This window comes from Siniperca chuatsi, linkage group LG10 (assembly GCF_020085105.1).
Source record: "Siniperca chuatsi isolate FFG_IHB_CAS linkage group LG10, ASM2008510v1, whole genome shotgun sequence".
Taxonomy (NCBI): Eukaryota; Metazoa; Chordata; class Actinopteri; order Centrarchiformes; family Sinipercidae; genus Siniperca; species Siniperca chuatsi.
In genome coordinates this window covers 17,845,693-17,917,781 of record NC_058051.1, presented here as the reverse complement: position 1 = coordinate 17,917,781, position 72,089 = coordinate 17,845,693, and the positions used below count along the sequence as shown (strand labels likewise).

The 72,089-nt window shown below is 40.1% G+C and overlaps 3 protein-coding genes across 9 annotated transcripts; all 3 read left to right on the top strand.

The window, feature by feature from the left end:
- Positions 1–23,722: 23,722 nt before the first annotated feature.
- LOC122882413 (potassium voltage-gated channel subfamily A member 3) lies at positions 23,723–30,826 on the top strand. Of its 3 annotated transcripts, none has more exons than XM_044209748.1 (3): positions 23,723–27,665; positions 29,714–29,760; positions 29,895–30,826. In XM_044209748.1, exon 1 carries the CDS (start codon positions 24,784–24,786, stop codon positions 26,377–26,379), a length of 1,596 nt encoding a protein of 531 aa, XP_044065683.1. In that variant the 5' UTR covers positions 23,723–24,783; the 3' UTR covers positions 26,380–27,665; positions 29,714–29,760; positions 29,895–30,826. The 3 variants fall into 3 exon arrangements, with proteins under 3 accessions (XP_044065683.1, XP_044065681.1, XP_044065682.1); XM_044209746.1 differs by having other exon boundaries at positions 29,686–29,760; XM_044209747.1 differs by lacking the exon at positions 29,714–29,760.
- Positions 30,827–38,057: 7,231 nt separating this feature from the next.
- kcna2b (potassium voltage-gated channel, shaker-related subfamily, member 2b) lies at positions 38,058–46,611 on the top strand. 4 transcript variants are annotated; one of them, XM_044209752.1, is made up of 3 exons: positions 38,058–38,853; positions 39,786–39,833; positions 40,636–46,611. In XM_044209752.1, the coding sequence occupies exon 3, from the start codon at positions 40,753–40,755 to the stop codon at positions 42,253–42,255; it is 1,503 nt and encodes a 500-aa protein (XP_044065687.1). In that variant the 5' UTR covers positions 38,058–38,853; positions 39,786–39,833; positions 40,636–40,752; the 3' UTR covers positions 42,256–46,611. The 4 variants fall into 4 exon arrangements, with proteins under 4 accessions (XP_044065687.1, XP_044065685.1, XP_044065686.1 ...); XM_044209750.1 differs by having other exon boundaries at positions 39,692–39,833; XM_044209751.1 differs by having other exon boundaries at positions 38,058–39,325; positions 39,692–39,833.
- A 6,383-nt stretch (positions 46,612–52,994) lies between these two features.
- On the top strand, positions 52,995–66,930 carry kcna10a (potassium voltage-gated channel, shaker-related subfamily, member 10a). Of its 2 annotated transcripts, none has more exons than XM_044209741.1 (2): positions 52,995–54,048; positions 64,279–66,930. In XM_044209741.1, exon 2 carries the CDS (start codon positions 64,467–64,469, stop codon positions 66,228–66,230), a length of 1,764 nt encoding a protein of 587 aa, XP_044065676.1. In that variant the 5' UTR covers positions 52,995–54,048; positions 64,279–64,466; the 3' UTR covers positions 66,231–66,930. The 2 variants fall into 2 exon arrangements, with proteins under 2 accessions (XP_044065676.1, XP_044065677.1); XM_044209742.1 differs by lacking the exon at positions 52,995–54,048 and adding an exon at positions 56,587–56,834.
- Positions 66,931–72,089: the final 5,159 nt, after the last annotated feature.

The window sequence follows — 72,089 nt, the reverse complement described above, 5'->3', positions numbered from 1 at the left end:
ACTGAAAAAAACACATTATTTGGTTTTATTAATTAAAGCAGTCCAAAACTCCAAAAAGCTAATCTACTTCATTAGGACAGTGTGTGTGTGTGTGTGTGTGTGTGTGTGTGTGTGTGTGTGTGTGGTTTATCTGATTTGACTGACAGTGCTGGCAGTGTAAGGAAACAACCTCACAACTGTCTTCAGATTCTAATTCAAATGTTGCTAAATCCTGATGGGTGCACACTGCACAGAGAGGCATGACATTAGTCTCACCCACTTCAAACCTGAGAAGAGCCCAGATAAAACAGCACAGACAGAAATCTCTCATGTGAAATCTAACTTTGGCAGAAAATTGTGTGTTTATGTAGGATCAGTTCACAAAAGAAATTGGGCAAAGTACCACAAAGAACAAATCGTCACCATAAAAGACAATTTCCTTGTTTTCAAAATAAACTGATGCCTGTGACCTTGTGAAAGTCTGTTCCTTTTAAAGAAAGAATGTTTGTTTTACCAGAAACTAACAAAAATTTTTGGATTATCCCATGCTTAAATTGTACTGCAGCAGCATTGAGCTGATGGAAAATCTTAGCCACAACCATATCTTGAACCATAGTTGACAATCTAATAATATGGTTGCGGGTTTGTGTCTGTGTCAATTTGCACATGATTACACTTGTCTACCACAAATGATTTGTTCATATACTTGGGCAGGGGCGGTTCTAAATGTACAGCACACAAGAAAAAATTGAGGAATCTTAAGCCTGGACCTGAGTGCATGTACTGTTTACACACAAAACTCTGCATACGCATGTTGATAAATGAGGCCCCTGATGTAGAGGATTTGACATATGAGAAGACCACTAGCTAAACCCCATCCCACCTGACTGTCCATCTTTACCTATCCGCTAAAACAAGATCCTTGGGAGAGAGAGACAGACAGAGGGACAGAAAAAGGCAGAAAGAGGGGACCAGGATTCTGCCTATACCCATCTATTACAAACATTATACTCCCTGCCCACTATCCTTCCAAATGACCACCCCCCTCCTACCTCACCCACCTCACCCAGGGCAGAGATCAGGTGTCTCCCTTTGAAATATAGGATGGGATCAAACAGGACACAGGCATTTGATAGGGCAGCCCCACTGCCACAAGGACCCTTAATGGAGGAGTAGCATGACTGGGACCTGGGCCAAACGGTGTGTGTGTGAAGAGAAGAATGAGAGAGAGAGAAGGAAATTTACAACTAGGAGTTGTGCAGTGGGGCTGCTGGTGTGTGCTTTGAGTGTTGGGAGTATATTGAGCACTAATAGGCTGAGAGGGAGGCATGACAGGGAGGCTGCTGTCTTTTCTATAGCTAACATTTTGTGGCAAAGCTCAGCTTGAAGACACACATCTGGAGCGTATTGGCTAATCATGAATTTCACAGTTTAGAGTCATTCTCGGAATGCATTCAAAAAGCAAAATACAAAAAGGCAATATGCAACTTGGGAAAAGTTACAAATCCCCACATAATAAAAGAATTTGTTTGAGTTATTTTGCACAGAAAACTTAAAGTAAATTCATTCCCTTTGATCAAACTGTAGCCTCCATCACAAACCCCAAAAGCCTTTGTCCAGCCAGTCAGCCTCATAGCTCAAACCAAATCAGTCGGGCTTTGCTTGGAGTTATATAAATGCAAGTCATCAGGGGAATATGGGTGGTATGGACAGTGGCCAAAAACCCAAAAACCATATGTTGAAATGCATGTTGTTTCTGTTCTAGTCTCTCTGCTGCCCAAAGTAATTGTTTTCAGATTGGTGTTCTGGGCCTTTTCAACTATTTCTGCTGAACTAATGGCTTTGCTAGTCTAAGTTGTAATTTAGTTATTGTTTTGTGGTCAATTACAGTGGCATGTTGCATATTCTAAATTGTAGCTGTGGAAAGATGAAGAGATAGAAACAGATCATATTTTGTTTGCGTTTTATAGGAATATTGTTGTTCTATGTAGTAGGAGTTGTACTCTGGAAAAATATGTGTCTGCATGTTCTTATGCTATGGTAGGGTGCCAAAGATCACCATTTATGTCTGTAATAGGTTGATGATGTGTTATTTTTTTATTTTTTAATTATTTTTAATTATTTATAATTAACAGAAAATAGTATTAACAGTAACATATATACATTTCAAGTCAGGGAGAAACAACATATAAAATAACATTTTACATAACATATGAGGGTTTGAGCACAAGCAACAATGCCTTTAAAACCAGACAAACCCAGACAAAAGGAGTAAACCATTAGCATAATATTCTCAACCTTTATAAATATTCATAAATAAAATACAAATCGTTAACTCCATTGTATTGTCCTCCAGAGCAACCATTTTCTTATTTAAAATAATAAATACTGAGACATCGCCTTAATGGTTGATGTGTTATTTATTGTTCTTTTCAGCACACCAATGCATCCACAAACATCATATAGGAAGCAAGTCCCCACACATGACAATGTGAACAGATTTATGTTTTGTTTGTACTTTTATACTTGTGGGGACTCTTCTTGATGCATGTATTCCCATGGTACTAACGTCAACCTTAACAATCACAACTGCATGCCTAACCCCAACCCCAACCCCAACCTTAACCCAAACCCAAAGAAGCAAGACTGACAAAAATGTCCTCACTTTTCAGCAAGACAAAGAATCTACAGCCATTCTAGCAGCTCTGCGAGGCTGTACTGTACTTGACCTAAATGCTAACGTCAGTCTAAATGTAACATGCTCACAATGACAATGTTAATGACATGCTGATGTTTAGCACGTAATGTTTACCATGGTCACCATCTTATGTTATGTTATGCTGACATTTGCTAATTAGCACTAAACACAAAGTACAGCTGAGGCTGATTGGAATGTCATTAGTTTGCAGGAATTCGGTAGTAAACCAAAGTTTTGCACAAATTGAAATTTTGATCTGATGATGCACTAGATAAGTCAGGGGATCAACCAAGTTATCACAATTCATCGTGTGGAGGCCACGAATGTCTGCACCAAATGTCATGGTGATCCATCCAATAGTTTTTGAGTCATTTCACTCATAAACCACAAATGTCAATCTGCTGGTGGCACTAGATGAAATGTCAGGGTATCGCCAAAGTCATTAGGAGTTATCCTCTGGGGACTAAGAATGTTTTTACAAAATTTCATGACACTCCATGTAATAGTTGTTGAGAAATTTGGTCAGTCTCGACCAAAGTTGTGGACCAACCAACCAACCAACTGACATTGCCATGCCTAGAGCTCTATTGTTGCTCAAAAGGTCCTCACTCTCAAGGTTTAAAACTCAAATTAGACCACACAAAGATAGAAGTACACAAGCACACACAAGTACACCTAAAACCAAGACTTAACCCTTAAATAAATAGTTACTTTTGTGGGAACTGGATTCTTGTCCCCATATGGTGGACAAGTCTCCACGTGTGATGATGGGGGAGATAACTGTAAAAATAACTGCCATGTTTAGATTCTTACACAAAGTGAGCAGACTCTGTGATCACTGCTGTTTTATGTTCATGTGGTCACCAGGAGCAACTAAAATCTTTGTAAAAACAAGTCAGGTAAACGTTGAGGTTTCAGACACACACACACACACACACACACACACACACACACACACACACACACACACACTGAAGCACAGACCCTAATGGTGGTTTGGACTGCACACAGAGTGCAAGTCGCAGACAAGTTCTCACATTTCCCAAATGCTTACATTCCACTTGCTAGCTTGTTCTGCTCCAGTCTTAGTGTCAGTCTCCTGAGTTTACACAGTCAGACAACCAAGCCGGGGGATGACAAGGTGACATCCAAGGATTTACAGCTCTGATAGATACACACAGAGATGAATCAGATGGTATTTGTGTCTCTGGACAAACACTTGTAAAGCTGGGATGGTAGGGAGGAGGGAGTCTTTAAAGCCATCAAAGAGTTACTACAGAATTCCCGTGGTTGGACTGATTTCCCTAAAGGTCAGATTAACCTCTGTAAGCAACCACTGTTGCTGTTGAATCTATTATTTCCCAGCCAGCAGGGCCGACTGCCCACAGACTTATTTCATAAAGATGACAGCTTTCTAATTCACTGTGTATACATACAAAAGGACACATGCATTATACAGTAAATCCCTCCTCACCTAGCTATTAACGTGTTATTTATTTTCCGCTGTGGCCTTTCAACCTGTCAGATTAGGCAAAATTCACTGTTTGTATTATAAAGGTTGTTTAGCTATTGAAGTGGAAGAGGAAGTTGCGGCTCTGTCTTACAGTAAAAATGCACATAATAAAGTGTTTGCACTTGTGTGTGTGTGTGTGTGTGTGTGTGTGTGTGTGTGTGTGTGTTTGTTATTTATTCATCAGTCTCAACTCTTCATTTGTTCCCTTTAACCCTGGCATATTTGCATTTGTGTTTCCTGTCATACCCTGTGGAATGAAAATAAAGATGGTTGATTTCTATCTGCCTATCTTCATTAGATTCAACTTTATTGTCATTGCACAGAATACAGGTACTGAGACAATGAGGACCAACTGAAATTTTAGACCTTAAGATTCAGGACCTTTTGGACAGTTCTCACTTCTTTGAAAGACTAAGTTTCAGACAAGGTTTGGGGTTAATATTAGAATTAGGTATTTATTCAGTTTTGGCAGTGGTAGAAAGTAACTAAGTACATTTACTCAAACACTTTTGGGTTACTTGTACTTTACTTGAGTGTTTCCATTTTGGGATACTTTAAACTTCTACTGCACTACATTTCAGAATATTGTACTTTTCACTCTACTACATTTATATGACAGCTATTGTTACGAGTTACTTACAATTTGACATACAACATATATGATTAGCTTGGGAAGTATGACACATTTCTATAGGTTATAGCACCCAACAGTATATAAACTAGTTAAAAGCTCCTCCTCAACCAGCTACAACAGTAAAAGGCTGCTCACACATTAATGCATCACTTATACAAATCCAATTCTGCTCCATAGTAAGTGATTTTGATTCTTTTAGTAAATTTTTGAGTGCATAACTTTTACTTGTAATGGAGTATTTTTACATTGTGGTATTGCTAAAGTAAAAGATCTGAGTACTTCTTCCACTACTGAGTTCTGATACAGGTTGGGGTAAGGTGTAGGTTATGATGGTTAAGGTTGGGGTTAGAGGGTAGGGAACACATATGTCAGCGAGGGTCCTCATAAGTATAGAAGTATGCCTGTGTATGTACACATATGTATGCTTAATTATGGTGGTAAGTCAATAAATAGTCCGTAATTACCTGATAATGATGATTTTGCTGATAAAGGTTCGTCATCATATTTTCAGAACTTGGGAGGAAACATTGTAGCTTCAGTGTTGTTTGCTTCCCCCAGGTGGTCAATAATAGTACTACAGAGACAAGCACAATGAAAGAAATATGCCAATCAAACACAAAGTGGCAACATCATTTTGCAGGAAATATTCATTTTCAGATTTTACAGAAATAATATTTAAAATGTGAACACATTCAACATATTAAATCATAAGCATCCATTATCTTGTATTATCAAAATCCACAGTGTCACTTCTGCTCCCTGTGTGGTAGTTTGAGACTGACGGCTGTTCTCTGCTATCTAGATCAAGCTCCCCTATCTTCATTGATACCCACCACCCATCCCCTGCTCTCTCAGTCCCCTGGCTCTCTCGGGCACAGCCGTGGAGCACTTGTAATGGGCAGCTCTGGAAACCCAAACCCTCATTACCGCCCTCATTACTCCGCACTGCACAATGCGAACCTATTTCCTGGCTTCCCCAGATAAAACACACACACACACACACACACACACACACACACACACACACACACACACACACACACACACATATATACTCAAATGCACCTCTTTCCCCAGTCTGCCGCTTTCTTTATTCCTGCAGGCTTTCTCTCTCTGGTCCAAGGCCTTGGTGATCAGGTGTCCATGGTTCTTTGTCTGCTCTTTTGTACAGGAGTACAAAGGCGGGCTGTCTCCCTCTACATTTGTTTTCTTTTGTTATTTTCTTTAATCTACGCCCTTCACTCCCCTTACCTCTCCTACCACCCTTTTTAATGTCATATTTTTTTTTTTTACCATATTGCTCCTTATTCTCTCTTATGATGGAGAGTATGTGCAGCACTTTGCACTTTATATCTTTGCTTTTGGTGAAGTGCACACTCTTCAGTTACCTTAACAGACCACTGGGGGGCAGCAGTCGTCGTTATGTTAACCTCAGTGGAAAATTTGGGCAACAACTCATCTGAGTGTCAGTCTAAGCCCTGTGGTTTATGAAGCCCTAGATCAAGCTTCTTACAAGGATCATAATTAAGCTCTGTAGACTGAGCTTGTTTGGTTTAGTGTTGTGCTGTATTTGGCCTACAGGTTTTAAATGTTCTGTTGAGGATGTGGAGTGCGAGTTGCCAGTTGTGCATTGGAAAGGCTGCAGTAACTACAGATGCTGATCTCTCTGGAGTGTCTTTAAGATACTGTGCTAATAGTTCGGTGATCTGAGAGGGTTACTGTCTCAACCATACAGTAAATGTACACACATACACCACACAGCCACATTCACGTGGTTCCTCAGTGTCCATGTGGATGTGTGTGTATTTGTGTGTGCATGTGTGTGTGTTATGTGTGTATTTGTGTCAGTCTATCTTCACGGATGCCCCTCGTGTGAAACTGGAGCTCATCTACATTAATGCGCACATCATACTCAGGGCCAGCAACCTATACGTTCAGCTGTTTTGTCATACCACGGGCCTCACTAATGGAGCCTCTTATCACTTTACTTTTATATTTATTTAAATGGCTAAAGGTGCATTATAAGTCATGGCTCAGGAGATCATGGAACATGTGGATTTCCAGCCTGCAGTCATAAAGGCAAAATGCATTTTTAACTATATCAGATGTACACTGATGTATCTGGATTCAGGTTCCCAGCTCCTGTAAGTTGGACCTGAGGTTTGGTACATGGTATCAACTTTGCTGAGTAAAACTTCTCAAACCTGTAAAAGCCATGTCAGGTTTTATGTCAGCTAGCTCAGCATCAGTTTGAGAAACGTACTCCTAGTGCAATTAAAATGTGCTTTTGAAATGCCAAATAAACACTTCACCGCAGGCACCAAGTTTTCAATTTCAACTTCCCATATCCAACATAAATGAAAGGATAATAACTAAACATGAACACTGTGAAAAGGATTATGAAAATTTGACAGCCTCTGGCAATATACTTATACCAAATAGAGATACAACTATTGACCTCCCACAGATGCTGAGGTTTGTCAACTTCCTGTTTGGAGAGTAGACAGGAAAGGAAAGTCTGAAAGACAGCAAGTTAAGCTGAACAATTTTAAATGACTTAATACTGTTTTTGGTCATGCAAAACAATCCTTTTCTAGTGTCAGATATTTATCCTTAATAATATATGACTGGGACAAGTTGTTAGTGACCATATGACTTTGACAAACTTTTACTGTCAGGTTTTGGACTTACTTAAAGAAGCTGCTTGATAGTCAGTTTCACTGCTGTATGTCTCATACTCACACAGTGATTAAATGCTGGACTGCAAAGAGGAATTTCATTGTGTAGCTCTCATACAGAGAGACTCCATCTGGTTGCCTGAGGCGTTATTCCACCATGTGTAATCATGACAAAAACAAAGCTCAGCAACGTCTTACCACCCTCAACACACACATGCATGTGCAAACACACACAAACTCTCTCTTTCTTTCTCTCTCTCTCTCTCTCTCTCTCTCTCTCTCTCTCTCTCTCTCTCTCTCTCTCTCTCTCACACACACACACACACACACACACACACACACACTCCAACATGTGGAGAGAGGATGCTTCATCCAACAGTGCTCCATTACAGAGGGTTGCCCACAGTCCTGGAAAAACAGTAAAGTAAGACCACTGTAGCACATGTGGACTGGTGTGTTTTCACACACATGTTGTGTTAGATGCACAGTGCACTGCTAAGCAGAAATGGACAGGAATTACTGCTTTGTGAGATTATTCATAACATGCCCACATTTGGATTGACTGTATTCAGGTTTTTAGACAAATCAGAGCGCTAAAGTGAATACTTAAAAATACTTTTAAGTAAATCAAAATGAAAGCAAAACCTACCAAAATGTAACCCTAAATAAACCAGAAGTATATATATTGTGACAATTTTGAGAATATTTATAATAATACTATTACAATACCATAATGACTATAATAACTACTACTATAATAACTATTTTAAACATTTTCTAAATTTTTCTGCTCATAGTGAAGCAAACCTGAAGATCAGACAATTATGAGAACTTGGTGAACTTTGAGCAAAAATCTACCTCTGCCTATGGAAAAACCTTGTATGTGCGTGTGTGTTCCTGCATGTCTGTCTTGTGTGCATGCACGTGTAAATGATTATGTGGCACATTTTCTTTTGTGCTACAGGCTTCTAATTACCCACTTCTTTCCATCCCTGCGTTGCCTTTGCTAGTATGAAGTGATCATATAAAGGCTAAATTTATACATGAGCTCAATGTATTTAAGTTGCTAATTGCATCCCAATGACTAAAGGTTTGCCAGGAAGCGTTGCGTATCAAGCATTGCTAATTGAAAGGGCAGGAAGTGGTGTTGTGTGTAAAGGAGGGAGACAGAGAGAGAGAGAGACAAACAGAGAGCTGAACAGGAAAGAAAAGCTCATGGAATTTGTGACTGAATCAAATGAAAAGAGATCAGCCATCTTTTCTGCACTTTTATATCCTTTTGTGAGATTTTTTTAAGAAAACATTCTCTCTTGCACACATTCTCTCTCTCTCTCTAACACACACACACAGGCTGCCCCGTGCCACTGTGTTATGTGTCATTTTCCTTTACAGTGTTTGCAGCTGCTTGTCGGAGATCTGCATTCCTATCAGTGACTACAAGATGATATGTTTACATATGCTCCTTTTGTTCGTGTGAGTAAGCATTTCCACCTTTGAATGATCAGCCTTTGCTCACAGCTTTCAGAGCATCTAAAGGGAATGGGAAGAAGAAAGAAAACCGAGGCATGAACGACAGATGGGAGCAGTCAAGAAAAGGTTAACAGAGGTGAATCAGCATGTTGAACCTGGCATTACAATTTTAGCACAGAACAACAGGTTTTTACACAAAGAGACATAAAATGTTTCTGTGTTCCAGCAGTACTATACCATGAGGTTGCCACCCTCTCTTTCAACAAGATTGTTATTTTCTCTTGAGCTGTTTGAAATGAGCCACAGCCCACTGCTCCCTCCTTTCAACGCCTGAGTTACATAACAAGCGAATACCTTTCTTTCTTCCCCTCGTCTGTTGTCTGTCTCTCCTCCTCCCCTTCGAGTCACATCACTCTCCTTTGTCACACTCTCCACACCTTTGTCAGTCTCTTTTTCTCGCTCTCTCTCCCTGTTCTAATCAGTGCCTGTGGTGAATAATTCACTAAGTGCAGTGAGGACTGAAGCTCTTTGATTGGCAGCTTTATTCTCCTGTCTGTTACATTATTAACATACCTCTTTTGGGCATTGTTGCTATGGTAAAGGCCATTACAGGCCAGAGGAGAGTCAGCAGTTTAATGGAATGTCTGCTCCTCCAAACACACACCTTTAATCTCGTTCTCCTTTGATCCCTCCATCCTTCATTCCATGTATCCATTCTTTTCCTGTTTGGTTTGGTTGGTCCACCTGAAGGTCACTGCTTGGTAGTGGCACATGGGCTGAACAAATGAGTTTCAGGTAGCCTTTTGATGGCTATAATAATAGACATAGAAGTCAAGTACATTTGTAGTGTCTTTGTTGGCCAATAATATTGAAAAAATAATAGATTATTCACTTGCAAAAGAAATAGAAGAAAAAATGATAAACATCATTACAAACCCACAGAGATTTATCACCCAACTCTGCAGTCTTTCAGCTCATTGTTTTGGTTTTACGGCCCGCAATTTTACTGTTTTGTTTCAGTCTCACCACATTTCTGGCTGAAGCAGGCAGCTGTTTAGGGCAAAAAACCTCTAAAAGCCCTACTGTATGCTACTAGCCCAGCACCAGACGAATTTAGTGACTAGCTGGTGAACATAATGCAGCATTGAACTGCTAAAGAGCCAAATATTTGTCTCAGGGGTTAATGGAGACCAAAAATAGAGCCAAAAGGAGAGCGAATATTTGCCAGATTGCTAGAAATAAGACTACTAATGAATGCTAATGTTGCTCCAAGTCTGCTGGATGTAAATACTGCAGGCAACTGTTTGCTAACACGTTTGCCATATCAACTTAAAAGATGATAATACAGTATGTCAGTTTTGTGTTGACAGCTTGTTTGCTCCAAGTGGCCAAAAAATCTGTTAATGCAGGTTTAAAGAGTTGTAGACCAAAGAAATTTAAAGCATTTTATTCTCTTTCTTGGTTAAAAAGATAATCATATTTCAAAAAACAGCTAATGACAGCAACTATATTTATATTTACAGCCAACATTTTTTTTATTAATTTAAAAAAAAGCAAATAAATAAAAAAACAAAAAATAACTTTGACTTGCAGCTCCATTTGCAGAATACAACATCCCACTTGCCAAACTTCATTCAACAAGAACTTGTTGCAAAGGATGAGGATTCACCTCAACGGTGAACTTGCATGAAAGAGCAAGTCCCCAATCCCCTGAATATCCAGTGTGCCTCACATGAATTTCACTTAAAACCTGTTGGGCTTTTTTCTCCCAGGTGTACTTTTCCCCCATATAACCCACATGTTCAGCAATGGAGCCCTTTAGCCACTGTGTGATTATGTAAATGAGGCAGGCAGAGATATAGCAGTGAGAATTACAAATCTGCAGCCTGCATTCCGCTACATGCGTTTGAAATTACTTCCCCGAGAACAATCATGGTTCCTGCAGCTTCAGTTCCTCTGTGCCGCAGATTGCTTTTTTAAATATTTCAAACACAGGTCTTCCCTTAGGATAAACCCCCATATGAACACATATGGATACACAAAATTACACTCATCCAAAAGAGCGCACAAAGACATGCACGGACACACACACGATGACTCTAGGATAAGCCTGGAATGGGAAGAGAGTGGATGATAAATTGAAAGATGGAGGAGACGAAGGGTGAGAAATGGAGGAAGGATGGAGAGGCATAATGGAGGACAAAATGATGCTAGGTCTCATACAGATTGAGGACACCATAGCTGCAATGTCTCTGAGACTTAACTGTGCCAATGTCATTCTGTTTATGGGCTGTGTGGGTGAGTGTGTACTTCTGTGCATTAGTGTGCATGTATGTTTCCTTCTTTTTTTCTGAAATTCAATTCACACTGTCTCACATCCTCTAGATGCCCGAGGAAGTCATCTGTCAAAGTGGGTAGCTAGGGAGGTCTGTGGTGAGTGAGCATGTGTCTCTACAGCATGTGTGTCTATGAGTGTCTCTGTGGGTCTTTGTGTGGCAGTTTTTGTTTGCTCTGATTCCTCCAGTTGCTCAGGCCTTCCGCAGTCTCAGTGCTATTAGCCCTTTGCCCTGTTCTGAAGGGGAAGACAGAACAAAAATACCCATATGTACTTACTATAACTTTATATTAATTTTCTTTTCTCCTCTCCTCTATTCTTCTCTCCTCTTTTGAATAGAAATAGCACTGGGTACCAGGACAGCAGCCTTTAGTCCACAAGAGGTGAGTGAAAAGCTATGATGTACTGACTTTATAATCTCAGAGTGAGTATGCTGGACTCATTAGCTTACAGTAAGTTGAACTGAGTTGAGTCTTATCATTAGTACAGCATGGGTCCATCAGGAGAGATTTTTGTACATCGTTCCATACGTATAGAGGTTTAAATCATTGAACTGGTAGAGCTGACAGTAATCATGTATGTGTGCAATGTGTGTTTGTGTGTGTGTGCTTGTGATAATCATATCAGCAGCCTTTTATGGGAAGCTGTGAGAAATTGGGTTAGTACTTTCATCACATTGTCCTCTCACACAACGGGGAACATACAGCTTGTGCTTCTAATTAACAAGCACAGAATCACAGGCACAAAATGCACCAAATGACAAAGAGAGTTTTAAAAAAGAGCAGTGACAAGAGAATTTAAAAAATCTGTTTTTTGTTTTTGTTTTTTTTTTAGGAAAAGAAACAAAATATATTCTTGATATATTTGTATAACAAAGCAGTGTGAATTGTTTCACAGTCGTTAGGCTTTATGGTGATGAAGTTATAGCAACAAAGACAGTCTCTTGCCAGGCAGTTGGAGAGATGTCCATGGAATGAGAGATGAGTTTATTCTCCAGTAAAACTCAAGTTGCATGACAACTATGTGAAGTGGGAATTAACTGTCAGAATTTCCCCCATTAAACAATGCAATTGGAAATATAATTTACTGTATTTACTGTAATTATTGCCAGGGCTTCCTGTCCTTTTATTTCCATTGCATACATTCCACAGTCCTTGGTTTTTGTGCTATTTTATTGTCCCCTGAGCCTGATGGTAATATTTTGTCAAATTTGTCCTGATGTTTACATCTTCTCTTATATATTAATAAAATCAATACTTCTGGTGATGTAAACATTTACATTGACAACATTTAAAATATTAAGTTACACTGTGTGCACTAAGTTGCATTATGTGTTTCCACCTATTTATTACAATTAATATGCTTAATTTTTAGCATTGGTCATAACTTAGACTGTTTCGCTAATGAACATATTTGTGTCTGTGAATATGATCATTAATGTTTTGTATTCAAATGTCCTGAATGAATCAGCCTTGCATGCTTTCGTGTCACTAAAATCTAGAATGAAAACCTCTGTTTGTTATTGTTCAACTTGTATCGATTTGATCTCAATTGTACATTTTTACTCTCTCAGTTTGTAAATCACTTTTTTAAATTCTGTTTTGAAAGCTGCAAGCATGCCTCTAATTTAGAAAAAACACCACACAAAGAGTGTGTATGTGTGATTGAAAATGTTATTTTGAAAAAAACAAACATAATATGACATGTAGCAGTGGGGCGAGGATGTAGCACATGCTGAGGGCAGGGTTTATATGACACACACATTTAAATGTGTGCTCTCTGTTCACAAGGGTGGAGATTTCTAAATGCCATCACTGAATAATTTATCAAGGCAACACCTTTCAGAGAGGCCAGTGATGGGGGATGAAGACAGGTGGAAAGAAGATGAATCTGATGAATTAGTGAATGGTGGACAAAAGGAAGGAAAGAAGGATGGAGGAGAAAACAATAGTGGACAACATGCACACACACACACACAAACGGGTGTGTTCAGTGTGTGAATGTGTGTGTGTGTGTGTGTGACTGCGCATTCATTCTGTGCACATGCATTGACAGCTGAGGCGAAGAGCTGGTATTTGGAGTGGCTCCTGAGTCAATCCTGACATGCATCTTAATCTGCAGCAGTTGAAAGGCACTCACCGGTCGAAGTCATACAGCAGTTGCACCTTTCACTGTTTCTAAGATTTTTCCTTTTATTTATAAAGACCCTTCATTCTCATATGATGGTATTGTATTCTAATTGTGAACCAGAATTCCAGTACTAAACAAAAGGAGTAACAACTAATTAACTTGATGCATTGTGCATGAAATATTTAAATATATCATGGACTCATAAACTGCTGTGAAAACAAACACACCAAATTCTAACAAAAAACTATACCAAATCTAGACAACGGCACAGTATACTCTTACATAGTAAAGGCCTTGTCTCCATTTATTATTCCAGATTTAGGAATAATCTGGATGTGTCTCAGTCTAATAAGAGGTAATGAGGTCATGTATAATCTGAGGCCAAACCATTTGGTGTATTACAAGTGACCAGCAAGAGTCATTTTGGAAACTGGAGGGTATGCAGATAGGTGATGCTTGAACTGAGTTAATGTGATTTCTTAAGTTAGCACCATTTAGAATTCTAGTTGCTGTATTCTGCACAATTGGTGTCATTGAAAATACTCTTCATCTTGAATCCACTTAGATTGTGCATACACACTAGTTGTGAGAACAAATGTGTACAGTTCCTCCCAGCAAGCATCTGGCAGCAGGAGGGAATCCATGCTCGTCGTGGGTTTGCAGGGCAACAACTATAGAGGCAGTTTTCAAAATACAGAGTTGAGGTTAAAAACTTCACCAAACAACAAATAATTATTTATTTATTATGCAAAAAAACAACAAAAGCAAAAAAAATAAAAAATGGTAGGATGCTCAACTAGCAGGCATGGGTATAAAGTTGAGACTAAGCAGGCCAACCAGCTTATAACAAATTGTAAATTATAGCAAATTTAACTAATTTAATTAATAATATTGTAATTAATTTCATTACAGTATTATAATCACATTTAGGTTGTAATCGAGTATGCATAACCAGATTAACAGATTGTGATTATTTGTACATTTTATGAATCCCTTTGGCATGTCTACATCTCAGTATGTTTTCATTGTCTATATGAGCCAGAAAGGTAATATGGTACACCAAATGCAAAGCGATGCAGAGGTGTAAAATGAATAATGTCAAAAAAACATACATTGATAAAAAATATATAACAAATCAAAGTTTCTACATTTTCCTTTTCTTAATTTGTGGCCCTAAAAAGACCCCAAATCCTTCTTGAAATTGAATAGTTTATCACATGAGATTACTACTGAAGGGATACCGAGATACTGTAAGTAATGAAGAAGCTTTAATGAATATTACCATTCATCTGTTTTTTCACAGTAAGCAAAAGTGCATGCAAATATAATGACTCATCATTCGCCTTTTCTAAACCATCATGCAAACTTAACTTTCACTGTATCAATCGATAAAAGGAGTCAAATGTCATGAACTTTTTTTTTGTTTAACCTTCATTTGCATGAACACAATAATTTCAATGGGTTTTACAAAGAACCTTATCAAGCTATTTAGATGACAGTAACTCATGAGGGACAAATAGCTAATTCGTCATGTGTGCTGTAATATGTTAATGAAAGTAAACTGTCATTAAAAAAAGACTGCTGAATCTGCATGATAGTAGTGTTGCCTGTGTGACCTTGTACTCACGGGGATAAACAATTACTTCAGGGATTGCTTTAAAATGTCCTCTACACACACTTACATACATGCACATTTGTTGAACGCACGAGATGTATTGCAGAGGTCTGATAATTCAGGAGTTGATGGTGACTGTAAAAAATAGATGACACAAGATTAATATGCGTTGATGTTAAGAGGTGAAGAGTGTGATCGGAGGTGAAAGAAGCAAAAGAAAAATAAACTAAAGGAGAAAAGTGCATGTTCACACAGTTGCTGTTGGCAAAGACAGGCTGACCCACTTACCAAGGATGTACAGCCTGAGAGAGAGCGTACATGGAGGCCAGAGAGGCCTCGACTAAGCTCTAGCCACAGAGTGTGTGTGTGTGTGTGTGTGTGTGTGTGTGACAGCTTAGTTCTATTAATGACTTATTGCCTCTGCCTCTGTGGAGTCCAGGCCTGCTTTGAAAAGGTATTGGACCCCCCATGGTACCATCACTCAAGTACACACACCACACACACACACGCATCCTGGGGCTCAAACACCTTCCTTTTCCCTTTTCATCTATCTGTAAAACACACAGCAGGAGAAAGCCACAGAAGAGGAATATGGAAATGGGGCTGATGGGTGGCCTGCAGTGGAAGCCATCCTTTTCTGAAGTCCTCCATCATGCATTTATACTTTAGCTAGCCTCTATTCATTCCATACAATATTGTATTGAGTAATCCTTTCAACTACTGATGCCATTACTACACAAAAATACTGCACAAAAAAGGTAGCGAGGTAATGACAAGAACTGGAACTGCACTGGAAGTAGCAGAATGTGGGTTTTTGCAGCCATGCTAGCCACCATCGCCATCGGTCCACCACTTTAGTCAAGACTGAAATATTAGTGGTTGAATGGATTGCCATGAAATTTTTTTGATCTTCATGGTCCCCAGAGGATGGATCCAGCAGGTCGAAGCTTTCACTTCTCCTGTGAAATATCTCAACATTTACTTGATGGATTGGCACAAAATTTTGTACAGACATTCATGTTCCCCGGAGGATGAAGACTACTGACTTTGGTGATACCCTGACTTTTCCTCTAGTGCCCCAATGAGGTTTACATCTGTGGTTTTGAGTGAAATGTCACAACAACTGCTGGATGGACTGCCATGACATTTGGTACACACATGCATGGCCATCAGAGTTTGTTTTGTGCTCATCAGTGTCTGTCAGAGTAGCAGTATGGCATGGTTACATGCAGCAGATGCCCATCTTTGCCTAACACTATATTCAATAAATATTATAATGCTTGTGCATTCTAAATTCTTAATTAATTCTTCTTTATTCAAGATGTATTTAAAGCTGCACTATGCAGCTTCATATTTTGGTGGCTCCATGTGGCAGTCAAAGATAGTGTTTGAAATTTTCTGACATCATTACCCGGAGGTCATTTGACATAAATTGATGAAACTGTGGACCTTTTGGAAATCTTCTTAGTTGCCGTTCGCAGTGGTTAATCTAGTTTACTCTGAGTAGAGTGCAGACTCAGTGATGTTTTCGGATACAGTTTTAATGTTTCATTCTGTTTCAGCTTCAAAATGTATAGATTTGGACAAAAAGCTGAATGCACAGTATCTCCATTAGTCGTGATAGGCTCCTCTCTTCTGTTTTGACCCCAATCTGTTATTTGGCCTGAAAAAAGCAAGTGTATTATTGTGTAATATTAGCTGCTTTAACATATAATTTGATTCTAAATGTATGTCCTATTTTATTGTTACATAATCATCTGTGTACCCATTTGCCAAGACAAAACCAACAATTAACAACCAAAACATTTTCAAGCAATGTTTTATTAATTTGTGACTGCAATGGATTCATGTGGTAGCTGAGATAAGAAATTTTCTCTGTAATGTGGAGTACAGCAGGCCTCTGTGGATGCACTAGAAGGTATTTCGCTGCCCAACAACAATCTGGACCACAGTGGCTTTCCTGAGCAGAGCCTTGGTGGAAAGATAGAGTCAGACAGCAGTGCAGAGAAGAACATGTCAAACAGAGGTAAACTGTAAACACAGATGGGGATAAATATGTTCCATTTATCGAAATATTTCATCAACAAATGTGTCAAAATACAGAAACAAGCACTTGCAACAGCCAACCCATTCAGTTAAATAAATAAAACAATATAAAGGTAACTGAGCGGCTTTGGCAATATCAAAATACATAAGATCAGTAATTTTTATATATTTTTTCTTCATTAAAAGCACCATGTAAGCCAATTATCACTTCTGTCTTGGTTTTCTATTGCACCCACTTTTTCAGATCAGTGACAAATGGTGACATATAGCAGAAAAGTTATCTCTAAATATAATATACAGGGGAAATATTGTGCATTTCTATCCTTAGTCGTCATGAAAGTAAAGAAAGGAAAATAAGGGGATGCAGATATACAGCAGGGAGTGAAAAAGGAGTTGATTTTGCCTCCAAGGAGAGGACAGAAATGTTAAAAAGTTGGGCAGATGAGAAAAAGATTATAAGGTGTGGAAAGGGATGACTGGAGGTGAGAGACATGGAGGAGGAGAAGATGATGTGAGAAATTAAAGTGTGAGCAATGTCAATGTGGAGAGGAGGGGGGATGTGAGGGGCTCTCCCATTTCTGCTTTTTTAATCCCGAGACTCCCATGAACATGGCTTCCCCAGCACTACCCGATCTGCCACCATGGGAAAGAATATGTACTCTGGTTTATATTTTATAGACTGACATGAAGTGTAATGCAGTTATTTAGCAGCTGTTTCTCATGGCTGTACCTCTTATTCATTCTGACTCTCCAGTCTGATAACGATTTGGTTTCTAAGTAGGGCAGAACACAGAGACAAACACTCTAATTAATAGATAATTACAAGGCTTTATAATTCATCAAAGTCCTGCGTGGTCTCCAGAGCATCAGTACGGATAACACATTAGAGTCCTCAGTTCAATCAACTTCAGCCTTTGCAGTATTTTCTCCTGCACATGTGAGTTTTTTTCTATTTCTGTCCTCATTCTGTATCTAAATGGAACTGATGGTTGGTGTGTCAAGCAGGGAAGCCCCTCACTCTTGCTGCTGCAGCTGATACGCTCTGGTGGGACTTTATCTATTATGCATACATATCACCTACATCTTCATCATTGTGACACTCCAATCATGCTGGAAACCCTTCCTGGATCCAAACACAAGCTGAAAATCAGACTCCTTTAAATTTTTTCTGTGCTTGTGCAACCACGTGTGGTGGTCCACATGCATGCTTTTTATTTGTTTATGTTTTGTCTCCACACAGCATGCAGGCTCAAACAATAACAGAGTGCCACAGCCAGCCGAGCTTCAGCTGTGTTCCTCCCTCTCCCCTCATCCTTTCTCCCCCACCCCTCTCTCTGTTGCCGGGGTTACAGCAGGACCTGATGCGGTTCCTGGCCAGTCAGGCTTTGTTCTACAGATGGCCCTGTCCTCGCTCCCTCTCTGCTTCTCCTCCTGTCTGCCTCCTCTGTGCCTCTGTCATGTGCAGCTGCACTCCAGCCCTGATATCTATAGTTATGCTAATATGAGCAGATGATTAAGTAGTCCACACATGCACACACAGCTGTTTTGTCCATATGGGCCTCCTCTTCATATGTGAATAGTCAGATTGCAACACCTCTGTGTGCCTTTACTGTTAATGTGTGTGTGTGGATAGGAAGAGGATGTGGGATGGTTGAGGGAATGTCACTGGCTGAGTAACAGGAAGACACTGCTTGTAAAAGTGGAGTGATAAGAATCTGGATCTAATTTATCATATACGGTAGATTACTGGTGGATTTGTCTGGGGGGTAATAACAAAGACTCACTGAATCTCACAATAGCACATCAATACATTAGTTAGGTCGATTAACTACCAATAACAATAATTCATGTAAATTAATTTTTTTCATTGGAACAAAACTACTGCAGACAAATGTAAAAGGTTACTGTACAAATTTAAATTTTCTATGTAAATCTGCATTCCATGACTCAGTCACCATATAAATTAGACTCCTACTGCTGTTGTGAATAAAAGATGTCTGTCTGTCTGCGTGTCTCTTTTTTTCTCTGACATTAGTCCTCTTGTCATTCCCTAAGGCCTCTCCCGGGGGGAATATAACCAGAGAAGCACTTAAACTTTCTCCACAGCTCAAGGGAGATGTGATCAAGTGCCATATCTATCCAGGGGATGTCTCAGCACCATCCCATCACAACCTCCACAGAGTTTTCCAATCATACACATAAATATATTTGACACATGCTCAGGCTTGCCATTACCATTTGATCATTTTCCCTACTGTGACTAGCTTTATCTTTGTAGCTATAATACAAAAATAATATGAAATGAAAACATGAAATAATAGTATTACTTTTGTAGCCATGCTAGTAGCATAGCTCTAGAGATGACAATGTCGGTCTGTCAGTCACTCATCACTTTGGTCCAAACTGAAAAATCTCAACAACTATTGGACTGATTGCCATGAAATTTTGTACATTCATGGCTGAATCCTACTGATGTTGGTGATCCCTGACTTTTCATCTAGCACCACCAGCAGGTTGACATTTTTGATACAGATATCCATCCAATAGAATGAATCTCAATGACTTTGGTGAGCCGCTGACTTTTCCTCTAGCGCCACCATCAGGTCAGAGTTTTCACATATCATGTGAAATATCTCAACATCTACAGGATGGGTTGGAACAACATTTTGTACAGACCTTCATGGTTCCCAGACAATGAATCCTACTGACTTTGGTGATCCCCTGACTTTTCTTCTAGCAGGCTGTGGTTTTGAATGGAATGTCTCGTCAACTGATGAATGGATTACCATGAACACATTCGTGTCCCCTCAGGATGAATCATAATAACTTTAATTTGCTCAACCTGCAAACTAATGACAGTCCCATCAGCCTCAGCTGTACTTTGTGTTTAGTGCTAATTAGCAAATGTTAGCACGCTAACATGATAAACTAAGATTGTGAACATGGTAAACATTACACCTGCTAAATATCAGAATGTAAATATTGCCATTGTGAGTATGTTAGCATGCTGACTTTAGCATTTAGCTCAAAGCACCACTGTACCTAAGTACAGCCTCACAGAGCCGCTAGTGTGGCTGTGGACTCTTAGTCTTGTTTTTTGCTATTAGAGCCAGCTTTGTTCAGTAAGTACAATTGGAGGACAAGGAAATTGGCTCGGCACCAACGTTAGACCCATTGTGAAGGCAAGAAAAAGGGGAGAAACTCAGAAGAAAACCATATGAGGAAAGACATTGAAGAAAAATTGGCTCAGCCGGATGGGCAGTAGCATAGCCTAATTAGATGCAAGGAAAAAAACAACAACAAGCAAGATAAATGTTCCTTTACAGTAGTAGTGGCAATAGTGTGGTGTGTGGTTAGGCAAATGTTAATATTTCCCAAGGAGATGGCCTGAAATCTTTTTAGAGAAACTAATGCACATGTAGACTTCTTGTGGGGTCAGAGCCTACAACCATACATAAATGCTGACCGGTAGACGCTGGGGCAGGTTGCCAGATACGTGATCCCCAGCCTTAGTTTTCTCTTAAAGACATTAACTTCATTATTTTTCCAGGAACTGTGTGAATGGATGCTGCTGTGCATCCCTTGCAGAAGATCCAAACCAGCCCATTTTCTCAAATGCAACCAGATGTCCATGACCTCAGCCAGCTGAGTCTGTTCTTCCTAAAAAATGACCCACTTCCCCCTCACATGCTCTTTCGGCCTGTTTCAATGCCTTTCAGTCAGCCACATTCCAGTTTGAGGCATTCAAGCGCAATGTGCAAGGTAGCCTAATTTCGTAGGTTAATAAGGGAGTTGGGGTGGTCCTATATTTATCATGGAGAGTGGAAACCACATTAAAAGGCCCTTTGGCTGTCCCTGAGCTCTTTCCCTGTGGACCGACTGGCCCTTTTAATATAAGACAGCTTCATTGTGGCCTCAATAGGAAAACAGGCTCTACACCGAATGTATCAGTCACAGTCACAGTCCTACCAATCATTATCATTATGTGTATAGGTATAGAACTGTCAAAATGTTAACACTTAGACCCAGAGCAGGGATCTAACCATAACTGCAACCTTTTTCTTAATGAGCCTAATTTTAATGTCTTCCTCCTGCATTGCTTCTATTAAATTGTTAATTTTATTTTCATGACTTCCATAGAATTGTGCTTCCAGTACTGGGCTGAACAAACCTCAGTTCAGTTTCAATGTATTTTTGGAACCAATGTCACTATGTACAAATACTCCATCACAAGCATTCCTGCATTCAAAATCTTACTAAAGTAAAAGTATAAAAATACATTCAAAATGTACTTAAAGTATCAAAAGTAAAAGTATTTATTATGCTGCAGAATGGTGCCTGTCAGAGTTTGTTATCATATATTATAATAAAGGGTTATTATTATTGATGAAAAACATGTCAGATGCATTTAAATGTTGTAGCTGGTCAAGTTGGAGCTAATTTTAATAACTTTATACTATTTAATCTGCAACAGTGCATAATATTTTATAATCTAATAATGTGTTTTGTAAGAAAAATCTTAATCTGAAAAGTAACTAGTAACAATAGCTGAAAAATCAATGTACAATGAAGTACAATGTTTCCCTATGAAATATAGTGGAATCAAAGTGTAAAGTTGCAGAAAATGATTGTACTTAACGAAAAAATTCGAGTATTTAGTGTAACTGCTAAAATGTATTTAAACTTTTTTTTAGGTCAGTTAGACCCTGCTACTGGAAATATATTAGTTATAATAAGTTTTTGGACTGTATCTCAAAGTTGTAAAAATAGCATGTATAGGGCTGGTCTGTATAAGGTTAACTATTTGTTTTGGGTTTTTGTCCTTCCTTTTTTTCCATTTTTTTTGGGTAAAACCACTATTGGTGCCCCCTAGTGGTAATATAAAAAAGACACTGTGGGCATGTTACACTTTAAAGTAAGGGTAAGCCTGCAGGGAAAAAATGTAAGCAAATTCAATATCCTTACAAGTACAGTGTAAATAGTATAAGTTTGCATGTGTGGGCGTGTGAGGGTGGGGCTGCATGTGTCAGGCTGGGTGTTGCCACACATTGCCCATGTTGATGGGAGACTTCTCAGATTAGTCCAGTCATCTGATGCCCATTTAATCTAATCTGGAGGAAGCAGATGTTCATGAGCAGCAAACACAGTCATCCCTCACAATTAGCCCAATGTCTCTTTCCTTCTCTCCTCCTTTCATCCCTTTGGTATTGTGTTCTTTCCCTTGTTGATATGATGTCTGAGAGTGTGTTTGCATGCATGACTGTGGTGTATTGAGTATGAAGGCATGTGACTTCATCTGTTAAAGACATCAGAGGAGAAGTTTAAAAGAGAGCTGCTTTATAGGTTTTACGAAACTCATATTTGATATTTTCTTTGTTGAGCAGAATCAGTTGAGTAACCAGTCAACTTCCATGCTTTCTCTCTGTCATTTTATTCTCAGCTCAAATGTTCACAGCATAATTACACGCCAAATGTCTTTAAATTTAAATTCGAAAGAGTTTTAGAATAATTAAATGATTAAAACTTCCTTTTAGTCGATGTCCCCACAGTGCTGCATGACAGGGGGAGAATATTGTAACCAATTTGTTCCCCAAAATACTTTTGAATTTTAAATTTGTTTTCCAGTCCAGAAAAGCGTAAGTGACCTTAGATCATTTTTGAACCACAACTGTGCTTGCAATTGGGCTCTAAATGTTTTGGGAACCAGTCTTTCTTTGGGCCCTCTGCAGTCTACTCAGTGGTTAGATTGAATAAGTTTAAACTGTGATTTGTCAATCCATAATATGTTCAGCTGCTTTTACATGACCTAATTCCAATAGTGCTAACCCTAGACTGACCTAATATTTCTATTTTGTCTATTTTTTCTAAGTTTTAAGAATAGCTTTGCTAAAACAACACGCCTGTTACTTCTAGCTTGTTAGAGGCATTATTGTTCACTTGACACTGAAATGGGAACCTGTTCCTATTTAAATCTGCACACATTTTAACGCTATGCTTCCAATTCTGTTTACCAATGACTGCTGATTTCTTATATTCTTATTTAACTGTTGCTCAGAGGTATCTTTGTCTCTTTCTGCCCTTTCAGTTGTCAGTCTGGTTGAACCATTGTACAGCGTTTTTCTCTTTTTTTGTAAACCCTTCATAAAAAATAACATCTTTTTGTAAAGAGCACTTTCTACAACCGAAAAGCATGAAAGACCATTCAAAAATATGGAGTATTCCTCTCAGCCATCTGACTGTACCGAATCAAACAGACAACTCCAAACTTTTGAGCGGTAGTGTATATACAATTATTGGTTTGTCTATATGAATTATCTTATCATCTCATCCTCATTGACAAAAGAATGTTTGTAAAAAGAAAACAAAAACAACTCTTGCTCCCTGGTAACGTTCACTGTTTTTTTTATTTTATTTCAGCACCTCGGACAGCAGCCGTCAGGGGCGTCACTTCAGAAAATCCTTGCAACTAATGTCACTGGGCAGTAAAATTTGCTAACCAAACTTGCATGGAACAATTCGAGGAGACAACTGGAGAAATAACAGATGAGTGATGAAGTTTCAGGTGGGAAAGGCAAGAATTTCTCTCTCTCTCTCTCTCTCTCTCTCTCTCTCTCTCTCTCTCTCTCTCTCTCTCCCTGTGTGATTATAGCTGACCAAATCTGTCACAGAACCGGCGATGTGTACTGTAGGTGCCCCTTTTGACATTCTCCATATTAGCCCTTAAATATTATGGGCTAGTGTGCATGTGGTGGGACTGTGTGTGTGTGTGTGTCATTTGATGTCATGATCATTAGTATTTCTTTAGAACGTGGCACTTGTTTTTATGTGTGTAGTATACTATATACTGTATTTTATATTCTTTTTCATACTGCTATTACTTTAACAACACATTTCTATCTCTCACATCGACCTGTTCGACCTCCCTCCTCTCTCTCTCCGCCCTCCCTGTTTGCTCGTCTTCCCTTTAATGGTACCATCGCCACTTTGGGTCGCAATCATCAATTATACTTCAGATTTCAGATGCGATGCCAAACATTGTAAACAGGATTTCTTTGTACGTAATTAAGAAACTAACGACGGCAGAATTATGTACACTATTCCATTTCCAAATGCATTTAATTTTACCATGGCACACCCAAATTCGTTTCTTGGATGAACAAAAGATGTGACAAAAGGTAGCGCGTAATGCTGGTGCGTCTTTTAAGACTGTACCGGAAAAAAACATGAGGCAGTGATATATTTATGAGTAGCCTATTTGAAAATGTCCTATCTGTGGGCAATGACCTTGTTTAAAAAGAAGACGGTTTGGGCTCGCCTAGTAAGCGTGTGTGTGTGTGTGTGTATGTGTGTGTGTGTGTGTGCGCTTGAGCGCGTGTCTACAAGAAGGAGGAGAGGGGCAGAGGGAGGCGGGCACGCCCAAACGATGGTGCCAGTCTGTTGCTTCTTGTGTATATCTGTGCGTCCTGCGATTGGCGGAGGACAGGGAAAGGTACCCAGCGCTGGCGCGCCGTGGGCGGGCGGTAGGCCTGTTTATAAACCCAGATCTTCCCCGTGGGCGGGAACAGCAACAGAAGAGAGTGAAAGTAAAGCGAAGGAAGAGAGTGAGAGACAGTGGAGGAGACGAGGCTGTGGCGGCGGCTGTGGTTGACCGGGGTTCGCAGAGGGGGCGAGGCGGCCGCCCCTGTATGCCTCTTCAACCGCGCATGGACGACCACCTCAGCCTCCTGCAATCACCCACGCCGAGCGCAACAAAAACCCGGGGCGACAACCTGGTGAACCACGGATACACCGAGACAGAGGCCGACGTGATGACGGTGGTGGCGTGTGACAACATGCTAGAAGAGTCTGCGGCTCTCCCGGGCCACCACTCTCTGGACCGATATGAACCGGATCACGAATGCTGCGAGAGGGTTGTCATCAACATCTCAGGGTTACGGTTCGAGACGCAGCTCAAGACTCTCTCCCAGTTTCCAGAGACGCTGCTGGGGGACCCCAAGAAGAGGATGAGGTACTTTGATCCTCTCAGGAACGAGTACTTTTTCGATCGGAACCGACCCAGCTTTGACGCCATTCTGTATTACTACCAGTCTGGCGGGCGCATCAGAAGACCCGTTAATGTGCCCATTGACATTTTTTCTGAGGAGATCCGGTTCTATGAGCTGGGTGAGGAGGCTATGGAGAAGTTCAGGGAGGATGAAGGCTTCATAAAAGAGGAGGAGCGGCCGTTGCCAGAGAATGAATTTCAAAGACAGGTGTGGCTGCTTTTTGAATACCCAGAGAGTTCTGGTCCCGCACGGGGCATAGCGATAGTGTCTGTCCTGGTCATTCTCATCTCCATTGTCATCTTCTGCTTAGAGACATTGCCAGAGTTCAGGGACGACAACAGGGATCCGATCACCATTGAGCCTGTGATAAATGGCACACTCCCATATTTCATCAGCCCCTTCTCAGACCCGTTCTTTGTGGTGGAGACGTTGTGTATTATCTGGTTCTCCTTCGAGCTGCTGGTGCGCTTCTTTGCATGCCCGAGTAAAGCCACGTTCTCCAAAAACATTATGAACATTATTGACATTGTGGCCATCATTCCCTATTTCATCACCCTGGGCACAGAGCTGGCAGAGAGGCAAGGAAACGGACAGCAGGCCATGTCATTAGCCATTCTGCGCGTAATTAGGCTTGTTCGGGTATTTCGCATCTTCAAACTCTCGCGTCACTCCAAGGGGCTTCAGATTTTAGGACAGACTCTGAAGGCCAGTATGCGTGAGCTGGGCCTGCTCATCTTCTTCTTGTTCATCGGTGTCATCCTCTTCTCCAGTGCTGTCTACTTTGCTGAGGCAGACGACCCAGATTCGGGTTTCAACAGCATCCCGGACGCATTCTGGTGGGCTGTTGTCACCATGACAACCGTTGGCTATGGGGACATGCACCCCGTGACCATCGGGGGAAAGATTGTGGGGTCTCTGTGCGCGATCGCTGGTGTGCTGACCATTGCCCTGCCTGTACCTGTCATCGTCTCCAATTTCAACTACTTCTACCACAGAGAGACGGAGGGAGAGGAGCAGGCACAGTACCTGCACGTGGGCAGCTGTCAGCCTCTGGCAGACACAGATGAGCTGAGGAAGACTCGCTCCTCTTCCTCACTCAGCAAGAGCGAGTATATGGTAATAGAGGAGCACGGGATCAACAGCACGTTCAAACAGCAGCCCAACTTCCCCACCACCACGCAAAACAACTCGCAGAACTGTGTGAACATAAACAAAAAGATTTTCACCGACGTGTAGCCAATTTTAGAGTGGTGGCCCTGAACACAGGAGAGGGTGGTGTGTCAACAAACAGCTGGTTCTGTCGTTGCGCACCAGCGCGTGGAAGTAGCGGTAGAGATCAGATGTAGAAAGAAAGGAATAAAGAGAGAGATAAAGAAAGAGCAAACCCTGTCTGTTCAGAGACGCTGCTTTGTGCTCCATTCAAAGCAGCGGGATTTTTCATTTCAGTGATCTGAATTCATAATTCTGTATGGTTCCATTCGCGCTTGGAGAGAAAGAGCTCCTTAAAGAATTATGCCTACTATTCTTCTCTGAGTGAGGGAATTGACCTGTTGTGCATTGTGCAATAGCCAATATATTATCACAACAGGTAATAATAGAAGCTTTATAACTGTGAAAGATGTATGTTACTCGAAGGACACTCACATTGTATTAACATGCGTTATGAGTCGTGATTCGTCAGTCATAGCCTATTTATAATAATCAGAATCATTTAAATATGTGTGTGTGTTTAAACACATGTAATGTCTGAAAAACACAATTCTGCATATATTATTCAATTAGACCGTTCTGTGCTTTGCCTTTATTGTGCGTTAAAGTCTAGTCCAAATGCTACTGTCTTTAAAAAAGAATCCCTTGTAATTCTTTGATATGAACCTTCCTGGTAAGATATTTAATGCGTAAACAGCACCATATAAACACAGGGGCCAGGCGACTGTCACTGTCTCATTATCGGTGCAAGACACACGTGAGCGAGGAAAACACATGCTCTTTCATGCACACACACAGCGATCAAAGATGGAGCGTGCTTCTCTTTGGATGCCTCAAATATAGCTGTGATGCAGTCTCTATGGTGACGGTCGTTTCCTCGGTAACCCCGGTCACCGTTGCCATGGCACCCTTGTTTCCACAGTAACCTCCCAGATGGCTTGGAAGATATATTGAAGATTCTCATCTGAAAAGCTTGTCTTCAGTCTCTAATAAGACTGTTTTGTAATCACGCTTTGCGTGCGTAAAATACAAGCCCAAACATGCCCAGCGCCACTGTCGCTAATCAGCAAGCTCACTCAGTGACTGTAACATTGACACAAAAACATATTGGAGTAAGAAGGTCTGTTTTCAATTTACCACCATGAACTGCCCCCCAAAAATGAACCAGGCATATAAAATAAGCCGGTAGAAGCGGAAGGAGAGGGGGCGTGTGAGGAATTATGAATGGACTGGGAGCACATTATGTCTGGCTGTCTGGAGTGCGCTACTGCGGGTGCTCAGCAGAGGCTGCTGTTCTCCCACTAATGAAATTGGTAAGTTCTGAGCACATGCCTCAGTCTCCTTGTGAATTTTCCCTTTAACTTTAGCCATGAAACCAGTGTTTATTCTGTTTGTATATTTACACAAGTGTTTTATGGACTTTTCATTACAGGCAGGTGAGTTTAATCTAAAGAATGACCCTCAAGAGAATAATGCAAGTACATCTCCACCTGCAGGTGCAGGACAAAACAGTTCCTTACAATTCTTACATGGTTTTATAGTTAATATCACAACATAATGTAAGGGAGGTGATTGTGTTTTTCTGTCATAGCTTTTATTAATCCTTAACAATGTAGTGATGTCTCACCAGTTGCTGGTACCTACATGTTTAGACCTCATCAGCCTGAGTGTGTGGCCTCTTCTATTTTGTGTAATGGGTGCGATGCTCCTGCAGTGTGCCCTGGTTGTCTTTAACCTTCAGCTGACTTTGTCTATGAAATGAACAAGGGCACCAACAGCATGCCCACCCAGCTTGTCTCAGTGCTGCCCCCTGGTGGCCACCATCTCGTGCTAATAGAACAGGTGGCTCTTACCTGCTTTGTGACCTAAGTAGTCTTTTGCCATTCATATCAAAGGCAGAGAGAGAGAGGTCAAATAACCATGACATACCAGACAGCAAGATAAAATAGAGAGCTGCTGGTTTGACACTGGTATTGTCGAATAACATCTGTACTGTTTCTTATCAAATGTGTGATGAATGGAGATTGTTTTCAAGTGTAGTGTGTTTTCTTCTGTATTTTATTTGCTAAAAACAGTAAATGATCACTTGCATACTTATAATAATTAGTTTATATTGCAGTCTCAGTGTGTGAATTTGGATTGTAGGGCCCATTGAAAATTACAAGTGACTACAAGTGTGAGCCTCTACCTTGCCTTTTTTCCTGTTCCATATTCTTGTCTTTGAAACTGCTGCACTGCTATCCCTGCAGATTTATGTCTAGATTTATAAAAAAGCGATGAGGGTGAGAAGGAAATACATTTTTAAAAAGGCTGGGTAATGAGGATGGGTAATCTATCAAACAACCATGTTCTGAATCTATTTAGTGTGGCTGTGTAAAACTCAAATGAATGCTTGTGAGCACGTGTATGGTAGTACACTAATAATATGTATATGTATGTCTCCAGTCATGGTTGAGTCATAATTAGGGCAGCCTCATTTGCTGGCTTACACTAAAGGCAAAGTGGGAGGTCCAACAGATTGATCTCTTCATTGATTATTCCTTTCCATTTTGACCCCTGACCTTGACTTCATATTTTTTCAGTGAAAACCTCCATATAAGTCATCAGTTAAATGGCCTGCTCATTTCTCAGGTCACATAAAAGCTTCAGCAAGGAGAAACACTGGTCTATTGATCAGTAAGCAAGATATATTATGCAGGAGACAGGAGCTACTTGTTTATCATCTAACTAGATTGGTCAGTCTGGAAGCTATTCTCATAGGCACGAGCAGGATAGACAAACACACAGACATAATAGAGTACTGTACCATGCAGGTTTGTCTTTTTAATTCTTATTCTGTCCACTTCTGCTAATGTGTATCTCTGCAGCACACTTGAATATTACATTTGTTTCTGTCACAGACTCTCCTCTCCTTACCTCAGCTCCTCTTTCTTAAAGTTACACTACAGTTACACTGCACTACAGTGTAGACATTTAGTTGTTGCTCTTATATGGGGTAAATTGCAGTAAGTGAGCTCACTCAAAGACAGCTTAATAAGAAATGTGGGGACAGTTCTAGTGAAATTTTGCCCTTCTTGTTACAGGACAATCTCTCATATCTAAAAGTTGCCTGTTCCTCTCTTCTCCTCTCTTCTCTTCCTCTCTCCTCTCCTTCTGAATTGACAGTGTTTACAGTTTGATTTTTGCATGAGTGGTAATGAGACAGCAGGGAGAGGAGGAGCAGCCTTGTGTTGTTAATCAGACCGCCAAGCTGGGTGATGGGTCCGGCTACGCTGTGTAGCTTTAACAACTTTGCTTTTTCTTTGCCTCCTCCTCATCCCCACTTTCTCTCAGGTGAAAATTGTTCCATTTTTCTGCACAGACCTCCTGGAACCCCTGCCGACCCTAATTAGACTGTCTCCCACTTAGGTAAATAGACTGTACATGATCAGCAGAGTAAATATGACATGGGTGAACTTCAGCTAGAATTCACTGATAATTACTTTGAAAGCTTTTCTCATTTTAGAGCAGTATTAACCCTTCTGTCCCTTTTTTCCCTTTAGGGATGCAATGACATTGGTCTTCCTGTTGGGCCTGATGGGCCAAAGTTAAGAGTTGAGACAGACCTCCCACTGGATCAATTTTTCCTCCCCTGCCCTCCTCCTCCTGATTGCTGTCCTCAAACCTGGACTTCTAACAAGCAGTGCCTAGCAGTTCTCCCCCTCCAGTGGATCACCACTCAATCCAAAATGCAACAAAATGCAATCGCAGGAATGGACAGACATATAACATATTCCACGTACAGTCTTGTAGCTGCAGTTTTATGACTGCTTCTGTTCTGGAGTTACCACACTGTGAATGGAACCATCACAGGATCAAAAGTGATTCAGGCAGTGACAGAATTCAGCTGGAACTGTGTTATGGACTCTGACATTTCTCCATACTGCTTTCTATATAAAATTCAAAAGGACAGATTCAGGAAACAGCCAGCAATTTTGCAAAGCACATTTCATTCCTGGACTTTACACGATTTCTACATTCTGTATTCATGTTTCTGGGTAACGATATTCATTACGGACAATAACTGACAAACAGCTTTAGCTTCAAGTCAAAAGTGGTAAAAATGAGGCCAACCGTGATTTGCTGATATGAAACTGTGATAAAAATCAAAGACTGTTAGCCATATGCCTTTCTTAGCTCTGTGTGCTCTGTATTGCTAATATATGAAACACACACATATGTACGTGTGCTGGTTGCAGCTATTCCCCTGACCTACACATGGAGAACACTACAAAGACATGCACATACTCATAGACACAGACACACAAACACACACACACACACGTATACACATGCCTGTGAATGGCTCTCTTTTATCCCAGAGTGCACTGGTGTTTTTTGGGATGGGGCAGAATATTGTCAGGGGAAGGCTGTGCATACTAGTATTTGTTCTGTGTTATTCTGTGCTGTCTTTAACATGACCCATATAAAGAGATTTTGAGTTGTGCTGTCATTATTTGAGAGGAGCTACAGCCTGCTTTCACTCAATTACTGAGAGAATGGCACTCATCTATGTCTGGGAGAATATCTAGGTCCAATTACTGATCTAATAACCTATTCTGTGTGCGTACAGTATATTTCTATTATGCCAAATAAGACTAGAGACATTTGACACAACATAACCCTCTCTGTGTGTGGATGTTTCTGTACAGTTAATCCACTTCTAGCATTCACTCCAATATGTTGTTTTTAGTATAAGCAACCTATTCAATTTGAATTTCATTATTTAATGGGATCAAGGTAAAATAAGGGCAGAGCAAAAACATCAAATAGTTTATAGTAGGGCACTAGATCAAGTGATTACAGTATTTTTATACTGTGTGTAAATGTGATTATGTGCCTGATAAAAAAAAATGGTGACATATTTTTAATGGTTTAATCATTCAATGTTGCTCTAATTTCTAAAGTTAAATGGACCATAAGTATCCATAAAAAAGATGCTGACACACAGGAAATGTCATTGTTTAACAAGTTTTTCCCATGCAGAGCCTCACACAGTGACAGTCTTTTAGTAGTGAACAACAGTGTTTGGCTCGCAGCCCTTTAGATGGATGGTTACAGAAAAACACACTCAACACAACCGAAGTCTCCCTTGTAGTTGTGCTGAACAGACAGAATAAGGCAACCTCTCTGTAACAGGGTGACTGGGCCAGTCCTTTATGAGAGTATACTGCATCTATTTGTAAACATCAATGAAATAGAGGGATAATAATAAAATAAAAGACACTATTCTGTCTGACAGATTTAAGAAGTGCATTACAACATCAGCCAGGCATTTAGATTTGACTTGAAAAAGAGATGGTGATTCCAAATTTTAAGAGAACATTATCTCAAGTTGCCACACATTTGGCTGCATGGCTGGACCTTAAAGAGAACTGAACTGTGTATGAGCCCAGTGGAAAACTTCATGTCTTCCCTGTGCCGAGGAGGTAAATATTAACATTCTTACAGAGGTTTACAGCCATCACACTGTCATCCTGTGTATGAGCACGTGTGCTTTATTGTTTCAGTGAGCCCACCAGCTCACTAATAATTCTGCCATCTCTCTGGGCTATTGTCAACGAGTATCAAACCGCCTTTCTATAAGGCATATTGGAAATGTGGTGATAGTTCTAGACTAAATGTTTATCAGTACAGCACAATTATAGACAAAATCCCCCTTAAACTCTTTCTCTTTCTGGCTCTTTGCCTATCATTTTCTCTCTCTTTCTCTGACTTTCTTACTAAACATGTTAGTGAAAGACACAACTGCCTATGAGATCACATAAATGCCTATGATGTCATCAAAGCTCACCACCAGCCATGGCGCTACAGCAGGAAATCTCCATTGCAACAAGGAAGGATTGTTGGTAAGATAAAGAGAATGGCCAAATAGAACAGATTAAGCCCTCTACAGGTGCACTGAAAGGATCACCACTTAAGCTGTTCATATTAGTATCAATTGTTGCAGCATTTATGTGTACATGGCTTCTGAGAAGGGTGGGGGATGCCAGTTTGTCATTTTGTGTGTCTCTGTTTTGTGTGCTAGTGTGTGTGTCTCTGGCAGAGGATCAGTGTATTGCCCCACAGGCAGATTGGGTCTCACCATGCAGGGACTCAACAGCAGGTCTAAGTTGAGTTAAGACAATGCCAACAGAAGCCATTCATGAGCCAACACCAGATTGTATGCACACACAAACAACATAGAGGATTACAGGGCTAAATGCCAACCACAGCTAATGATGAAAGCATATTCCAACATCTTTAAGAAGATGAAATTACTTTAAATTACTTTAAGACTCCAATAACGGATATCTGTTTTGACCACTTGGGGGCAGCAGAAATAAGTTGTGAACACTACATTGACATATTATCACCTTTTATGTTGTTATGAACTTATTAGAAAACAGTTGCTCATTTAAATATCCAGCAGTTATGGACAACATTATCAATTATTTGGAGTTGTGTTTCTGGTCACCTGGCAAATCTAAGTCCAATATATTCATTCACTTTTAGCTCTGTTTTTGGTCTCTACCAACTCCTGAGGTGTTAAATGCGCCACTGTGTTCATTAGCTAGTTACTAACTATGTGCGCCTGCCGTTTGGGGCTGAGCAGGTAGTATATAATGGGTTCTTAGAGCTTTTTCGCTAAAAACAGATACCTGATGTGGCTAAAAAGCAGTGAGAGTAAACCAGAACAGTAAAGTTGCAGGCCTGACAGCACAAACAATAAGCTGAAAATTGCTATAAAGCTCCATAAAGCTGAGGGGAACTGCAGATTCGAGTGATAATTCTCTGTAAGTTCATCACTAGGAGCGACCCCTTTCATATTATCACATAGTTTTCACATTAACATTTGATAGATTTTTATTATGAAAATATTTATTATAGCTACTTTAAAAGCACATGCAGTATTTTTCCTAAGGGTCTAATGATAGAGGGTGTCATATGTTGCTCAGGTTGTAACACCGCCTGAGACAATTTTCTCATTTTAAGTTATATAAATAGGTTATGAAAGGTTATAAAAGGGTTATAAAAATAATAAGGGTTAGGTTATACAAATAAATCTGATTTGACTTGACCTGAATTCATTAAAGACCCTTAAAACCTTTTAACCTTGTAAGACCTTTAAAAATAAGCACACTAATGATTACAACCTTTCCTAACATACATGACATAAAATAAAACTTTTTTTATCCTTCACATATTATCCTAATGTATGTGGTAACATTACATGTGGCTCACTTATTTCTTTGTGACTTTCAACTGAGTGATATTTCTATGTTCACTAGCAGAGCCACACCATTGGCAACTGGGAAGGATGGTTGCTAAGGATGATGACGCTGTTGCTAGTGCTTCCACAAAAATCTGATTATTCCTGGATGTTGATTGGCCGATCAGTTCCAGTTTTCAGCCACAAGCGCAGGAGACAAGGTGGGACTCCCTATCCACACGTACTGTATGTTCTATATGCAAATGCACAAAACAAAACTATCTCAGACATACACATTATATGCCGTCTTTGATGTGCACCAACACATGCAGGCACACTAACAAAAACATCCAAAATAATATCTGCAGCATATTCAGACCCAGATGTTAAGACACATTTGATTTTCTTTCAAGCTGTTGGAAGGGGTGACTGCTGCCAGTCATCTCAGTTTTTGCTGTCAAAACAAACAGACAGATGGTGGAGAGAGTGATAGCATAAAACAAAGAGAGAGAGAGAGATGCTGCTGTGCGCTACTGGATGACTCATCACTCTGTCACTGTGACCTTTATCTGCTAACCTCTCCACCTCTATTGTTCCCCTTAATTTTCATTTTCTGCACAACTCTAACTACATTGCCTGCTGACTATGTTAGTCTCCTCACGTCCTCTTCAACTCACCCTCTTCTCTGTAACACACATCTGCTCTTCCTGACATCAATTCAACATTTTCCTCCTTTTGCTTTCCTCCCATTTGCTGGGGAGATTTCTTTAGTGTCACTACACATTCAGTGAACATTTCAAAGTCAAGCTGCCAAGCCTCATTGTAAAGGAGATCTCCAGCATATAGCATACATATTCAGCTGTGCATACCTAGTCATATTGTTAATATACCCCCAAGTTTCTTCTCTAAGCTAAGTCACAAATCCAGAGTTAGGTAATTGATTTTTCCTTGTTTTCGAAGGCTGATAAACCGAAACCACATCCAGAATCAATAGCAGAGTACTCTACTTCAAAGGTAAGGACATAAGTCATCATGAAAGCAGTGTTCCTCATCAGCCTGGCTGCTCTCAACAGGCAGGTGGAGAATTTCCAAGGTCAACCTCTAAATATAGAGGGACCCCAGAGGGATACATGCAGGGAGAGAGAGGAGTGAGGGGAGACAACAACAACAAGGAAAAAAAGAGGGATGAAGGGTCAAAATAAGTTAATGTGGTAATTAAGTTCCTTGGCAAGTTGTCATAGAGGAGATTTACTTTTGTGGATTGCTATTTCGATGCCTATATGCCAAAATTAATTAGGAATGGAAGAACAATTTGCATGTATTCATAGTGAAATGAAAAGTTAGGTGGCATGTGGAGCTGTCGTTCAGTAATTTAGGAATATAGACGTAACAGAGACAAAGCAGCCAGTAGCAGAGCATGTATTATCATTTGCCATCATGTGCATGTGTGCGTGCATTTGTGTACTTGGTTTAGTTTCTCCATTCTCCATTAAAGTTTCTTGTCTTGGAGCTATGAAGAAACATGGAGTTAGTATAACTTTGTCTAAATGTATATTTCAGTGTGTGCATGTGTTCTGGTGGTGTGTGCATGCACATGTCAATACAGTTGCTCATTACATCTGCGACAGTGAGTGTGTTATAACTTGTAAGTGAGTGATCACCTGCTGCAGCACCAGCAGAGGTCATCCAGGACAAAGCTCCTCCCTTGCAGTCTGCTGCCATAAGTTGGATCAACACCCTCTTCTCTCTTTCATTCTGTCTCTTACTCACGCTCCTCCTCTCTCTCTCACTTCCAAATGCTCTGCTGCATAGAAAAGGGTGGAGATTTTAGGTGTGCAGGTCTGCTGACTTGCACGCTGACACACAAATATGCTGATCATCTCACATTTTAATCTCAATTGAACTATTTGTGTGGGATTGCAGTGAATTTTTTCTCTGAGTAAATTAATTGAATGTGATGGGAATAATAGGTTCTGTGCACATTATAGTTCTGGGCAATCTTTTATGTGACCATCATTATTCCATCTACAAAAAAAAAAATAGTTTTTCTTATCCACAGCTCAAACCAAACTCAGTCAACACAGACATTTCTGTCTAGAGATTTTGGGGCTCCCCCTCAGCCTGGGCCCCTGCCCAACTGCACCAGCTGGCACAAGGAGTCACAATCAAAAATTGCCTGATTAAATTAAAAAATATGTTTCATACAGTGAAAAAGTGCTCAGACAGGCAGTCACGTGGGGCCATTAGTTAGAAAGCATTCTTAAGTTTCTCTGTGAGGTTCCATCTGGTCTGCTCGGCTGAACACAAAACAGAATCAATGGTCCCATTCTGAGACTTGGCACAACTTGAAGGTGAGAGGGAACTGGAGACAGAATTAAGGATCTAAAATGGTTGGAGGGTCAATGGCCCTCAAAACTATGGGTCAACTCTGTGCCAGTAACATAAAAGTATTAGTACTGTAGATCAAGGGTTTTCAGAGTCTGACACACAAAATCGAGACAACTGCATCCCTGAACTGTGTCTGGAGCATCTTTTTTCTATGATTTCTCAGTGGATTTATGGACATTTATTCTCCACATGTATCGTAACATAATGGTATCAGTGTAAGTCATACTGAATCTAAAAATATGTGTATAATGTCTGTGTGTGATTTGACTGAGTTAAATGGACTGTACTTATATAGTGCCTTTCTAGTCTTTTCTACTCCAAGTGCTTCAACTACAAATGACAATCACGCACTGATGACAGGTGCCAACTGCTCATCAGTTTAAAGGAAGTAAGTCATTCACACACTGGAGGAATTTGGGGTTCAGTGTCTTTACCAAGGAGGCCTCAACATGTGGGGTGAGGAAGGGGATAGAACCGTCGACCTTCCGATTGGTGGACAACCCGCTCTACCACTACACCACAGTCGCCCCGTAAGTTACGAGCTATTACTCAGAGAAGGAGTAAACTGTGGCAGTCAGGTGCTAAGGGTTTTAAAGTACCTTAATTGCCTGAGTTGGAAAAACACACTGAAAAACTACAGCTTCCCGTTGTGTTACCCGACAGGCATGCACCTGTCCATTTCAGAGTAACATTTCTCTTTATCAGACATATTGTCACTATCTGCAAAATTCAGTACAAGTGTTTTTCTATTGTTTTGGGGAGCAGGGTCCCCCAGAATGTCTGGGATTGGCAACTGAAAACATGGTTCAGGTATGATGAGGTTAAATTATGGCTCAGGTATAGTATGGTTAAGGGATCATTCATAGGGTTACAGTATGGTTTAGGTTAACCAAATAAAACCAGTTGGTTGCAGTTAAGGAAAAGATCATGGTTATGAACACTGAATTCTAACATGAAATATGATGTGAAAATTGTAAGTGTATGCAAAGTGTAAATGTGAAATAGTTGCAAGAATGAAATAAAACATTGCAGTAAACAGAGTACTAACCTCTCCCTCAGTCCCAACAAACTCAATCCTATATCCCATACTCTAAGTGCCCTCTTCCCTGTCCCTCTAGTAAAACTGTTATATATGATTGCTGTGAATGTGGTGGTGGATGATGAATCATTACACTGCTGACACCCAGCACTGAATATTGGTAATTGGGCTCTTAGCTGCCCTCCATTTAGAATTGGGTTTTCTTCATTTACATTCACGGACGATGAGGATTTCTGGCCATCAATCAGCCGACTTATGCAAAAGTGTCGATCAGCTCTGTGCAGAGTGAGCTACTGCTGCAGTCCCTGTGGTCCCATGTCATCATCTTAATCAGTATTCTGGTATTTTGAATGGAAGAAGGACTGGATATCACGTTGAACCTATCCTTGGGCTGTAGAGAATGGCAGCGCAAGGAGAACACATGAGGGAGGACGTGGTATTCCTCAGGGAGTTGTGGAGTCTCTTTTTCTTTCATGTGCGATTTCCGTTCTCTGCCTGAAGAAATATGTGGGTTTTTTTCACCTGGCCCACTTTCAAGCAGTGGAGGAAAGGAGGGCAGGGAAGACTGTCTGCAGGAAAACTGTACCAGTTCATTTGACTGTATAATCATTGAACTTCATCTAGTTTGTGATTGCATTAAGAGCTGTTAGCATCAGTCCTCTGTGTGTGTGTGTGTGTGTGTGTGTGTGTGTGTGTGTGTGTGTGTGTGTGTCTGTGTGTGTGTGTGAGTGTGTGCCTGCATGTGCTTAATAGGTATGGGCAGTTGTGATACAGTATGCAGGTCTGTAAATGATAAGAGCATAATTAGCGACTCGACAAATTGTACTGCCTCTGAATCTTGCATACACTAAGGACCTCACAGGTGGCACGCACATTTTACTCACACAGTTCTACTATAATAATGTTTGAGCGCATACTGTATTGTTATATTTGTGCAGACAAACATAACAAAGCAAACATACAAACATGCACACAAACAGATTATCCCAACACAGACATGGGGGCAATTGCAGCAGCCATTCAAACCTGCACACATCCAAGCACTCAATCCATAAGATATGGGAAAATCTGATAAAATGACTCATTTGGGTTACTAGAATAGCTCAGGCAGGTTGACCTGGGACTTGACCTGTTCACACAGTGGTCACAGAATTTCTGCAGCTGCTGTGTCATTATCCCTCATTCTCTCAATTCATTGCCTTCATTTCAGTTCAGAAGATTTGTCCTACAGTATTTCTTTTTCTCATTTTCCCCTGGCATTCTTCCAGACCAAAAGAAAGCATTACATGTTTGTGTGGGCATTGTGTATGTGGGCATGTAGGCTATGTTGTCAAGTGTAGATGCATCATGGGCAGAGGGTAAGCCACGAAGTCAGTTACAACATTTTAGGAAAATCTATCTTCATCTTGTCAGTTTCTACCTTTAACTGTTTTTTTTTGTCCTTTGTTCTCTCCTGAGGGGCGCATGTTTTGTTGAAAACCGTTTCAACCCAGTGGTGGGCGATGCTTCCCCTTTAATGTGGAGCAGTGAGGACAGGAGTGTCGGGGAAGGGGGAGCGCAGAGGGATGGGGCGAGGCGCGCAAGAAGCTCTTAGTATGCGCTGCGATACCCTACTGCAGCCCACGCGTCTCAACTATGGTGAATTATGGTGAAATATGAGAGACATGGGAAGAACCGGCAGCTCAAAAACAGTTGGTCGTGATGAGATGACAGCCACTGGATAGATTAGTCAAATGAGGGAAGAAGGACAGATATGAAGGAATGGACTCACGATCTCAAGGCACCTGTTAAGAGGAGACAAACTGGATAAACATACATGCGTCTGCGCACCAAGAGAATCAGGGTGAATTCCTGCATGCCATTATCTGACATTATGCTGTAGTCCGACAGATAATGCTATGCTGCTTTGTTTAGTGCATGGAGTCTATTGTGGCTGTCCATGATCCACACAGGGGAGGGCTACAAATGGCTTGAGCATGTATGGCACTTGCCACTCCAAACTTAACTCACTCGCGCTTGCCAATCAACTACAGCACTGCCATTTAATGTTTGAATATCCCAGTGCATGAACGTGGCTGCTTTTTCTCAAATTTATGAAAAAAAAAATAGTTCAAGTGTTAAAAACGCCATCAGAGGACTGCGTTATTCTATGGAATAGATTGTGACCATATGATTCCATTTGTTACTAATGTGCATCATTGGTGTCTTCATATGGATATTCCCCATCAGAAAAAAAGATGGTGGAATTTACATGCGATAAAATGGAAAACACAGAGATGCAAAAATCTTCAGGCACCTGTTTCGGGATCAAACAGGTGATTTCGCTTTAGATTAAATCTGCCGAAGCATGGGTGCTTGCGAGTAGAAATAGGCTACTGACAGCAGCGCCTCCCCAATAAGTCTCTGCAGATACCAGGCTAGAGGATTACCTTTGCTGTTGTTGCAGGCGGCGGCGTATTGTTCTGAAGTGGGGGCGTCATATGTTGCTGATGCCAGCATTTTAAGATTTGCTTTAATGGAAAAGCAGTTTATTCCCACCACAACATCATCGCCCCCCACCAGCTTCAACCTGTAGCTAGCTTTATTACAACATGTATCTGCTGGTCACTGAGGCGTGGGAGGTAACTCCTGCATCCTCACGCCTTGTCCCCTCTCCCACTCCCACTGCTGCGTTGCTGCAGAGCCGGAGCTTCAGGTGATATATGGCTGGCAGAAAGGGGCTGCTTTGACTGTGGGGGCTGACTTTTGACCTGACACTTCTGCTGGGCCCTTTAGGCAGTACCATCAGAGGACAACAAGCCTTACACGTGCCAGTGCAAATAGGTAGGACTTTTGTGTTTTTATTCCGATATTGTTGCTTTCACTGCCAAATTACACTTATATTTGTGTCTCTAAAGTAAAAATGTGTGGCCTAAAATAGTCCTAGTATCCAATACTATAGGCGTACATCTTCATACATGCAACTTTTGTGCAGTGGCCTATGAAATTTGAGGGTTATATACTGTTCAAACAACTCTGCAGTAATGCAGTGGGCTATGTCAACCACTGGCTATGGCTGGCTACCACTGGCTAAACATTTCTAAATATAATTTACTGATAAACTATTAATTTGATCAATAACTTGATGAAGTTTTTCTCGGCTTTGGGAGAGAATGTTGGTCACATCACACATACAGAGAGAGGAAAGTCATCAGAGATTGTATGGAGCACTCAGCATATAATCAGGTTTGTTTGTTGTAATTGCACCCTTTGAGAGCTGATACAGTATTACTGGCTAGCATATTGATCGTGCAGTGTGCTCATATGAGAGAGAACTCATAACCTAATACACATAGACACAATGGAGCCAATTTGCTCAAATGGTTCTGCCCCCCCTTTATTATTTTCAACTGCCCTGCTCTTGCCTGTTTGCAGGAAGGTCTTGAAGTAACACAGCATTTCTGGGAATTACTGTCAATTTTAGTCTGTGACGATGTTACGTTTAAAAAAATGAATGGTTCAAAAATATATGCCAGTGATGTTGTTGAATATGCATGCAATTAATAAATCGATTCAAAAGTATGAGATTTCTTGCTCATCACATTCATTGTTGTAGCCTTTCTCTGCTTTCTATCCTGTCCTGTAGCTCTTTGCAGGCCAATCTGCCTGTACCTGAACCCACAAGCGTGTGGAGCCTTTATCTCCTCGTGGCCCGACGTGGCCCCATCCTTTCTGAAACCTGCAGGTCCCATCTCCTTCCACCATGACAGTTGCTACCAGCGACCCTGCGGACGAAGCCGCAGCACATCCGGGTCAGCCTCATGACCAGTACGACCCAGAGCCAGATCATGATTGCTGCGAGAGGGTCGTCATCAACATCTCAGGCTTGCGCTTTGAGACGCAGCTCAAGACCCTCTCTCAGTTTCCAGAGACGCTGCTGGGGGATCCCAAGAAAAGGATGAGGTATTTTGATCCTCTCAGGAACGAGTACTTTTTTGACCGGAATCGGCCAAGTTTTGATGCTATTCTGTATTATTATCAATCAGGAGGGAGGCTGCGCCGGCCTGTTAATGTGACCCTGGACATTTTTTCTGAGGAGATCCGATTTTATGAATTGGGTGAGGAGGCTATGGAAATCTTCAGGGAGGATGAAGGTTTCATAAAGGAAGAGGAGCGGCCTCTGCCAGAGAATGAGTTTCAGAGACAAGTATGGCTGCTGTTTGAGTATCCAGAGAGCTCAGGTCCTGCTCGCATCATTGCCATCATCTCTGTCATGGTGATTCTTATCTCTATCGTCAGCTTCTGTCTGGAAACATTGCCAGTTTTCCGAAATGATGATGTGGAGATTTACAATTCTCCATTCCAGTCTAGGTCCAATGCCACCTCTACCTATAGCGGCTCGGATTATTTCACAGACCCTTTCTTCATCGTGGAGACCCTCTGCATCATCTGGTTCTCTTTTGAGTTCCTTGTTAGGTTCTTTGCCTGTCCCAGTAAAGCTGGATTTTTTGGCAACATCATGAACATCATTGATATAGTGGCAATCATCCCCTACTTCATCACCCTGGGCACAGAGCTAGCAGAGAGGCCAGAGGACAGCCAGGCAGGCCAGCAGGCTATGTCTTTAGCTATTCTCCGTGTCATTCGTCTAGTCAGGGTGTTTCGTATCTTTAAACTCTCGCGTCACTCCAAGGGGCTCCAGATCTTGGGACAGACTCTGAAGGCCAGTATGCGTGAGCTGGGCCTCCTCATCTTCTTCCTGTTTATCGGTGTGATCCTCTTCTCCAGTGCTGTCTACTTCGCAGAAGCAGATGAGCCACATTCCCAGTTCAGCAGCATCCCTGAGGCCTTTTGGTGGGCCGTGGTTTCCATGACTACCGTGGGCTACGGAGATATGGTCCCTACAACCATTGGAGGAAAGATTGTGGGGTCTCTCTGCGCAATTGCCGGTGTGCTAACTATTGCCCTGCCTGTACCTGTCATCGTGTCAAACTTCAACTACTTCTACCACAGAGAGACGGAGGGCGAGGAACAGGCACAGTATCTTAATATCCCAAGTGTGCCTAAAGCCAGCTCAGTTGACGATCTGAAGAAGAGTGGTCGGAGCGGCAGTGGATCCACTCTCAGTAAATCTGACTATGTGGAGATCCAGGAGGCTGATAACCACAGCACTGAGGGGTTAAGACCAGAGAGCATGAAAACAGGAAACTGCACCCTGGCTAACACTAACTACGTAAACATCACTAAGATGCGTACAGATGTATAATGTGAGCTACTGTAGATGGTTAACTTCAGCTGGGGTCTATAGGGACTGTAACAGGAGGATGAAGGTATGACTCCCTGTATTGACCAACTATGGTGCCCAGTTTGTGACTCCAGAGCAGATGAGTGAGATTAACTTGGAGAAAAGGTCAGTAGACAGGACATCATGTTCTCCCACATCCTATGGCACATATCATAGAACGGCCACCCGGCTTATTTAGGACATTGTCAGTGTCTGCATGGAGTTAGTCTTACCTATGTGACAGTAGTCGTCCTGCTCGCAACAGTAGCAAAACAGTAGCCTAACCAGTAATAATCAATATTAACACCGTAAAGGTAACACTAGTTTCTAACTTATTGCTCAAACTGCCGCTGGGAGAAGATGCACGATAACAAAACTTTTGATCAGCGTAACCTTTATTTTTAACCGTAACTTAACATATGAACTTGTGATTTAAAACAGGCCATATTATCAGCATTCGTGAGCAACTTCAATCTGCTGCTCTAACTGCCAAGGTCCTGACTCAGAGAAAAAACTAAATCACCAAGATCACAGCTGTTCTGTCAGGGGAAAACTGAATTGAGCAACAGAGAGCGAGAGAGAGCGATACTAATATGCTTTTGGCCAAATGGTCATTTGTTGCTTTCTCTGTCAGAGAAAAACCCTGAGTGCACTAGCATTCCTCCCTGGGCCTGCACTAGATATTGTCTAGTACAAGATAGTGGCCTCTGTAGAGACCAACAGATAGATGACAGTGCTGTGCTGTAATTCTGGACCACAATAACAAACCACCTTCTTTTTCCTGTTATTTTTCCTTGATGACGCTCAAGTGGATTTACAGTATGTACACTTTCTCAAGACTCTACCTGTTTTGTTTCCAGCCAATGCAGGCTAGCAGGTGGACTGAAGAAATGTCTCTCTAAACAGAGTGAATGTCTTGTTTATTTATTGATGTGTGTTCATTTGATTTGTTGTAATGTATGCTTTTTAGTAATATGATGAATGTGTGTGTGTTTTATGGTTAAAATACCTGATGTAGAAAGAAAGATAGTGAATATTTTCTTTATAGCGTTCTGAGTGAGTGCCTATATCTCCATTCTCTTAACTGCACCTTTAAGTGTCTCTTTAGCTGCCACCCAGGTCCACTGTAATAGACAGTGAGAAGTGTTCAGTTTGACACTGCTGCCCAGCAAAAATATTGCTGTTCTTGACTTCATAGCATTCCATGTTTGTAGAAGTAGATAAAATGAGATTAAGGAGCAAACAAGGATGAGTTTTTAGTTTGTTGTTTTGTCTGAAGCTAATTTTTATCTATGATGTTTTTCACCATGACAATATACTTTGTATGTCCAGAATGCACAGAATTGACCAGAAAATGATTCATCAAACATTAAAACACAGTTTAAGATTTATGGAAGCAAAGTTAAGTAGTTTTATGTATAATTAATGTATTTTTTATGGTATTTACTCAAAAAGTTTAAAATTACAGTTTTTCTCAAGGCCCTCTACCAAAGAAAAAGCTCAGTGATCAACTAAAATTAATCCATGACACCTTTAAGGTCCACCTATTGTCATACCAGCAATGCCAGCTTTGTATTATTCAGTCTTGCTGGATAGTGGTAAGAAGCAATGTTAGCATTTAAGTCTGCAGTAAGCTTGCTTGTGATATCCAGAAGCTCATTAGCAATACAGGTAACATTGATTTCTCCTACCTAATCAAGCTGATAACTAATCTTTGCCTGTCTTGCCCTCTTTTTTCTCCCCTTAAACAATAGATCAAAAATAGTAAACTTGTTAAAAACAACAAAAAATATTTTTTTGTTATTTCACTATTAGATTTTATTGCAACAAGTGTTGCTAGCTCAATTATCAGGTCACAGAAGAGAAATGTGCCACCACCTGGCATACTGTATATTGGGTTGTAAAAGAAATGCTTTTGGTACTCATGCAGTTTGAACATTCATTCCATTGGTGGATTTTTCCCGCATAATGCAGGACCTCGGCTATGTGTCCTTTATCAGCTTTTTATCAAACAGATGCTATTCTGCTGTTGTAGTGCTGCATGTCCTTTGAAGTATTCATTGTAGCATGAATTAGTATGAATAATACTTAAAAAGCCAATTGACATGAATATATTCCTATATCTGTAGAGGTACTGGCGCTATGTGCAATATACTGTATGAAAGACGTGTCTTGTTTTAGAAGTATGTGTTATGCTTTGCATATGCATCTTCTTGCCATTGCTATCTGAAATTTTGCTGAGTCGCAATCCATGTGAAGTATTTAGGCGGTTATGTGTCCATGAGAAGATTTGTTAACTATCACTAATGTAAGGAAGATTGAGAAAGTAAAAGCAAGTTAAACATGGGAGGAAACAGGGAAGGTTCGGGAATGAGAGTCCAAAGCCACACTGACTCCAGAACAGGCATAGCTGAACCTGTGATCCACAGTTCAGATGTTAACTAATGTCCCGCTCCCTTCAGCTTTAAAGTCACAACCCAGTAACGGTGTATCATAGTGAAAGCAAACAGCTACTATCTGCTGCCAGCCCAGTGGATGCACAGAGATCCAAACAGTCAGTCAGCCAGTCAGACTTTTTGCTCAGTGAAGTGTATCATAATGCTCTAAGGGACTGTCTGAGTGCCCTTCTGTATCTCTGATATATAGGTCCATCACTCTGTGTGTAGTGGTGTCTGTGCATGTGTGTGTGTATGTGAGAGAGAGAGAGAGAGAATGAGAGAGACAAAGAGATTGTGAGAGAAATAGAGAGCTTTTAGATGCACACAAGCTGAGTGTATAGCTTTTAGAGACAATGTGGTAGCAGTTATCTAAAACACTGCTCTCCTTGACTCCAGGCCAGAACGACTATGGTGCTCTCTATATTCTATTCCATCCTAGCACACTGTTTACAGCCTGTGTATATATTCAACACATACATATAGTGTATTAAACAAAGAAAACTGAAAGGAATGCCCTGGTACACTCACTAGAGATGAGATCTACAAGCATGTGTTGACATATGAGATAAGCTTCAGAATCAGCCAGGACCAGTTACTTGGAATGGCAGAGAGGAAAAGTTGGGAAGGAAAATATGATAATGAAAGTAAACACTGCCCACACCCTCCTTTGCTTTGTACTCTGATGTGTACTTGTATTTTTCTGAACTCTTCTTGTGTACTGGGACACCTATGTGACTTTATGTGGCTTGAAAGCTTCGTCTGTACTGCCGTCTTTTCCACTCTTGTTACCAAGCACACTACTGAAGTGACACTCTGTCAAGACAAAAACACCCTCTTGGAGAAACCAACAGGATGGCACATCAGGATCATCTCAACCAAGGAAAACACGTGTTTGCTGTACTCCACAACACAGACAAGACGACACTTGACACGCTCATACACACACGCCGGACATTTGACCACATAAAAACACTGACGTGTACACACACTGCCTGTGAACATACACCTTTATGGGTCACATCTGTTGTCAGGACAGACACCTGTGGTTCTATCAAACTTAAAGGCCACAAAGTGAATGGACTTTAACCCACTGCTGGTGGTGAACACACGTAGCCATGTAAACAATGTATCAAAGAGTTACAGCTGCTTTCAATGATGTCTTAAAATGCCTAAAGCTTCTGCTTTAAAACAAGCTTCTGCCATGTACAGATTCCTGTGTAGCAGGGAATCGGAAGTGTATGCTTGCTGAATTAATCCAAGAAACTAAAGTTGTATAGTAGTAGTCTCTTAGGTTTAATATGCTCCAGGGACTAAGGATAGAAGTATTAAGAAATCAAAAAGGAAATATCATTTCTATGAGAACTTTAACTTATTTGTGTCATCAGACACTGTATAATTGAACTGTTTGTTTTTTTCACTATGTTTTTCTATTTCAATGTTATTACTGGCTCACCTTTGAGCCTCACAGTGCAGGGGCTGAGGTTTGACTGAAATACACATGCAGGCCTTGGTCAAATAGATTCTCACTGTAATGTCTTAATACATATTTACCCCCAGACAACCTCTTCCACTTCCTCTACTTCCTCTAACTTCTTCAACTAGTCACAAATGTGTGTGTATGATTTAGATAATCCTCAGCCTCTTCACTGTAGTGTGGTCTCTACTCATGGTGGTCTATACTCAATTGTCTGTATAAAGCCTGTGTTTTTTCTACCAGTGTAAGGAAAAAGACTGAACGAAGATGCAAATTGTCCATTGTTAAAGGAAATATGGATCTGAACGCTTGCTATGCCCTTCACAAGGACTGCCAGTGAATATAAACAGATTAATAGAGAATATCTATAGAGATACTTTCATCATTCAAAATAATTGTAAAAAATAAAACTGTTATGAATAATAATGGTCTTGATGATAATATCAATAATAGTATATTTATGATGACCTCAAGCTACTGTGTGTCTTTCTCATGTGATACAATACGAAGGCAAAAAGATGTGCAATTCTAATAGTGGATTTAGATCCATTTGTCTCATAATGATAACCACCAATAATCAGTTGTTTGGACAAGTGATTTGTATCTATGGTGTTTTTGACCATAACAATATACTTTGTATGTTCAGAACGCACAGAACTGAGCAGAAAATGATCATCAAAATTTAAATCAGTGACTGTTTTCATGAAATCCAACAACTTACTGTAGGTCCTGTGTTACAACATAGCAAAGTTAATCAAGCATACATTTTGTAATATATCCAATTCTTCTTTGGTGCTCGAATAAAGCGAATAAAGCCATGAGAAAGAAAACCTAAAAGTTCCATATACAATGTAAATTGATGAAAGCACCAGTGGAGCGGCCGCTCTTATGTCCATTACAGAAGGTATATTTTAATTGACTATCGACCCTCACCTACTCAATGGTTTTGTGTCCCGCTTCTCTATTTAAGTGAATCTTATGCTCTCTCTGGCATACTGAGAAAGCGAAGTGGTATATTTATAAAACCAGCAAGGGTGAAAGTGAGACAGAGAGTGAGGAAGAGAGAGGAGAGCAAAACGCTCTTGACTTCTGGTTTAACATAGAGTGGGACAAGTACAAACGTTCGCTCTATTAGTGCCATTTCACAGAGTCTAACACTTCCCCTAGTAGCTGAAAATGTTTGTCTCTCCTCTCATTGTCTTTCCCTTCTGCTCTCATCACTGCTGCTTGAGTTTGTTCTCACTTTCCCTCTCTATTATTTGCCCCTCTCATATTTCATTTCCCACACATTTTCTCTTGTGTTGATCTCTCTCCATCTTTGCCTCTCCAGCAGCGCTAAACACCAAAGTAATGCACAGTGGGTGATCTGATTCTCCTCTCAGACATATATTAGCAGGAGTATAATGCTCCCTCTGGCCGTCTCAGTTGGCTGGGTTCCGGTATGTCAGCTAAGGACAGTAGCCAGGCAGCCTTTCAGATACTGATGGGTATTGATCCACTGATTGGCTTGATTAGCTATGTATTAAACAGGAGCTTCACTCCAGTTCTCTTTAAGCCAGCCAAGACAGCCAATATTCCAACTATATCACACATATGTGGTTTATCCCATCTTACCATGTGTGTGTTTTATTCCTGCTGTTGCCCTGACTTATGCTTTCATTTTGTAGGCAACATTTCTCAAATGATTCAAAGTGACCACAAGAAAATAATAAAATTAATATATTACCATATATATAGGTTTTTATATATATATATATATATGTTTCTTTTCTATGGCCTGTCATTTTGATGGACACAAGCGCACGTGTGATTGTATGTTGCATGAGGCAATATCAAATAGACCGAGTGAATGCTTCACATGCTGTGAACATTTGCCCATTGCAGTATGAGCTGATTTGTAACCTAAAACACAGCCCAGTTAATGGCCTGTCAACCTGAACTTTCTTTATAGCACACCAGGTTCCATAGGAGAAACCTGTCTATGCACTGTGTGCACATCTGTATATTTATGTGTATGTGTGAGTGTGTGTGTGGAGGAGGGGAAGCCCTTTCCCAGGACAGGAGTGATGAAAAAGCCCTCTATATTAACCTCCTTAATTAATAGCACACACAGCAGGTTATTCTGTTTATAAGAAATATCTTTTTCTTGCTTTCGATGTAAATTGGTAAACATAGTTTATAGTGTTGGACGACCAAGATTTTTTGTTGGATCAGTAGTTTTTGTTGAATAATAGAGGGGGTGGAGTGGGAGTGGGACTTTGAGGAGAGGAGGTGGACGTATGAGAAAAGATGCCACTGGGGAGCTTCAGCCTGTCAATGTGTTTAATGAGCTGAATTGATTATGGGTTTGGCCTACATTCTGTAGGCTGCTCTCCATTATATACCTTTACTTACAGCCAAACACAGCACTGCAAGGGTCTTCAATATTGTCTTAGCCAGTAAGATGCATTAATAGTTTGTAATAACTGTTTACGGTGAGCTGATTTAAGAACTGTGTTTAACAGGATGATATCCACCATTTGAAATTAGTGACACTCTCATTTTATTTGAAGATATTCACATAAACAATTCTTACATCTAATAAAATAGAGTGAGGAATAACAAGACAATTTTTATGTATAATGTACATAGCATTTTGGCATTAAATCCTTTACTTCATCTTATTTCTGCAGTTAACTTGCAGCTAGTCCAGTTTACAGACACCAATTCAAAAATATATCCATATATGACATATATGGAGAAGGAGGCAGTCCCTATAAACAGAAAGGAAACCTACTGCCGTTAATATTTTCAGCCATACTGTTTCTTTACTGTACTCCATCTGTCAACACAATTAGGCATGTGGAAGTAAAACAAACACAAGGCACAGGGTAACGTGTTGAGAGGCATAACAAACTAATCTACATAGCCTAGCCTACCAAGCACTGCAGTGACCTTTATAGAAAGAAGAATTATGCATGATAAAATAAAGGAGTAAAGGGATACACTGTGTGACCCATGCTCCTTTTTTAGCATAAACCTTGCTGTATAATAAGAGACTCAGTTACACTTAAGACAACCTCTGTGCAGGCTTCAGAAAAAAATCCTCTCTTTTACCTACAAGTGGGTATCAGAGAATGAAGGAAAAAATTACAGACACCCCACTTAGCTAAAGGGTACCAATTCAAACAGTGAGGAAAGATAATAGCTTTTTAACAAATTAAAGGTTTAGCCAAATGTGTGTGTGTGTGGACTGACAAACAGCATGATGTCAGGATTTTGAAACTCAACACTAGTTTTGAGACATTTCAATTGAGTTAAACCTAAGAACAGATACCCTCAGCATGTGGATTTCTATCGGCTGAATAGACAGACGATGAAGGGCTTCTTTTAAAGTTGCCTGCCGTGCTAAGTTTGTGATTCACTTTTTTGTGTTTATGGACCACATGAATTCACCTAGTGACTCACACATAAACATATAAACATACTCCTTCATTCATTTGTTTCTGTTATTCTATCTGCTATCTGCTTCTGTTATCCCAGTGTCCATGAGCAGGCATGCAAATGTCTGTGTATACCAAACTTGGATTCATTATTCTCTCTGTGCATTACTGGTAAACTGTGCAGCATCGATACTGTGTAACCCAAATCATTTTTACTTCCTCTTTATGTCCTCTACTTGTTAAATATTGCATATAAGCCAACCAACTGTTTCACATTTTAAATGTATAGGTGTCAAACTGTACTGAATACTGTTTACAAAAAGTATAATATAGCCCTCAAACACTGAAAATTGCATCAAAAAATATTTCATGAGTTTTTATTCAGAAATAAAATAAAGATATTAAGGCTGAAATATGCAAAAAAACAGAGAAAATGAATGACACATATTTCTTATTTTGCTTTTATTTTTGTAGAAAAAGTCAGTAGTTTCAGTTCTGCTTTTCTTGCTTTATTACAGTAAAAAGAAGTCAGCACCTCTGCAACAGAAAGTAAGACTGTCAAAAAACTACCAAAAAATCTCAATTCCTGTATGTGAGGAAAGTAAACCCCATTCTTTAAAAAATAGAGAGATATTCTTCTCTGCTGTTAAAATGTGTCGATGAACATCAGGGATTCTTTTATAGTTCTTTGTATGAGTCCATGTGAGAGGTAAGGATGTGTGTGTGTGTGTGTGTGTGTGTGTGTGTGTGTGTGTGTGTGTGTGTGTGTGTGTGTGTGTACACAAGTACAATAATAGTCACCACAGTGAGGAAACAGGCAAATGATACCCACTTCCTCCCCTCCTCTCTGTACCTCCATCCACTCATTGCTCACAGATGATGATATGCAGGGCTTAAAATATCCCGCCCATATAAATAATTCATAAACTCAAAAACCATGTTCTAAAATCCCTCCTGGTCTCCATTTTGCTTTTCTACTTCTCCCTTGTTCTTTGGTCCCTTTTGATATTGTCTGTCTTTCTCCAGGTGTGTTTTTTTTCTATCTCGCAGGTTCAAGTTTGCTTTATTGTATTAATTATTTTCTACCTGCCTTTCCTCATACAAGAACGCTGTAAAACACAGATTTGCCCACTAGACACACATGCACACATACACACACACACACACACACACACACACACACACACACACACACACACACACACACACACACACACACTAATCAGCTCTTTGTTTTTGTTCTTCATACCTCTTTGTGTATCAATCAAGTATGCATCAGAAGTAAATTACATAATGCGGTGGTGATTGGAAAGCATTAGCAGTCGATGGTTACTTAGCTTTGGTAACTGTATCTCAAACTCAAAAGTTAATTTACTCTCCCTCCATCCAGACCCAACCCTGTGTCTGTGATATGGCTGGAGAGTAACCTTTACCTTCCACCTGCTTCATCGCTCATCACTTATCACCACCAAGCAGAGAAGAGGAGGCTTGAGACCCCAGCAACCAAGGATGAAGCTCAACAGAGATGTCAGTAGGTACTGCATTAACGCAAAATATGATGTATGACGTGTGAACAAGTAGGCTTTTGTATTCTCCTGACAATAAATAATAATATTAGCCAAAAGCAAACCCAGCTGACATAGAGCATCAAAGAAAAAACTGCAAACCTAATTTAACAGACTTGTACAACATCTTCCTTCCTTTGTTATCCTTTCTCTTCCCCCCGTCTGCTTTGTCTTTGTAGTTGCCTATCGCTACTGTCTTTGGCCTATTTTTGTGACTCTAATGGGAAAACAGAGTAGAGTGTTGGCAGTAACAACTTCAGGAGAAGTAGGAAAAACACAAAATTGTGAGGGAGTGAGTGAGAGAAGAGCAGGAGATCAGGCCTGTTGAGACAGCAGCCTAGGCTTTCTGGAAGAAGACAGTGCCCCTCATGAATATGAATTGAGATGGTGGAAACACATATAAAAAGTCAGCATTATTCAGACTTGTGTGGCTGTGTAGCCTGCAAAGCTGACAGCAAGATACATGTCGTGGAGTATGTCTGACCCATAAACAAGGTAATGATTTGAACAATCAAGATGACACGTCCAAATTGTAGGATGGGGCTAAATAAATTTTAGGGTATAGCCCAAATATTTATGGATTTAAAAATTAATTGTACTTGAGACTGAAATATACATAAGCAAATATTAAAAATATGAAAAAGATATTTGGTGTATATTGAGTGGTGGCAAAAATAGAAAAATAAATATGGAACCTGCTCTGAATTTCATATTTAAATAATTTTGATAAATGTGTTACATAACTGATCTGTGGCTATGTACTGCAGTCTGAAGATCTACGTCCATTTTACTGGAAAAACACAGAGGCCATTGACACTGTATGCATGTGGGGAAACAGTTTTGTTTTTTAAAAGAGCATCAGAGCAAATTCCTCTGGAAAAAATCATACAATCAACCAGTGTTTCAAACACAAGTTTTTCTTGGGATTAGTGCATCCTTACCTGACAGTCCAAAACTGACTTTAGACAGGTCACATGTACAAATAAATGCAAGCAGTCACACAAACAAAATCAAATCTAACCAAAATCGTACATTTCAGAACTAAGGTGTGGAGAGTGCACAAAGTATGTGAGCGCCAAAGTGCAGTGCCACCAGAAGCCTGCAGAGGGAAGCCTATCCATACTGTGCACTACTCCCCATGTGACTCTGTACCATCCATGCTCAGTCAGTCAGGAGCCAGACAATGGCAACTCCTCCACAGCCTGAGGCTGCACGCAGGTCAGATGGTCAGCCAGTGGCCAGTGGAATCTGGCACATGCCAGACATATCCATTTAAACAATGACGATGGGAGATTAACATGGCCGTAAGCAATGCAGTGAATCAGTGTTATGGGGAGTTTACCATTTTGACCTATGTGGCCCATTTGAAATGCAATATAGGTACTTACTAATGATACACAATAGAAAGCAAAGAGGTGCAGGTGGAATTGTTGAAAGTAAAATGCCTATATGGAATGCAGGATTAGAAAGTATTAAGCAATGTTTATTTTCCAAGCCCATCTTAAAACAACACTCACATGCTCATATGTTCATTGAAAAAGTTATTGGTTGCTGTAATTGTCCATACTGGCCGTGAAATGGGGGACAAAATCCACAATCTTCATTCTGTACAATTCAGTTGTCAAATCAAGTGGGTATCTACAGTCTTTGAAAGGGGAACTCAAGTAATTTTACACATCAAAGTCTGTTTACAGGTCTTGGGGAATACTGCTGCATTTGTGAAAAAGATGTATAAAGCCTTTTGCTAAAAGTCTGATAAACTGCCTCAAGTGATGTCAGTTGGGGCTGAAGACTAAAAGTTTGAATATGCAAAAAATCTGGATGTATGGAGTTAGAAAGAAGTGATCTTACTAGACCTCTGTAGCCCACTCTTCATCTCTGCTTGAGGCTAAAGCTAGGCAGGTACTAGCACAACACAACTGAACTGAATCTATGACCGAACTGTTGGCAGTCAAGTTGCATCGTAGGTAATGTAGGCAACAGGTTTTGACAGGGGGAACAAGAATGTGTGGGATATCTATGGTTCTGCAGCATCACTTTTATCTTTTTTTAAAACTGTCGATCATGAGAACTGTTGGAGAACTCTTAAGTACAAATATCCCGCTTTGTATTACAATCCCTCCTTCTTGGCTCAGCAAGAAAAACACTGTCAATGGGAGCACAGAGGGAATTTCATACTAAAAAGACTGTAATTCGGAAGATGGCCATTTGATTTGTCTAAGTCAGACTGCTGAAGTCTCATATTAACTTCGGCTGTACTTTAAAATGCATTTTTGCACAGAATGAGGACTGTGGATTATGGCCCCTTACATTGGAGAGTATGGACAGAAGAAACCATTACAGCGACCAAAAATGCTTTCATTGTACATGTGGGCATGTCAGTGTTGTTTTAAGATAGACTTGTATATATAATGTATATAATGTAAAGACATTTGCTCCTTGTGATTGAGATTGTGATTAGAAATGAGAAGAGGAAGTTATCCCGACTGGTGGTCAAGCGAGCATAAGGCAGCCTGGCAGAGGTTAGGAAACAACCCTTTTTTAATCTCTCTCTCTCTCGCTCTCTCTCTCTCTCTCTCTCTCTCTCATCGTTTCGAGATAAAGCGACACAGCTTTGGTTGGAGGACGAAGAAAAACAGGGATTTTGCAAGCCGGGAATTGGCCAAATTAAACGTAATCATGCAGTTGTTATATCACTCTCACATCTGGCCCCAGGGTGATTGGCCGGGGCACCTGTGCGGGCAGCCCGGGGGTGACAGGACGCGCGCTGTGGTCAGGCGATCCAGTGCGCACTAACCATGCCTCCGGCACGGCCCGGAGCACCAAACTTTCACCAACAACGCCCGGAAGTTTGTCGGATCGTGACGGCACTGAAGGTAGGCCACTTTCCTCTCCTCAAACAGTCTGTTACAATTTCACAATTTTACAATTTAATTCAACCAGTTGTTGCACAGTCGCGCTGCATGAGCTCCTGTCTGTCGCCGGAACAACCGAGAAATCACAGCTTAGCCCTTTACTTACCTCACTTAACTGACTTCGTTTCTAAATAAATGGGGAAAAGGACAACTTAACATTTATGCAAGCAGAAGAGAGGGAAAGGGCCGGCGCATGGTTTATTTCTGAGATCAAGGCAAATCTGGACAAATCTCCACTTTGCTCACTAATTTAAGTGTATAAAACGTTGGAGTTGCTGAAACAACATTTCTCAATAGGGTATTTGTTATGTCCATCATTGCCTAAATCACAAGTATCTTGTTCTTCACACCTGGACTCTTTTAAAACATCATGTCCTGTGATGTTGCATTAGTGTTCTTCTTTCTCTCAAAAATATTCAGATCTGAGGAAAGCCAACACCTCTGCTTGAGTTTGCTTAGACTGGAAAGAGGCCTGGCAGCTACACATAGTGATTAATCATTGTATCATATGTGTTTCATGCAAAATCTTGATCTCCAAAGTGGTTGATACAGCTGTTGCAAAAATGTAATGTAGTAAAAAGAAGGATGTTTAACTTTGAAATGTATGAAACAATAGCCTTCAGATGAAGAGCTCCACTTATTACTTCCTGCCTCTGGCCAGATGAGATTATGTGCCTCTGCAGAGAGTAGTTCTGCTCTTTAATCAATGTGCTGTTGCTCCTGTGCATGTCAGAAACACTGAAATATAGATATCCCACACTGGAATAATTCACCCACAGTTTGATTTAAGATTATATGCGATGTATTTACCTAATCTGAATTGAGATTCCTTGAGTAGTTAAGCGTCTCATTCACTTCCTCATTTTCCCCAGAACCCTTCAAAACTCCACTGGCCCTCCATCCTCCACCCACCTGTCATGGCACGCACACACACTCCATTTTGTGATCCATTAACACCTGTATAGCACACCAGGTGAAGCAAAAAGTTTGTTTAAGGAATAAGAAATATTGTATGGTTAAGGAGATTTTCTTGGTGGAAAGTGTCTTTAAATACATGTCCGTACGCTCTTACTGAGAGAGAAAAAATAAGTCTTGGTACAGTATGTGCCATATGGTTATTTTATAAGCAGATGTGGAGATTCACTCAATACAGTATGCATGGTGTATTTTGGCATCTGTGGGGGTTGTTTGTATGCCACCTGAGATTAGTGATATGTAATAGAGAGTCAGACCAGATGGCCATATTTTACTCGTCTGGATCTGGATCACAATAAAAGGCTTCTAAAAAAATAACATAATATTCCTGTAAATGAGACGGGCTTAATCCCCACTGTGGAGGATGAATGCCAGGGCGGGATGGGGGATGGAGGAGGAGGGTGGAGGATGAAGGTGCCCTGGGTAGACAGTGGGAGGGATGAGAGTGTGTCTGTTTCATTGCTTTTGAGGTCAAATGAAATGATAATATTTAACCTTTTGGCTGTGCTTTGTGAGCAAATAACCTTATTCTCGCAATAGGGAGGGATAATAACACTTGTTCCCTGTTCAGTTACCCTTGTTTCAGGAATTATGAGAATCAATATCTTGATAGACAGATCTCTCACAATGACAAAACAACTTCTTAAAGGCCCTGAAAACTTGTTTTCTCAACCAGCTTATTAATAAGAGTGATGGGATCCTTCATGAACACAACATTTTCTGCCACAAAGTTAGTACAGTTTTGGTTTTTTCACATTAGAGATTTTTGTGTTTCCTTTTTTCTCTGAGCTCTTCTCACCGGTTTTAAGTGAGCGGGGCTAAGTTGTAAAAGGTGATGTCACGTACTTCCGTGCAATAAGGATGTAGTAACATTTGAATCAGTATCTGATGACAGTTGTTCAGTTGTTTGGTCACTGTCAATCAAATTTGATGAACCACACCCACACACTCCAGATGAAGCTGCTTAGCTCAGTTTCTGACTGTTAAACTCTCAAAACTTTTGATTGTTGCTTTTTCAGTCATGAATATTTAAAGTTATAGAAAAAAAAGTTCCAGAGACTTGAAGAGGGACTTGTAGCATGTACTGTTTATGTGCATGTATGCTTTGATAATGGCTGGCTTCTGGCTTGGTTTCTGCACATGTGTGGTGGGTGTGTAACAGACAGACCCATGCTGGCACATTAATGTTTTTGTCAACCTCTGTGCCAATAATCAAGGATGTCCTGTCAAAGCAACAAGACCTGACTTGTCTTTCTTTTTCTTTTTTTTTTTACCCAAACACACCAATTAGCAGTGCTCATTGTTCGTCCATATTTAGAAGAAGCAATGTAACTGCATTGCAGTTGATTTATATTACAGTAAATGGCTTTGTACCTCAGACATACAATATATGTACACTATTTTAGTATTTCTGAAACCAGAATGTAAGGCAGTAGGCTATCAGTTTTGTCAATGTCTAAAGTAGTCCTATTATGCTGTTTGTAGATGCTCTACAGGAAGTTTTTAATTCATTAGGAAGTGGTTTTGGCTGTACTTTGCTCGTGCTGTTGTTGCTGGGATTTTGTGTGTGTGTGTGCGTGTGTGTGTGTGTGTGTGTGTCTTGTCAAAAGGCCAAGGGAGGATTTTGGTCCCAGCTGCTGTGCACTGGGACTTGGCCTGGAGCCTGCAGACACACCCATGTCAGCATCAGCAGCTTACATCTTATGAATGCCTTGCGGAGACTGCACGTAGACCACAAATCTGCTCCAGACAGACACATGGAGTAGGGATGGGTAATACTTAGATATTTTCAGGCATTTTGTCAAAAATAGATAATTCATTTCAGCTCTCTTTAATTCATTGTGATGTATGCGTGTCATCCAAGATTATGTATTGGTGAACGGTTTTAACTTCCACTCCCTGAATTCTTGATGTTTAACATACTCCAGTCACTCTGGGCTGGGCTGTGGATACTAATCAAGCTACAGTTTCTCTTGGAATCAACAACAGACACAGCAAGACACACAACACAAGACAAGGCATCGCTTGGTTTTCACATCACGCTCACGTTTATATTCACAACTGTCCCCAAGCAACAACAGTTGGAAATAAAATTACCCAACAAGCTATGAATAGGTAAGTTAAATGTTACACATTTACCAAATGTCAATAGCATTATAAGTTATAATGAAATAACTACTGGAGTGATAATGATACAATGTAACCCTGCAACAATCCAAAATAAGAATGTAAAATTATTCCTATATACTTTATTCTAAAAGTATATAATACCACAGTGTATTTTATAGCTTAATAGGCAAAACAAGATGTAATATGTACAGTAATTAAGGTTACAAGTACTCTTACAGTCACCATCTGCAAATAAAAATCATTGCTTTTGTCTACTTCAATGTGCACTTATTCATAAATTCACGTTTTAATAGTGTTACACATTAACGTATACAGCATTGCTGGACATGTTTTTTATACACAGTATAGTCTTTGCTATAGAACTTGTGATTTTTATGTGTGTAATTGTGTAAAAAGTGTGTTTGTGTGAGTGTTTCATCTTTGCTCACTTTTCTCTTAGAATGATCCACAACACACACACACACACACACACACCTGCTCACACTCATACAGTACAAATACAATACAGTATAGTGTCACCTCATATTAACTGCCACACACTGAAGTTTATTGAGGATCCATTTTGCATCTATTTTTAGCTCCATTAATGAGAGGCAGCGTTTGGCTCCGGTTATGTGAATTACATTACCAAATGGACATTTGTAATTCATATTTCAGTAAGTGATTTAAAAGCTCAAGAGAGAGGGAGGTTATGATATTCTAAAAATCTGTTATTTGGATAATAGATTTTGTTGATTAAAAATATACTCTCAATTGCCATCTGTGTTTGTGTTGAATAGTAATGACTTCCCATAAACAGTTAAGATTTATGATGACAGTAGAGAACAAGACCTTTGTCTCCTATGAATTATATTCATATGCAACTTTTCTACATTAGCAATCTATACTCAATGGAAGCATTAAGACTGCAGGAAGCAGCATGAGATTCATATAGTGCAGCACAAAGTAAGGGAGTGTGAGCATTGCATTTTTATTAGGGCTGCAATTAACGATAATAATCAGAATAATCTTTCTGCTTGAATGTTTTCACGATGAATCATTTTGTCTGTTAAATAAAAGAAAAGCACGAAAAATGCCTGATAATTTCCCACAGCCCGAGGTGATGTATTAACATAGCTTATTTATTTGACCAACTCAAAGATATTTGAGATATTTAAGATAAAGTTTACTGTCATATATGACAAAGCAAAGTTAACAGTGACATGTGACTTTTCCCCATGTGTGTGTATGTGTGTGGGTGTGTGTTACTTTGTGTTTGTGTGCCTATCTGTGATGGCTCGCAAGTATCTGTGTTGATCTGACAGAAGAGATCCCTCGGCTTATAGCACTGAGCTGCCCAGCCTGCATTAATCTGTTTAATAGGGTCAAAACTCTCGTCCAAAAATACTAGCTCTGCCAACCAATGCCCTCACACAGCCAGAAACCCCACACCGCTACATCACAGGAGCATAACAAAGGGCCCAACGTACAAGGTCAACCATACTGCATTTACTGTAAATTGAAGTGAGAATGCGACCCGTAGTAGTTCTTTACACAGAATGAAAAGTTAATCATAATGCCCACGCACTTGTGTGAGCGCACTTAACAGATACATCAACTATGCTCAGCTGCAAACATCTGTCACACTGCAGATTTATTCTTGTGATAATGAATATTATTCAGTAAAGTGTGTTGGAATTTGGGCTTCAGTTAGTGATGAGGAAAGTGAACAGTCAGGGAGGAGATACTTTTAGGTTAGTTGATTGTTTTTAAGCAGGAGGCATTTACAATTAAAACAGCGGCTGTAGAGGTAGCATTTAAGCAGATTTGCATCATAGTTTAAAAGCATAGTATATAGTTTATACAAATTATAGTTTACCATAGTATTAGTATAGTACAGTATGGTACCATATACCTCAGTGCAGTGCAGTGTAGTTCATCAGTATATAATAATGTATATTAGAAATCAGAAAGGATAAATCAAAGTCTTGAAAACAAAGAACTAAACATGGAGGAATAAGAGGCAAATTTCAACCCATGTTTCCAGAAGACTGATTAGGATCATATGATCAGATAAGTCAAAAGCAGGTCCATGTAGATTAAAATGTGGGCTATTCACCAGGATCAGCTGCAAGCAAACGCTCACTTGAAACTTTAATGAAACCCCTGAAGCCTCAAGCCTGAGTGGAATTACTTAGGACACACATACATACGCACAAAGACAAAAACACACAAAACCCATAAAAACCTTCTAGCTAATATCAGTGCTGAAAGAGTAGTGGATATAATGGCTGTAATAAACTACTGGTCGCACGCTTGACCTCTGTAGCTTTTAAACCTTTTTTGCTTTAAAAAAGTCTGCAGTCAACAGTCTTGTTCCTCTTCAGTCAACAAAGAGCTTTAAAGTCAACTAACAAAATGGACATACTGTATTGTCTCTTAATGGGGAGGGGGCATAAATCAACTCAGTTGGAGAGACACAGTGTGTTTGTCTGTGTTTTGTTGTGTGTTTGTACTTTTGCATATGAGTGCAGAAGTAGATCAGTCTTCACACTATGTTACTATACTGAATGGTGATTTACATTACAATGGGATGCTTTTAATTTGCCGCACTTTGTCCAAATAATAATTATATTGTTATGTGGAAACACTGCATGTGCATAAGACATATTGAGACAGTGACAGTGGTATTACAGTGGGTTATGTAGCAAATCCTTTGCTGGATTAAAGTTTTTTTTAGTAAATATTATACAATTTTCCATTTGTATGGAAAACATTGGACATACACATGCATTTCGTGCCGACCAGCTAGCAATGGATTGGCTTGTAGTTAAGCTAGATCTGCCTGAACATCTGTTCATGTTTACACACATGTGGGAAAGTCACAGCGGTTAGTTTACTAAAATGTACAATAGCTCAGCACAGCATGCAATACCACATTACTGATACAGATTCCTATATTGTCCCACACAGTTTTTTTCTACCAACAGTGTGCAGTGCTTGCCTGTGTTTGTGTACAGTGGAGCATGACATGTAGCAAGAGCTGTTATCTCATGGAATTCTTCCACTATGACTCCCCCTGTGTATTAATAGCATGGCAAGAATAGTTGGAGCACCATGGTTTGGCGTGGGCCCCATATGACACCTCTGTTTTACACTGTCCTAACACGAGTCAAGGTCACACTGCCTCCTTAGAAGCATTTTGACCTCATTGCTACAGAGCACAGTTGCTAGTGTCTGGCAGAGTCTTTTCATGCATATGTGACTGTATTACAGTATATGATGTATTGATATGATATGATATTCTCTTTGTCATTAATTAAATGGAAATAGGTTGAAAGAGTAATCTTAAATTCCCTGATGTCAACAAAAGTATATTTTGTTTGATTGTGGTTGCATGCTACTGTCATTACAGTAAGAATAGTTTGTGTTTTAGTGTTTAAATATCCATCCACTTTATCTACAGCATATGCAATCCAGATTAAAACAACAATATTTTTAATCAACTAACATAGACATACATGGTCAAACATTTTTAATAGAGAATCACGGTATAATACCATGATTTTTAAAAGGGTGCGACCTGAAGAACACTAAGAAAGTCCTACAGAAAGAAATACAAATAAGTAAGTTTGACTGTTATTCATTTAGTGGGGTAGCACTCTGTTTCCAGAAGGGCTTGATTATCATTTTAATGTGTTTTGGAGAGTGTTCATTGCAGGTTCTCATAATGACACTATGAGACAAAGGCCCTAATTTATATCCTTGCTTGGGTACTTAATTCTTAAATCACAAGTCAAATTGAAGGGCATGAAACAGGATTTAATTAATCTTACAATTACACAAATATTAATGGAAATAGAACAAGACATGTTGATTAAACAGTGTTGACAAGACTCTCCACAGTAGTTGTTCACACATGCTCTAGAAATGATGCGAGTGGAGTGGCAACTTACTTAAATGCCTGTGTGTACAAATATGTTTTACAGCGTGAGGACAGGGAGGTATGGTCAAGTGTGTCTGAGTATGGAATTTGACATAAGATCATCTATGACATTTGCGGTTGCCAAAAAATACTTGGGGGGCCCCTTAAGAGATTAAAGTTTTCCTTTTTTTCCTACTCTAGCGATGGAAGATATTAGAAATTAATTTAGACTGAACGTTATTAAAAGTGCATGTTCCCAAGGTGTTCAGCTTAGAAGGAGCTTATAGTTGGAGAAAGCGTTGAAGGAGGTGATTATATCGGAGCTCTGATGAGTCGAAAGTGAAAGGTGGAAAGCTGTGTCGGGTGAGGAAGGGAGCTTTGGTTCCTCTGCCCACGTCACTCTCTCATCATTCTTTCTTCCCTGCCGTGTTGAACATGTTAATGGAGTTGCTAAACATCAATTATTTATTGTGATACTGTAAATAAGTCAGGTATGGATATGGCCTGTGTGTGGATGTGTGTGTTGGGTGAGTGAGTCAAGCATGGAGACATCTGAGGATCTAATCGCACCGTTCCAGTCTAGAGGGCCTTGAGCACATCACCCGGATCACTGAGAGATGGCTTATGGCACACACACACACAGACTCACACACAGACACATACTTACATACATACAAATTTTAAAAAATGTCAATGAAGCACTATTTAACACCAGATTTTTCCCCTACTGCATTTCTTTGTTTGTGGCCTGTGTGCATGCTTGTTTGCATGTGTTCGTGTGCGTGCATGTGTGTGCATGTGGCCTTTGCCCCAGCTCTAGTTTCTACTCCAGCATAAGGTTACCCAATGTAGTCTGTGATAGATTAGTCAGTATGATGCCAATTGAGGAGGTAGCAGAAAGCTGCAGCAGTGGCAGAACTTGTAGAGGAACCTTTTCTCCCTCTCCTGTTTTTGCTTCTTACAGCATATTGTACACACATGGTCTGTAGACTTCTTGCTAAGGAAGGTAAGGTGTGTGTTGCTTGTTTGTTACTCTGTCTATGAGCTTGTCTGGGCAGCTTATACTGAAGTTCCCATTACCTTGTTTCTTCCTTTAACAGAGAGAGTCCAGAAGCAGATTTTGCATTGCAGCTTTTGAAATTCAATTTCTAACCCAGAGACACCACATTTCACTTGAGTCAGATTTCACTGTTTTTAAGAGAAAACATAATCTAAACCTAAACATATCACTCTCAATAGATCTTGGGGACTACTGTAATTAAAGGTAAATAGCTGAATCAATGCGACCATCTTGATCTGTTTTGGGAACCATTTGTCAGAGTCAGAGCAGTCAGTCAGAGCAGTCATATGTCTTTCCACTACTTTCGGAGGCAGACATATAAGAGTTGGCAGTTCTTTCTGTTACATTATGCAAAATTAAATATTGATGGCATATTGAATTATTGGAAGAACATTAGGAATTGACCAAGCAGAGCAATATCATTGGCTAATTTCCAGGTATTGATCTAAGAGCAAATGTCTTGTCAGTGTACGCTGGTTTGCTGCTTCTATTTTAGGATCATTAGAAAGTTCTGGTTGCTGAAATGGTCAAATGACGTCATTCTGGTCATGTGGTTTAAGGTTTAAAAGGAGAGGAGAGGAGAGGAGAGGAGAGTTTGATTTGATTTATCATTTTACTTTATGTATGGCTTTCATCATACACATTTATAAAATGTGCAAGTGTTGCAATCCTGCTGAGTCTGTTTCCAACTTCTTCTCATTGGACTTCTTTATCCGTTTTGAATTCACCGTCCTCCTGTATGCACAATCTATCACAGTTTTTTGTTTCTCTTAGCCCTGGTCGTCATCTGTTTCTTCTGCTCTTCATAAACCACCCCTCTTTCCTTGTCATGGCTGCTCTCTCATCATCCTGTCTATCCATCCACCCACCTATCAACTCCCATTCTCTCTTATTGTCACTTTCCTTCTTTTGCATGCTGTCCTCATCCCACCCAGTCCTTCCGCCCACATCCGTCTTCCCGACAATTTTCATGTCATCCTCCTTGTTCATTCAGCCGGCCCATCTTTCTCTCTCTCAGTCTCAGCAGGATTGGTATCACTGCCATTGGTTTTAGGAGGTGACTCATCTCTCAAGTCTTTAATTAAACATCTGCAGGCGTCAGCACTCGGACATACACATACACACATGTACAGTATAAGCACATTGCACACAGATTCAGACAAAATGCATTCACACAAATTGCATGCACTCCTCAGAGAGTAATCTTTATGCTGATGAAATTTCACACACGCTCGGGTAAATTTGGATGCAGATACAGATGGCACAATAGGAGCAGAGTGGATTTCTAGAGGAAATTATGTGGCACAGTGCAGTTTAAATGTGAGCTTGGTGTCTGGAAGAAGCCAGGACCCTGCTATCACAGTACAGCCAGTTAATTATGCACTAATGTATTCACAGCCCCAGTTACCCTGCACTATCCTCTCCTTCTACAGCCTGCATTGGGGTCATTACAGGGTGTGTGCCTTGATTCCCTTGAGCAGGTGTTATGTTTGTGATTATGTTTATGTGTGAGAAATAGAAATAATGTGTGTGCTCATGTATGCCAGTGATTGTATGAACTACTTAATAAGATATATTGTATATGTATAGTATATTAGGAGCTGAGAAGAGCTTTTTCATTATTTGGGCTGAAAATATCATACATTTATGCCAACAATTTGAGAAGGTGGTTTGAATCAGAGATATGTTAACATACATCCAAATATGTCTTACTGTTTTGTTATGTTTGTTGTTTTCCTTTTTCACAGTTACATGACTCATCACAGTGCCTCCACAATAAGACTGTGGAAAGAAGTAGCAGGGAGTTTTTTTACTTTCTTTCAAAAACAGTAAAATCTTCTCCTGCTACTGTTCTCTCTTCTTTCTTTCTTTCCATCTTCAAGCTACATCGCCATTTTCCTCCTCTTTCTTCCCTCATTTCTTTATCTTTCTCTCTCACTCGTCTTTCTCTCATTGCTGATTTCCCAGACATATGGGTATCTAAGAAACAAGGAGTTATGCTAGAACATGTGCTTTCCGACGTCATATTCTTGTCACCTGATGACAATTAACACAAAACAAACCCTTAACCATTGACAGAAACACACTGACTCTCTTTCTCTCTCTGTCTCTCACTCCACAGGTGTTGGAGGGAATAAAGAATAGAGGGGGCTTTCAATTTGCCCCGTTGCTGCTGAAGTGTTGCTGAAGATTGGCTGCCCTGGTACTCTGCTGCTGATTCTGGTGACTGAGCCTACAATCTGTGTGTGTGTGTGTGAGAGAGTGTCTTATCCTGGGGTCCCAAGGCTTTGTACTGGCTGAACCGCAGCCATGGAGGTGGCCCTGGTAGACTTTGAAAGCCTGGATGACCTTGACGGACTTGAGGATGAGTTGGACACCTATGCTGATGAGACCACAGCTCTCACAGTGGACATGCCCCCAGAGCACAACAGCCCAGGCAGCAACTGCCTTCTGCAAGCCCCTCAGCTGTCCTCTACGCCCTCGCACCACAGTCCTGTGCCCTCCTGCATGTGGGAATCCACCTCATCTTCGCCCATTCCACAGACACAGACACTAGGAGTACCCCGGTCCCCATCCATGCCAACTCCAAGCAGACAAGAGCGCAGTAGCTGTGCCAGTATGATCTCCAACTGGAAATTGCTGCTAAGCAGTGAGGGCACTAAGGAGAGTGAGACGATCTTCAGTCGGCTTGCTAAGGAGTGCTGCGAGGATCTGTTTGTAGATAAACGAGGGCTGGATGATGGAGACCAGAAAGTCATCATCAACATTGCCGGCCTTCGTTTTGAGACACAGCTCAAAACTTTGGACCAGTTTCCTGAGACACTGCTAGGAGATCCTTTGAAGAGGATGGACTACTTTGATCCAATGAGGAACGAGTACTTCTTTGATCGGAACCGACCCAGCTTTGACGGAATCTTGTATTACTACCAGTCAGGGGGTAAGATCAGACGTCCAGCTAACGTTCCCCTGGATGTGTTTGCAGATGAAATTCTGTTCTATGAGCTTGGAAGTGAGGCCATGGAGCAGTTCAGAGAAGATGAAGGATTCATAAAGGATGTTGAGATCCCTCTACCTGATAATGATGTGTACAGGCAATTCTGGCTGCTGTTTGAGTACCCAGAAAGCTCAAATGCAGCCCGAGGTGTAGCATTGGTGTCTGTTTTTGTTATTGTCATATCCATCATTATTTTCTGCATGGAAACACTGCCAGAATTCAGAGATGATGCTGACCCAATTGTGCCCACAGTGCTACAGCCTTTCAACCAATCTAGAATTTACACTTCTGTGGCTCCATCTGGTGTAAAGCCCACAACTTTCTCTGATCCCTTCTTCATCGTTGAGACCGCCTGCATTGCTTGGTTCTTCTTTGAGCTGTGTGTGAGATTTTTGGTCTGTCCTAGCAAAAAGGAATTTTTCCACAACCTCATGAACATCATTGACATTATATCCATCATCCCTTATTTTGTTACTGTGGTTACAGAATTGGTCACGACGCCTCAAGAGAGCTCAGGACAGAACATGTCTTTGGCCATTCTGCGTATTATCCGTCTGGTCAGGGTGTTTCGTATATTCAAACTCTCACGTCACTCCAAGGGGCTGCAGATCCTGGGACAGACTCTGAAGGCCAGCATGCGTGAGCTTGGCTTGCTCATCTTCTTCCTCTTCATCGGAGTCATCCTCTTTTCCAGTGCTATCTACTTTGCTGAGGTAGACGAACCTAACACACAGTTTGTCAGCATACCTGATGGCTTCTGGTGGGCTGTGGTTACTATGACCACTGTAGGCTACGGGGACATGTGTCCCATTACCATGGGGGGTAAAATGGTGGGCACCTTGTGTGCCATCGCAGGTGTGCTGACCATTGCTTTGCCTGTTCCCGTCATTGTTTCCAACTTCAACTACTTCTACCACAGAGAGACGGAAGCAGAGGACAAGTTGCCCTTGGCAGATGCTGTTGAGCAAGCCATGAAGACTGAGACAAGTACCACACAGGGTAGCAACACCTCGCTCAATAAAGCCAATGGCATCTGGCAGAGTGACAAAGGGGAGACATTGCTACAAAGCAGGAAATAAATATTAAAGAAGAAGAGAGTATGGAGGAAATAAACTGTTATGATTTCCCTCATCTAATGGTCTAATGGGCTCAATGAGATAAAATGTTTGTACCAAGTGAAAAATGTGTTTTATAAGGATATACAGAATGTACTGTACTTACCTCTTTTGTGTCTAATATGAAGATGACACTGAAAATAACAGACAAGTGGAAGAATTCCCTATGTTCATGTTCAGGATTGTATGTCAACATATTTCAATATACTTTGTGCTGGGACTCTTCTTATAGTTGCATAGAAACAGAAAAAAACTCTTCATTGTCATAATTCAGCAGTATGTATGTTTATAGGATTTTTTATAATTGTGGTCTTATTTTCATTGTCTTCGCCATTAATCCTATTACTTATAACATTTTGCACACCAGCTTCACTGTTGAGATATTTGGCCACAAATACTCACAACAGTGGCTTCTGGGGCCATAAAACATGCGTCTTAGACAGGTTTAAACCAGTCAAATTTAATGAAAGGTAAAGAGAAACGTTAAAGTTAAATGCCACAATTTATTAACTGTTAACCGCGGGGACACTTCTTGGTTAAGCTTATATCCCGGTGGGGACTTTAACCTGAATGCACACTAACCCATGGGGACTTGTGTCACCGTGGGGACAAAAATTGAGGTCCCCATGGATAGAGACTGCTTTTTAAGGGTTAAGACTTGGTTTTAGGGTACATGTTACAGATTGGTTAAGTTTAGGGTAAGGGTTAAGGTAATGCATTTAGTTGTGATGGTTAAGGTTAGGGTAAGGGGCTAGGGAAAGCATTGTGTCAATGACTGTCCCCCACAGGGATAGTGAAAACGTGTCTGTGTGTGTGTGTAGCCCTACATTCCTTTTACCAAGGTAACACTGGAACAGACATTTATATTGGACAATTTGGTTAATGCCTTTGTTCATCTTCAGAAACGCTGCTTGAGGCATATGTTATATGGCACCCAATAGATGCTGACGCAGTCTGCAGATAAGGAATGATGGCCAATCCTACGCAAATAAGACCAAGGTTGTAAGAAATAACAAACAAAAATGAAAAACCCACAAAAATACTGCACACAATCTTCCTGTAAGTGTTGTGGGTGAGTAATTTATATATCGTTTCTAGATTATAGCCCTGCTGTATTTATTTATTTAAAAATAAATAAGCAATAGTATCACAATTCTATTGTATTTATTTATTCAATTGATGAGTAGCATGGGTAAGAATCCTCCACTACTGTTAGCAGTCTAACTGACTCCACACTATGTATTATAATGGAGTGCCTTAAATTATTTAATGTTGGGATACTGTTGAATTTGCCATACATAATCTGACTGTAATACCTATGTTCATCATGCATATATGCTCAGTATATTTTATTTCAGCTTGGTTGAAAATGTAGAAGTTTTAATCTCTCTCCATTCTAGAATTTGTTTGTGAGAGTTTTTTTTTCCAACAAAGAAATGCATTCTGACCTGAAATACAATTTAACAGATCCCAAGTATAGTGGATCCCATCTGTTCAAGAGATAGGTAGATACTATCCTTCAAAATGTGGGTGTTATGTTATAAACATCATCATTTTTGTCAATTAGTGGATATCTTATTGAGGAAGTAAACCTTTCAGTGATAACATGATCAAAAAATTATGAAAAAACACTGAGAAAGTGATAGAGAGAAGGAAGAAGCCAAAGATAGTTGCAGAATAAAGGGAATAAAGGGAACTGTTACAAGGCAAGGGGACATTATAAGCCAAAATATCCCATGATCCATCTTATTTTGGAGGAATAATTGTAAATTATGCTGTATCAGTGTAATGTACCAGTGGTACATTTTATTAGTATTGCTTTTATAACATGTTTTCCTATTATAAAATAAATCTTGTAATCTTGAAAGTAGAATAAGTGATGTGTTAATTGGGATCCAGGAATATGATATTATCCCATTATAGGTTTAGAATCATCTGAATTTCAGGTTGAGCATATGATCAAACTAAAATTATATGTATGTGTATGTGTTTCCTGTACGTTTGACCATCAGCTTCATGGTGATTATGATTATACAGTATGATATCAGTTTTTATGATATAGTCAGTCCCTTGTCTGTAAAGTCACTGTTGTACAACAAGTGCAGGGGTAAACTGGCCTGAAGTGATCACCTGCATTGTTGTGGCTAATGCAGACCAGAGTTTATTCCACCAACAAGACCATTACACTGTATTTGTATGTATGATAACATTTCAATATACAATTTACTGTATTGTATGCAATATATTCTGGGATTTTAAATCATGTCCTCTCACTTTTTATGTGCTCTGATGTGTGTATAACAAGGTGTGTGTTTGTGTGCGTGCACATATGCGTGTGCGCATTCATGAGAGACAGACAGAGGAAGAGAGAGAGAAGGTGTTAGCGTTTGGATTTTCTCCTTATCTCCATCGGTGTTCCCCTTCAGGGACGATTTCATCATTACTTTCAGTAACCTGTATCTGCTTTCACTGTAATGTTAGTGCCACACACACACACACACACACACACACACACAAAGATAGAGGTCACATTAACAAGGCATGTGTGGCAGTGCAGCGACCGTTTAACTGGAAGTCTTCCAGACAACAACAGGATGCTAGTCTCTGGTTGACATGGAGTATTCTGCTAGCTATTAATACTAGTTAGCTTCACCTGATAGCCTTCTCTCTCGACTCACCTCAACACCTGGTCTCAGGCTGAGAAAGGCTCCTGTAAGCTAAACTTATGAATTCAGAGAATACCTGAAGCAATAAATTGTGGATCTTTTCCCCATTTTATTTATCATATAAAAAAATATCTCGCAGTCACCAATGGTATCCTAAATTAAGCATTTGCTTCCTTCAGGTTTGACGCAGTGTGAAAAACTACAGACTCCTTACGGTATAAAAAGTGTGTCAGATTTCTTCATACCAAATAACAATAAATATTGTGTTATGCATATTCATAATAGGAAGCTGGTGGGAAATGTGGAAGATATGTTTCTGGCACATTATTCAGGGAAAAGTAATCAGAGCACTAATAAGATGGTGTCTTGATGATAATCAATTGTTGCAAATCCATATTATATGTATTCATATTTATTATTCATAAATATTTGACTAAGTTCTGTTTTTAGTTATTAAAGTCTAGTTAAGTCCAAGTGATCAGGTGTAGATGTATGTAAATGTGACCACATTCCTGAGATATTAGAGGTGATGGTATGTCTTTCCATGTTCATGCATAACATGAAAATGAAGCAGTATATTAGATTTGTTTGGTGGTATACAATAAAACTATCATAACAACTTTTGATTTTGAAAGAAACTCTTAGGCAACTTTAGAGCTGAATTTTATTCTGTGTTGCATCACAACTATTGTGAAACACAAACACAGTGTTTCCAACATTTCGGCCTCCCAGAATGCTGCTGAAGAGAGCAGATTAGTTTCATTTGACAACTCTTGTTCCCCAAATTGTTTTCTAACTGCTGTAGTAAAACCTGTTGCATTTCATTATTACATTGCCGTAGAAAATGATAGACATGGAAGGACAAAGAGTGAAAACAGAGCTCCCGATGAAAAGAGAGTAAGGAGGGATAAATGACACTTGGGAGGAGATGAAAGCAGAGTTCACACGCTACCTAGTCTGTTGTAATGGACTGTCACATAGATAGGTTACAAGCAGGTGCGGAAATAGGTTACAATTGAAATAGCACTCTGGCACACATATAAATCTGTACAGTGTGTTTGCACACATGCAGACACACCACAAATGGAAAGAAAACTGATGTGGTGCAACAATTGTAATTTGTGTAATATGAAGTACAAGAAGAAAGAACACGCACAAAGTATACACTTAGTAGCACTGTTTAATGTAATGAGTCTGTGTTGAGACACACTAGTCACTCAACGTTATATTTTAATAGTCTTTTTGTCAGTGATAGTAGAGAGTTATGATGCCAAGATGTCACATCATTCCCCAGAGTCTCCTCTTCCAGCAGACAACATGTTACAGGAACAAAGTGTGTTCATCAAAACATTATAAGCCAATTCATTGTCAGTGTTGATAGTGTTCAGCAGCATGGAGAATAGAGAGTGTGTGGATGTTGAAGACAATTAAAATTGTATATCATTATATGAACTGAAAACCTCACGCTCTAACCAAGAGTCAAGAGTGCAGGGGTGCTATATTCCAAGTAAAATAGACAGGTTTTGACAAGGAAGAAAATAAACTAGTGATGCTCATCAAGCAAACATGAAGTCAAATTCAGTTATGCGGTTTGGATTTATTTAATTCTCACCGTTACAGTTAAACCAATTTACACATTTTAATAGATTTAGCCTTTTCCAAGATAGGATCTGGTCTGTGATGATGGTCCAGGTTTCTAAGCTTGCAATGAGAGCTGTATTTTGACTACAAACACTGTTGAGCCTTATAATTTCCATGGATTCAAACTCAAATTGAAAAGGACATGCCCATCTGAAATGTTAAATCCAGATATCACATCATATCACGAGGACTAAAACAGCTTTTGATATTAATCCTGGTGTCTCTTTCTGGTGATTTATCTGTGTGTGTGTGTGTGTGTGTGTGTGTGTGTGTGTGTGTGTGTGTGTGTGTGTGTATTTGTGTGTCAATCTGACTCTGAATCTGAGGATTGGGTAGGTCACTAAAATTGTGTTCCATTACAGCCACTAGATACCTCATCAAAATTGTAATGGTAATATAATCCAAGGGATTACCCAAACTCAATAATAGATGCTTTCAGATTACTTTCTGTATTTGTTGTATAAATAAATAAGGTATAATATATGCAGTTATATGTGAATTTACAAATTCATACAAATATTTTATATTTGGGTAAATGAAAAATTGTATACTGTATGTTACATTTTATAAAGACATAAACGTCACCACACAAATCTTGATTTATTTGTGTTTTTAGGTTTTGTAGGCAACATAAACTGCATTATACTTAATTTTTTTTGGATTGAAGGTTTGTCTGTAACTTCAGGGGGACTTTACATCAACATACATACATTCATTATATCCTTACTGTGCTATATATCCTCTACTGTGTGTGACCGGTTCAGGAAGATTCCAGGCTTTTTTTGCCCAAATACTCGTTATCCTGTTTGTGTAGGTGACAGAAGGAGTGTTATCTTTTGCATGCAGTGTTTGAAGTTAATCTGGTGGGACAACATGAAACTGTTTGGGCTTCCAAGGGCCCACACACACACATAAAGCAACAGACAAAACTATGTAAAAATCTACACTTTCACATATTTACACATTACATAAATACAGATTTGGGCCAAAAAAAGGATTCCCATGTCGTTCCTTATAGTGCCTACCTATCCAGTTTAGTTGAAGTACATTTTCTTTATTGCCCTTTCACCCTCTTATTATTTAAGTGCAAATGAACTAAACAACATTGTTGACTTTTTCAAAAGGCGTATATGTGTGTGATCTCAGGGCTGAAACTGCACAGTGGAAGATCCCTGTCAAATGCTTAAAGATGCATGAAAGTGTTTCATCATTAATGAGATGCTTTGATGGAAAGTTCCACAATAGGCATAGGATGGAGAGAGAGTTTGTGTGACACAGAGGAAAGAACTGGCACACAGTTTATTTCTGTTTAAACTATAGGACCTCCCTCCACTGAGCGTCATGCTGCGTGTGTGTGTGTGTGTGTGTATCTTCATCTATAATTAACTGAGGCTTATGATAATAGCCCTCTGTCATAATGTGCACACATACAGTACAGGAAAGACCCAGATTGCAGATTTTAATGGCCCAGTGAAACATTTGGATTTGTTATTTAAAATAAACCAAAAAAAAGGTT

Excerpts from the sequence above, each read along its gene's own strand:
- LOC122882413 (XM_044209747.1), top strand. The coding sequence starts at position 24,784 with ATGCCTCTTCAACCGCGCATGGACGACCACCTCAGCCTCCTGCAATCA.
- kcna10a (XM_044209741.1), top strand. The coding sequence starts at position 64,467 with ATGGAGGTGGCCCTGGTAGACTTTGAAAGCCTGGATGACCTTGACGGA.
- kcna2b (XM_044209754.1), top strand. The coding sequence starts at position 40,753 with ATGACAGTTGCTACCAGCGACCCTGCGGACGAAGCCGCAGCACATCCG.